The sequence below is a fragment of the Aegilops tauschii genome, chromosome 7 (assembly GCF_002575655.3).
Source record: "Aegilops tauschii subsp. strangulata cultivar AL8/78 chromosome 7, Aet v6.0, whole genome shotgun sequence".
NCBI lineage: Eukaryota > Viridiplantae > Streptophyta > Magnoliopsida > Poales > Poaceae > Aegilops > Aegilops tauschii.
This window is the reverse complement of record NC_053041.3, coordinates 620,636,827-620,707,887: the sequence shown is the minus strand read 5'-3', so window position 1 is coordinate 620,707,887 and position 71,061 is coordinate 620,636,827. Positions and strand designations below refer to the sequence as shown.

At 41.8% G+C, this 71,061-nt stretch overlaps 4 protein-coding genes across 8 annotated transcripts; 1 reads left to right on the top strand and 3 right to left on the bottom strand.

Moving 5' to 3' along the window:
- Positions 1–10,343: 10,343 nt before the first annotated feature.
- On the bottom strand, positions 10,344–13,451 carry LOC109736920 (uncharacterized). The gene is made up of 7 exons (XM_020296140.4): positions 13,151–13,451; positions 12,867–13,060; positions 12,485–12,763; positions 12,324–12,382; positions 11,996–12,032; positions 11,807–11,878; positions 10,344–11,511 (listed from the first exon to the last, which is right to left on the bottom strand). The coding sequence occupies exons 1-7, from the start codon at positions 13,325–13,327 to the stop codon at positions 10,713–10,715; spliced, it is 1,617 nt and encodes a 538-aa protein (XP_020151729.1). The 5' UTR covers positions 13,328–13,451; the 3' UTR covers positions 10,344–10,712.
- Positions 13,452–15,537: 2,086 nt separating this feature from the next.
- Positions 15,538–29,419, bottom strand: LOC109736905 (transcription initiation factor TFIID subunit 1). 2 transcript variants are annotated; one of them, XM_020296123.4, is made up of 20 exons: positions 29,259–29,419; positions 29,048–29,160; positions 28,114–28,176; positions 27,986–28,028; positions 27,565–27,804; positions 26,851–26,960; positions 25,864–26,035; positions 24,407–25,421; positions 23,468–23,670; positions 23,130–23,367; positions 22,532–22,868; positions 21,918–22,124; positions 21,713–21,805; positions 20,489–20,695; positions 18,796–18,990; positions 17,941–18,418; positions 17,715–17,860; positions 17,452–17,517; positions 16,434–17,375; positions 15,538–16,238 (listed from the first exon to the last, which is right to left on the bottom strand). In XM_020296123.4, exons 1-20 carry the CDS (start codon positions 29,308–29,310, stop codon positions 15,876–15,878), a joined length of 5,283 nt encoding a protein of 1,760 aa, XP_020151712.1. In that variant the 5' UTR covers positions 29,311–29,419; the 3' UTR covers positions 15,538–15,875. The 2 variants fall into 2 exon arrangements, with proteins under 2 accessions (XP_020151712.1, XP_020151711.1); XM_020296122.3 differs by having other exon boundaries at positions 25,864–26,032.
- Positions 29,420–44,074: 14,655 nt separating this feature from the next.
- On the top strand, positions 44,075–49,806 carry LOC109736906 (protein INVOLVED IN DE NOVO 2). 4 transcript variants are annotated; one of them, XM_073505435.1, is made up of 8 exons: positions 44,109–44,285; positions 44,363–44,472; positions 46,507–47,446; positions 47,573–47,754; positions 48,041–48,130; positions 48,224–48,511; positions 48,641–48,853; positions 49,250–49,806. In XM_073505435.1, exons 3-8 carry the CDS (start codon positions 46,531–46,533, stop codon positions 49,469–49,471), a joined length of 1,911 nt encoding a protein of 636 aa, XP_073361536.1. In that variant the 5' UTR covers positions 44,109–44,285; positions 44,363–44,472; positions 46,507–46,530; the 3' UTR covers positions 49,472–49,806. The 4 variants fall into 4 exon arrangements, with proteins under 4 accessions (XP_020151714.1, XP_073361536.1, XP_045088011.1 ...); XM_020296125.4 differs by lacking the exon at positions 44,363–44,472 and having other exon boundaries at positions 44,075–44,285; XM_045232076.2 differs by lacking the exon at positions 44,109–44,285 and having other exon boundaries at positions 44,363–45,825.
- Positions 49,807–49,982: 176 nt separating this feature from the next.
- LOC109736908 (transcription initiation factor TFIID subunit 1) lies at positions 49,983–64,079 on the bottom strand. The gene is made up of 21 exons (XM_020296128.4): positions 63,794–64,079; positions 63,570–63,682; positions 62,664–62,726; positions 62,534–62,576; positions 62,114–62,353; positions 61,581–61,702; positions 61,321–61,489; positions 59,952–60,975; positions 59,006–59,208; positions 58,668–58,905; positions 58,080–58,416; positions 57,614–57,820; positions 57,404–57,496; positions 56,186–56,392; positions 55,251–55,454; positions 54,372–54,855; positions 54,170–54,291; positions 53,940–54,059; positions 52,319–52,372; positions 51,298–52,239; positions 49,983–50,747 (listed from the first exon to the last, which is right to left on the bottom strand). Exons 1-21 carry the CDS (start codon positions 63,843–63,845, stop codon positions 50,394–50,396), a joined length of 5,391 nt encoding a protein of 1,796 aa, XP_020151717.1. The 5' UTR covers positions 63,846–64,079; the 3' UTR covers positions 49,983–50,393.
- Positions 64,080–71,061: the final 6,982 nt, after the last annotated feature.

The following is a 71,061-nucleotide window of genomic DNA, read 5'->3' as shown; positions in this document are numbered from 1 at the left end:
TTGTCACCGTGCTGAGTTAAGCATGCATATGCATGGAAGGATTGGATGGTAGAAGGCTGATGGAGCATCTGTCGGCAAAAGATGAAGTTTTAACCTTAGCTGGTGTATCGTCAGGATTTGGAGTATTACATCAAGAATTTGATGGACCTTCAGGAAGCCGTATTTGACAAAGAAGTGTTTCGTGAAGAACTCAGGACCTAGAAGCTGAAAGTAGCCAAGCTGGAGGAGCAAAACCTCGAGACATCGGAGAATTCGTCAGGAACTGAAGGACAGTAGGACCAGGGTTCATGCCAAGGATGTTGAAAACCAGAAGTTTGAATGCAACTCCAAAAATATTAAAGGACGTCACGAGAGACTTCACGTCAACAGAGATGATCTGGCAAAAGAACTTGAGAAGGACAAGTCTGATCGGAAGAAGCCATTGGAGGCATGAACAAGACTTGAAGAGTTTGGCGACGTTGAAGATTTATTGACCTCTAGAAGACCAAACCCCTGTTATATACCTACGTTAGATGCGACGTTTGTGAGCTGTCATTTGTTTGATGTCTTTCCGACAGCCACAAATAAAATCTTTCTTTTCAAAACTATTGTTTGCATTGTGTGTATCTCTCTCTATCTCTCTTATCCCACCCCAAACCCATGGACCCAATAGAGGACGAATAGAGATGATCTTATATTTTGTGGACCGATGAGTCAATTGGAGACGGACCAATGGATTCAGAACATGGAGGATCACATGAAGAATAACACTACAGCCGGAAAGGATATGACCCAGCATGCTCTTCAGTGCTTTGTAAGAATTGCTGCTACTTGGTGGAGGATGTACCAAACCATCAATGGATGGCAAAGAGTAACCACTTGGGAAGAATTTAAGCTGACTCTGCAAAGATCTCGTCTTGTGTCCCAGAAGCTGAGGCCTTATGGAAAGGATATGAAGAAACCTTGTGCATACAAGCTTTGTGGAGCAATAGGACACAACCATAAAGAAAACAAGGACGAATACCCTCATAAGCGGAGGATTACCAAAGGAGTTAGCCGAGGATCTCAGGGAACTTCGGTTGGAGATTGTTCCCAAAGGTTTTGTTGCAGCAATGGAAGTTCAGTCTACATTGTTGGGAAAGATCCGTGAAGCTCAGAAGGATGACAAAGAGATTGCTGAGGTAAAAGAGAGGATGAGCAAAGGAAAGGCCAAGGGTTTTCGTAAGGATGAGCATGACACCTTATGGTTCGAGGACCGTGTATATGTGCCCAATAATGCAAAGATCAGGAAGTAAATACCTCAGGAGGCTCATGACTCACCATACTCGATTCGCCCTCGAAACACCAAGATGTATTTGGATTTGAAGGAGCGTTTCTGGCGGACTGGTATGAAGAAGGATATTGCGGAGTATGTAGTCGTAGGTGATGTATGCCAAAGAGAGTAAAAGCAGAGCATCAGAAGCCAGCAGGATTACTACAGCCTATGCCGATACCCGAATGGAAGTGGAATAAGCTTGGCATGGATTTCATTACCGGATTTCTCAGAACCCGGTCGGGATATGATTCTATCTGGGTAGTAGTTGATTCGCTTGACCAAAGTGGCTCACTTTATCCCAGTGAAAACCACCTATACAAGTGCGAAGTTGGCCAAGATATATTTGACCAGGATCGTATGTCTGCATGGAGTTCCGAGGACCATCGTATCAGATAGAGGAACACAGTTTACCTCAAAGTTTTGGAATCAGCTGCACCAGACTTTGGGTACTAGGCTAGAGTTCAGTAGAACCTTTCATCCGCAGACAGATGGATAGACCGAGAGAGTCAATCAGATTCTGGAGGACATGTTGAGAGCGTGTGCGCTAGATTATGGATCTAGTAGGGATCATAATCTACCTTACGCGGAGTTCTCATACAACAACAGTTACCAAGCCAGTTTGAAGATGGCCCCTTTTGAAGCTTTGTATGGGAGAAGGAGCCAGACACCGTTGATGCGGGATGAAGTTGGAGACCGTCAGTTGTTTGGACCAAATGTGATCAAGGAGTCAGAAGAGAATGTTAAGTTGATTCAAGATAGACTGAAGGTAGCTCAGTCCAGGCAGAAGAGTTATGCAGACTCAAAAACGCAAGGAGGTAGTCTATGAAATTGGAGACAGAGCATGTCTTCGTGTGTCCCCTCTGCGAGGAATTAAACGATTTGGAGTTAAGGGAAATTTAGCCCCGAGATTTGTAGGACCATACCAAGTTTTGGAGCGTATGGGAGAAGTGGCCAACAAGTTGGAGTCACCCGAAGGACTGTCAGGAGTTCATGATGTGTTTCACGTTTCCCAGTTGAAGAAGTGCCATGCAGAGATGGCCAATATTCCCCTGTAAGGACGCTTGACCCTGGAAAGGATAATGATGTTCCACGAAGTGGAGTATGGACTTCATAAGTATAAGTTTTTATCTCGGTATGTGGGATATCCCCCGAGGATGAAGAGATGAATTACTATTGGATATAAAGGAGGTATGATGTTGGAAATATGGATCAATGGAAATTCCATAAAATCATGTCCTAGTTTGGTGCCAATAGAAGGAAGGAAGACAGTACAATTAGATGGATTTAAGAATACTAGGAAGTTGGATGTTGGATTAAGGATCAGTTTCCCCGATGATGAGTTCAAGGTTTACCAGTGATGAGATGGACCATAACCCACAGGCCCAGGACCTGCCAAGAAGCAAGCACATTCTTGCTGAAGGAAAAACCCTGGAAGAAGTTACGATTTTATCGACAGACAATCTTATAGGAGTTACGCAAAACCTGAGGGTTGGGAAGGAACGATAGATGTTTGTTTGGCTTGCAGAATCCATGGATTTATCTGAACCTGGTTCGTCGACAAGAGAAAATCTGCAATGCTTGTGAGGATGACCGAGTGTTAGAATGCGAGATTCACTAAACCATATACAGGGTAATGATTTGGGTGCGGGATGGATTGATCACCATACCGACTTACTCTTATTGTTCGCTTTGCTATATGGGATGGTAAATCTGAGTGACTTGCCTATAGTAGAGAGATAACGAGCAAAACCTTGTTTGAACCTTAGAATGGTGTAAGTATTTTTCCCCTTGTACAAGGCAGTTCTTTCCAATCGTAGGTTATACGGTGAGGATCAACCCAGACCCATTTCCTGCAGGAGAAACCATAATTGGAAGACCACCATGAGATATCGATAGTTGTTTAGTATTGGCGCCTGACCCGTCAGCTAAGAAGACCCAGTCTCGGAACAACCTTACCAAGAAAAAGTACAGAAGAATTGAGGTAAAAGGTTATGCCACTACCGGAAGAGCCCAGAGAAGGAATTTTCCCGAGAATTTGAGAAGACCGGCCCCGTCAAGAATAAGGATGGAGTATATGAGTATTGATGGGACCGTAACCATGCTTCTAAGGGTGGTAGCATCCCAGACCCCTGAGATGATCGATGGATTTTGAGGAGACCCCAAACCTAACCTATTTCTTGCTAGCCTCTCCGAATCTCGAGGACGAGATTCATTTTAAGGGTGGTAGGTTTGTAACATCCCAAAATTCTAAATTTTGGAATGTTATAATAAATAGATAGATTTGATTGATTGTTTGATTGATTGACTGAAAGTGAGTGAATTCGAAATCTTTTTGAAAGTTAAATGAGAGGGAATAAAAGGACTTTCCCAAACTTCCATTTTCCATTCGTGACCTCCGTGAATTCAAATTCTTTTCACCACAAAACCCTGGAGAGAAGATGACATGACTTCTTCCATTTATTTAAATGAAAAGGGGTGTTGAAAATATTTGAATATCATTTGAAAATATTTCCAATTCAGAAACTTCAAGCAACTCAATGATTTTCATGACAGAAGATAAAATGACTTCTTCAAAACATATGAAATATGAGTTGGAAGTTTAAAAGGATCTAATTTAAAGTCCTTTTGGAAATTATTTTCAATTTGGAGTATTTGTGTTTTATTTTTCTCCAAAATAAAAATATATGGAAAATAGGGTAACATGATTCCCTACAATAAAAAATTGGAGAAAAATTAATTTGAAATCATTTTGGGTATTTTTAAAATGATTTTTATGAGGTTTTATTGCAGCAGTAGCACTCTTTGCTTCATCTGAATTTTTGTATATTTTATTTGACGCTAGAAAAAATTTCATGTTGTATAAAAGCTTTTTCTGAAAATTTTGAGATATAATATGCCTATATAAATATTTTATTTTATTTTTTCTTTATTCGATTTTCCTTCTGTTTCTATTTAAAAACAAATAACAAAAACTGTACATGTGGCCCATCACTAACTGCCGCCCAGGTGCACATCATAGTACCAGCGGGCGTCCCATCTTTTTTTTCTTTTCCTATATGGGCCAGGCCCAGCCCGCGTTTTCATTTTTTTTCTTAGGCCGAATTTTGTTTAAAAAAAACTGCAGCTGCACGGCCGGCCGAACCGCCTAAGGCCTTTAGGCCCATGCGAGGCGCCTCCCTGTTTCTTTTCTTTTCATCTACGTTTAGTCCCACATTGCCTAGCCTTTGATCCCAAAACCTCTTTTCCACCTATAAATATAGACCCATAGAGCCTCCAAAACTCATCCGACTCGGGTTAAATCAATATTTTGGTTTGACTAGATTCCTTAAAGAAAAATATTTTTGTCCTCTCCGGCGCGACTTTTGAGAATTGTCTCCTCTCTCCGAAGTCATCTACTAATATGATAGAATAATTAGATTATCAATTAGTCTACGTATTTATACATTAGACCTTAGCTAAACAGCTTGGGCCTGATTTTTCAAATAGCCATAACTTTTCACTCGTTTATCCAAATTAGATGAAACCAGCGCCGTAACTTGAGTTTCGTAGGTCCGTTTGAGTTGATTCTTTTTGCGAATCGAAGCTCTTGACCTAAACTTTATGATAAGGCCAAATTCACATAATTTTGGTACTGTTAGAAATTGTTTTATGTTGCAAGAGTTATTTGCTTGGTTTTGATGTTTTCCGAACTGTCTTCTTCGTTCTTCCCGATCTTATTGCTTATGTGTGGTTACTATTGCTTGCTCACGATAGATTGAACGGAGTGTGACGAGTAGAACTATCAAGAGTTATGAGTGCGAATCATCTTCATCAATATTGCAGGCAAGTTCACACTTTGATCATATCCCTTCCATACCCAGTTTTTATGCATTAGTTTCACCCTCAAACATTGCATGAGTAGGATTGATAACATGTGGGTATTGGAAAGTAGTTGATGAGGTAGGAACCTATTGCCCTGCATTCAAACCTTGGGAGTTACTATTACGTTATGCTTATACTGCTATGCTATGCTCGTAGACGTGGATTGGGTTTGAGAGTATTCATGACAGATGTGAGATTGTTAATTAATGGTTCAACTTAAGGTGGCAACTTAAACACACATCTGGGTGGATTGAGGCACCTGGGTATTCCAGTGATTGCCTGTTTTCTTTTGGACCGCCACCCAGGCTCAAAGGGATCATGAGATTATTCATGCTAGAAACTTCCATGTGCAGCCGCAAGCTATTATGGGCTCTATCATAGTTGATTAAGTCGTGTGAACTCTTACAGTGGTAGACTAGCAGATGTAGGGGAAAGTAGGTGTAACTGTCTACCCGATCGTAAGGTGCAAACACTTCTGAAAGACTATGTCTCGGTCATCCATTTCTCAAACACCATGTAGTGCGAGAAATCCAACGTAGGAGATCGAGTCTTGTGGGAAAAGTGTGCAAACCTCTGCAGAGTGTATAAACTAATCATGATTAGCCGTGTCCCCGGTTATGGACATCTTGAGTATCTAGTACTTGGATTATCATGTAAATCTCATCATGTTACTCAAATTAATTTTGTTGGGTTAAGGATGATACTTAATTGGGTTTGAGATGCTGTCAACCATTCTCAATGTTTAACAACCACCATGATAGTTAAATAAAGTTTATTCCTTTGCAGTAGGGAAAAATTGGCTTTTCGCAAAAACCTTATAACCATAGAGCTTTTCCACCAGCCATATATGCATGTAGTGATAGCCTTTGTTCATCATTTCTCTATGGTGTGAATTTGCCGGTACATTCAATGTACTGACCCTATGTGGCTGCAACGTCTCATGTTGCAGGATTCTTACGACGAGTAAGTGATATGTTAGGGTTACGATTTCTACACTCAACTTTGCCGTTGGTGTTGATGGGAATCCACAACCTTGTTACTTCCGCTATTTGGATTGAGGTAATAGTATTTACGTTATTTTATACATGTGATTTACCTCTGTTATAAATCCTCGAGTAGTGTGTGTGTCAGCATACCGATTCAGGGATGACACTTAAGCACAGAGACTTGACCGTCTGAGGTCGGATCGCTACACCATGAAAATTTGTCTTGAAAAAATGTAATTTGTAAGCTGTATAAAAAAAATTCCGGCCCAAAAACAGACAAAAAGCGGCCCGTTTGAAAATACACATTTCTCTATTTTTTGTACGCATTGTGTGAAAGTAAAATGTTATGAAATTTTGCACATACCTAATATACATGTTTGTGTGTTTACAAAAAAAAATCAACTCTTTTTACGTTGTAGAAATTGTATTTTAAAAACGGACACCAAGGTGCCTGCTCACCGTTGGTAATATCCGGCTGCTTACTCTCCTAAAACAGCTTTGAAACGAGGAGGATGGACCCCTCCAACCAACAGATATGTTAAACTAAACTTTGATGCGCCATTTGATGAGGACATGTTAAGGAGCGAGTGCTAATTGTTCAGTTATTTGCTAATTTGCATGGAGGGTTTGTCATTTGCTATCGAGAGGAGTGTCCTACCTATTATGATCGAGATGGATTCCATTGTTGCAGTGAAGCTGATACAGGCTCAGGAGGTGGACAGGTCTGTTTACACGTCGCTCATTAAGGAGATCCGTTACCTTATGTCTCTTCATGATTCTTTGTGTTACTCATATCAATCGTAGTCAAAATAAGGTTAGTGATAGTCTAGCTAAATTTGCTCGTCTAGAAGGCAGAACCATGACTTGGATAGGTTCGGGGCCTTCAGAGGCATTGGAGTTTGCAGTGATTGATTGTATGGACCTTATGATTGAGTAATACATTATTTCACCCGCAAAAAAAGGAGCGAGTGCTAATTGTTCAGTTATTTGGGACTCGAACCCTCCCCCCCGTTCCCCCGTCCCCATCCCCACTCCCGTGTCACCGCCGCGTGGACGGCCCGAGAGAAACCCTAGCCGCCGACGACTACTCCACCGCTTATCCTCCTTCTCCTCCTGCCGCCGCATGAGGGCGTCGCTGGGAAAAGCCCGTGCAGCGCCGGCGGCGGCGGGGACGGCTTCTTCCTCCTCTCGTCTGGGTGTGGTGGCGCGGGCGCGACTTGGCGGCGTGGACTCGCGCGTGACCTACGGTGGCACAGTGCAGCGGCGCGGGTGGCTAGTCGTGCGTGGAATCCTCCGCTGCTGTCCATGGGAGCTCCTGTGCCAGATATGACTCCTTGGAGGCGGCGGCTACCTCGGCCGGCGGTCCCATGGCTGCGGCCGGGGGACGGCAGAGTGACGCGGAGGTGCTGGGCAGCGCGGTGGCCTGGGCGTGCTGCCTTGCTTGGTCTGGGCGGATCCTCTGCTCCAGATATGGCCACTGGGGCAACGGCTCGCACGACCGTTAGTCATCGGGGTTGCGGCTGGGGGTCGGTGGTGGTGTCGTCGAAGATGGACTGCTGTGGTGGTGGAGTGTAGTGGTTGGCGGAGAGAGATTGTGTGCGGGCGGCAGCAAGGTCCAACCTGACTCCGGTATGGGCCGGTGCTTGAGGTGAGCGATTGTGGCTTCGGACGCCTCCTTCTGGATCTAGCGGGGATTCTCGCTGTGGACTGGCAGTAGGGCAGGGAGCTTGCGTTGCCGGACTCGACGGCTGACTACGCGGAGAAGACCTGGATGAGATGCTTCAGGTGAAAGCCTATTGTCGACCTTGTCGGCAACAATGATGGCGGCGCCCAAAGAGGCGTCGCTTCCCTTCATGAAGACGTCATTGGGGAGCTTTTGTACTCATTCTTTCATGTGCTCCAGGCAAAAGCCTAATATTGTTCTGTGGATCAGACGACGATGGCAACTTCGATGGCGTTTTCCCCCTTGGGCGCTGTTTTCTAGTCATGGATCCGCAGTTGGTTGTCTGATGTCTGGGTTGAAACAGTTGTTGGGTGGTCAGGTTGTTCGGTGGTGGCAGTGGAAATGATCTGTGGTGCTGAACGACGCCTTGCTCATCCTGGCTCTAAGGGTTGACCTATCTCTTGGGGGCTCGTGGCGGCGGTGAGCTCTCGGGTTTTGGTGCCCTTTGACAGGGCTTGGGGTTTTATTGTCTTGCATAGTGCTTTGGATCCCTCTATTTGTGATGGTGGCCATGGTGCGGCCTAGAGGGGGTGCAGGGCTGTCTTGGCGGATCATTGCCCTTCGGCACGGTCTATGACTCTCTGTCATGACGTGCCTAGGCAGCGGGAAGCCCTTCGACGGTGGCTGTGATTCTCCTAGCTCTTCAAGGTGTAGAGTGGCCGCAAAGCAGATGGTGAATTTTTCTCTACGTCTTTTCAGCGGCGGATCTCCTTTCGACTGATCCAACAAAGCTAGCTCCAGCTCTTCTCGGTCTTCCTAGTGGTGTTGGGAGCTTTGCGGACGTAGCAGCAACAATTTTCGATAATTGCTAGCATATGAGCTGTGATTTTCCCCATGTAATATTTGAGTACTTCCCTAGAGAAGCTAACTCTTCTCTCACAAATTAGCTAAGTTTTCTCCTAGTGTGTGTTGTGGATGGATGATCCTCCTCTCCCCTGATTGTAAAGGATGTTACTCTGACCAGAAATGAATAAATGAGGGGAGTTTGATTGTAAAAAAAATTACATTTTCCTATGAACATATCAGTATTAAATTGTCAAAATTGAAAACTCTATCAACATCTACAACACCAAATAAATAAATAATAGGATGACATAAAAAATAAACTACCAAATATAAATTGATAGAAAACAAAAAATACATGGAAATGACACTCAAAATGCACATATGAATACCTTGTCAAATATCAAAGCGGCATTCAACGTGATACAGAGGGGGGGTGTATTTCAAGGCATACAAGAACTCTCTTGGTAGTACACACCTACCATCCAACATGCCCCGGTTGAAACACTTACTTGCAAAATCACTTAACTATATATACACAGATCCAAATGTATAAATCTACATTTATATTTATTTAATTCAATTTACATGAAAACGACTGTAAAAGTGTAGTGCTTATGAATCCCATGTCAGATTTCGAAACCACATTCGTGATACCGAGGGGGTTATTTAAAAAAACAAGTCATTTTGGTGGACGGGTGCATTGGAGCCCTATATTTTGAATAGTGTCAAAATGATACTTTGAAGTTTCAAAAAATTCAAAAAACAAATGAGTTACAAACAAATGACAAAATCGTGATTTTTGAAAGATGAGCAGTGCATGTATTAATCACTATTTTGATATAGTCATTTTGTCATTTTTGCATAGCTTACATGTTTACTTATTTCATCACTAAACTTTACACATGTGTGAATTAACACATAGATTGACTCACGCAGCCGCCGCCTCCTCCTTAAAAAAACTAGGGTTTGTGCCTCTCGTCGGCTCCGCCACAAGTCCACCTCATCTCCGATGGCCCTAGGGCCATGGGGGCGCGGTGGATCCTGGCAAGGTCCGGCATGAGGGCTTCATTGTTAGTCGTTCCTTTGAGATTTGTTAGGGTTTGTGTCCTACTCAGGAAGTCGAAACGGCGGCGGCTCCTTGAAGATGGAATAAAGGTCTCCCCGCCTAGCCCCCGCTCCAATAATGCGTCTAGAATCATTGGTGGGCGTGTGGAGGTGTGTCTCCCGTGAATCTACCATCGATGGATTTGCTCGGATCGGGTAGTTGTTCGTCTATATTCGTGTGTCTTCACGTTGGATTCTTTCAATCTACGTTATTCTTTATTGGCGCCGGTTGCTGTTCCGGTGCGCTAGTCCTATGGGCCTTAGCACGACGACTTTCCGACTGTCTACTACAACAAGTTGTGCCCAACTCCGGCGAGGGAGGGGTGATGACGGCGGCGCCTTCGTCTTGCATCAATGCCTGTAGTCGTCGCTAGGTGGTTTACGGATCTGGAGGGAGTATTTCTAGTGTTCGTTGTACTGCCATGATTGAAGATGAATACATTGAAAGTTTTCTCGCCAAACAAAAAAAAAACCTTTACACATGTGTAATATCCATCCATATGATCATGTAGAATTATTTTCAGGATTTTTTGAAATTTTAAATGTGATTCTTAAACTATTTAAAATAACGTCCTCCAATGCGCTCATGTTCCAAAAACCCACTCTCGTTATTTCAAGCCATACAAAGAGAACTCTCTTTTTATTTTGAGGGTAGAACTCGCTCGGTAGTACTAGTAACACCTAATTATATATACACAAATCCAAATGTATAAATCTACGCCCGGTTTGGTTCACATAATTTGTGTTTTTGCTCTCGATGCAGTCTGATTAGTCCTCGAAATTGTGGTTTCGCTGTCGCAGAGACCCGAGTTGTGTTGTGTCCGAACTGAACTGAAATTGGGCCGTTGTCTGCAGTGAAACTCCCGTACGTGTTCCAGAGCAGCCAGCGTCCAGCTCTACGCTTTGCTTTTAACTACGTGGCCGCCTATCTGTCGTCACGATGCACCGTCGGATCGGATCACCAGCCACCTTTGCCGATGAGCCCGCCGCTCTCGGCGCGCCGGTACGGCCGCCGGGGGCTCTTGAGCAGCGACTTGTCCTCGATGGGGAGCCGGTAGGGCGACACCCGGAACCGCACGGCCTCGCGCCGCCGCCGCCGCTCCCTGGTGTGCACCACCCACGCCGCCACGGCCGCCGCCACCGCCACCGCCACGGCCACCAGCGCCCGGTACACCCTGCCGCTGTGCCGCCGTAGGCCGGGGCAGCCGTCGGCGACCACCGCCTCGAACGTCCGCCGCACGAACGTGCAGTCCGCCAGCCCCGCGAGCACCGGCCCGTAGCCCACCAGCCCCGCGCTGGCGTTCGCCACGGCCAGCGCCTGGGCGTACATCGACGGCGTGAGCCGCCCGGGCGTCGCGCACACCTCCTGTGATTGTCCCGGCGCGCCGGACACCTGGCACACGTGGCCCCGCCACGCCTGCGGCGCGAAGGCGGCCGGCGCCTCGCCGGCGGCGCAGGGGCGGTCGGAGAGGTCGGCGCGGTAGGGGCTGCAGAGCAGCGGCACCGGCGGGCCCGACTGGTTGTAGTTGAGAGGCGGCCCGGCGCCCGGCGGGAAGGTGTTGGCGTTGGAGACGTTGGCGAGCACGTCGTTGAGGGTGGCCACCAGCTGGTGGTTCACCTCCTTGCTCCGGCGCAGCGCCTCCGTGGTCGCCGCCGCGTCGGCGCACGGGAGGATGTCGTCCAGGGCGGTGCTGTTGTTGCTGCCCGGCGGGCGGAACACCCATTCCTCCATGGCCACGCAGGTGTCGCCCACCGCGCTGAAAGATACACGAGCAGAGGCTCCTCTGTCAGTCACTCGGTTGAGCAGAGCAGAGCTCCGGGTTGCAGAATTCAGACACAAAAATGCATAGCACGTAATTGACACTTTTGACTTTTGACGTTCTGGATTTAATATAAAAATGTTAGTTAAAAAACAAGTTACTACATACAAATATTTAGTTCTCTGATCTAGCAAATCAGATGATAGTTGTTTAACCTGACCAACTCATGAAAAAATACAATAAAGCTTAGCTTTTTTTTTATTAGCTTACAATTCAATAAAGCTTAGCTTACTTGTGTAGGAGAAGGAAAACGCCACCCAATATAAACGTTGCGGTAACAAGGATCCATCCCAGAAACACTAGCCTGCAAATTCACAATAATTATATTTCATATATTAGCTTACGAATATATATGTATTGTAAAGGTTATAGGAATGCACATGTAATTAATCTGGAGTGAAGAGGATGTTGTGGAACTTACAAGCGAACAACTGAGTTGAGCCCAGCCAACGAGAACACTGCAACAAGTTGACGACGAGAAAAAAATGTTATAGTAATTATCCGTACTTTTTTATTACAGAACAAAGTTGGTTCTCTTTTTTGTTCTTATGGGAATTGCTAATTTTTAGTTGACTGGGTCACCTAGAATTGCAAAGTCAAGAAATGTAGTAGTAGTTATTTTCTATATTCACCAGAAAGTTAAGCATGCATGATTAATTTAACCAAAATCTCAAGCAACTTTTAGAAAAGTATACAATTTCTGACATCATAAGCCATATGTCTTTATCCTAACAAAAAACAAATCTCACCGAGGCCGAGGAACGCCAGCACCAGCATCACGGCCGCGACGCCGATCAGGATCTTCCTTCTGCAATCACGCACCAAGATCATCATCATCATCATCATCAGCTAATCGGTCCATGGCTTGATCGATCGATCGATCGACCGATGCATATACAATTATACATACGTGGTGTCCAGCACGGTCCGGATCTTGCGCGCGTTGCTGGCGGTGCGCGCGGCGAGCTCGTCGGCCGCGGCGCCCACCCTGTTGGCGACCTGGTCGACCTTGGCCCCGAGGTCGCGCGGCATGGCGGCGCCGCCGGACGCCTTGGCCGTCTCGATGAACCCGGCGAACCCCCGGAGGCTGGCCGCCGCGCCGTCCGACTGGCGCACCACGTAGCGCAGCGTCGCCGACGTGCTGCCGTCCAGCTTGGCCTGCCCGTCGTACAGCACCGCGCACCCGACGCTGCGTTTACAGTTTACACACACACAAGCTCTGGTCAGCTTGGTTCATACATGGACTCGGTCTCCACATATGGTGAAGGAATGGAGATCTTGAGGTTGCTTACATGGCGGTGGCGGTGAAGGCGAGGAGGAGGAGGAGGGAGGCGGCGAAGGTCCTGCGCGAGTAGGAGTAGTCGTCGTCCCTGGTGGGGCTGCCGCGGCAGCACCGGCAGCAGCAGGCCACGAGCGCCGCCAGGGCGAAGCCGACGAGCCAGACGGCCCCGGCGGCGAACACCGGCGCCGCGCTGAAGGCCACCGACTGCAAGCAGCATGCATCGACGGCGGCATACGTGAGCACAACAACACAGGTAAAAGTGCAAGAAAGTAGGTGGAGCTAGCTAGCGCTTACGGCGATGTAGTGCCTGTCGCTGATGTTCCAGCCGCCGGCGTAGGGCCGGAGCCCGTCGAGGGGGTCCTTCCGGCGCGTCCGCTGGGCCGCCAGCGGCGCCGCCGAGCCGGCGCACAAGGAGGACGCGAGGAGGACGGCGAGGAGCAGGAGGAGCGCGCGCCGGCGAGACGACCCCATGGCTGGCTGACCGGACGATGGTCAAGACAAGAGCACGGTTTCTTTCACTGGCTTGGCACCGAGATCAATTATCTGTATATCTACTGCATACATAAACGGCAGTGAGAAAGATAAGGGTAGCTGTCTGAAGACGGAGCAAGTGATCGATCGGAGCTTGGAAGTGGTCGTGGTGGTTCAATTAGCTTGTAGCCTTGTACTAATCCCAGAGCATAACACTGGTGATTTGGACGCATGCATGCATGGCAGCCCGAGCCGGGTCGGTACGTCATGTAGACCGTTTCGCTTGTTCGTCACTGCCAAACGCAACACGTTTTCGGCTCGTTTGTGTGCTTCCTCCGGTCTAAAGTAGGCTACAATAGACGACGACTAAGCTGTTTTATTACTCGTACTAAGAAACACTGGGAGGTTTTATTATATACGTATTGATAAAAAAAACATTGGTGATGTTTCAGACATGACATAACAAAAAATAAACAGTTTTGCTAGAACTCATCTAGATGAGATATAATTTGGTCTCATTCATATTTTATAGCCATTGAATGTGATGCTATAAGATGCGTGTGTGCTGACGTGGGTTATATCTGTTCTTGTTTTCTAGGTGAATGAGACCAAATTATGTCTCATCTAGATGAGTTCTAGGTACTCCCAAAAATAAATCTCACCGAGGTCTGAAAAAGACCTGAAAGTGTGTATATACAACATATGTTTAGTTTCCAGGTTTTCAATCTCGTTATTAAGACGATGTTAGGGATCAAAATTCTAAAACAAATCACACGAGAGAGTTTCAAAAGGTTGACTGAAAAGACGTCGCGCATTTGTAAACCAGAGGAGTAGTTAGTTAATAAAGATATGTTTACCAGCTGGTTAATAATAATGCACCCATGTGTTGGTGAATAGACGATGTTTTAGACATTGACATGGTCTCAACATGTATCTTTGTTTCTCCTTTCATATCTATATTATAGTGAATTTTAAAAGTACTTTTATTATTGATAAATTTCATTATACCATTTTCAGTTTACAAATATATCTATTTCCATGCATATTATTAGTCGGAATTTTAGAAGTATTTTATGAATTTTTGAGTAAGTCATGTAATTACGAATGGGGGTAGTCATAAACAATAGGATAATCTCCTACGTATGTGTAGTAACCGTTTTTTTTTTTAAGAACAACAGCGGGGGTAATATATATCTCATGTATATGCATGCATCATAGTAAGATACGTAGTTTCCGCCAAAAGAAAATAGTAAGATACGTGGCTTTGTTTCTATGAAAAATTACATGATCCGAAAGATTGGTGGCATCTAGGGATGACACACAAGATCAAGTACAATTTGGCCACAACAGCCGGACAAGGTGTGAAAGAGTCCCGGTACTTGTCCGAGCCATTCCATGTCCACATGGGGCGATCCAAACACCATTCACTCGTTCCAAGGCTGCATTTTCCTTAGGTTTGCTTCCAACATCCAAGTTATTACTCCCTCCTTCCTGTAATATAAGATGCTTTTACAAGCTATAAAATGGCTTGCAAAAACTTCTTATATTATGGGACGGGGGAAGTACAATCAAACCAGCCACTACTTCTCAAGAAGCGACCAAGGGATGTGCACATTTGTTGTATATAGTTCACGGAATATCACTCCTTTATTTACTCTCCATATTACCATTATTTTATTATTATAAAAATAATATAAACATTTACAATAACAAATGTATATAATGTAAACATATACTAAATGATGAATCTAATGTTATCGGGTTGGTATTGTAGATGTTAAAAAAAGCAATAAAGTTTACAAAGTGTGACTTCAAATAAAACTAATATGCAGAGTAAATAAGGAAGGGGGGAGTAGGCCAACATCATGGGCATAATCACATTTTATGCCATCAAGTGAGAGAAAAGGTACTAGGTAGTAAACCATTTTAGAAAAGATGGTTACTTCTCCGTTACATCACCAGGCCTGGTCACAAGTCTCCATTCAAAGCATACACATCTCATTCAGCAACTCAAGCAATGTTAAAAGTATACAGAGGCAGGTAAGCAACTTGTACTACCTGATATAACCCAATCCACACGCTTTGACTTTGGACATTCTGCACAGTATAACCTGTCATCACGCAATAACCTTCACCAACCAACCATTGCTGATTCAAACGTCTCAAACATCAGTGATTAGACCAGACCAGGTGCAAACCCAGGCACGTGCTTTGCTTGACCATTTCTGCATCTATATCCATATATATGACTCGTACAAAATCATTCACATACGATGTACAGTTACAACATCTGAATATTGACAAGGTTATACCGCTACATTTTTACAGCAAGAGGCCGAACGGCTACAGCAGGGCCTCGACGGCTAACCTAGAGCTTGTCTACACTCTCCCCAAAAGGATCTACCTCCTTTCTTTTTCATGTATTTTTCGGACTCTCGACGCCTAATAGCATGAAACGGGCAGAATAACTGGGATGAAGCTAAAAGGAATGTACAAGTGCGCTAACCCTTCCCTCGCTACGGGTCAGCGGTCTACGTTAGGTATTTTGTTACTGCGCTAGCCCCTCGATCGCACTTTCGGCGTCGTCGAGCGCATCCGCGCTTTCCTCAAGAAGGCAATCGCACGACTTCAGGAGCTGGTCGGCCAGCGGAGGGATGTGAGGATTGCGCGTGTCATTGTAAATGTGCGCGTTCGTTGCTATCTGTGCAACGTCACGCCTGAGTTCCTCCCTGTTTCTGTACTCCATCTTCCTCGCCTTGTCCCGGATGGTACCCAGATCCATTGGGCGCTGGATTATGTCATGGTAATCGGGAGCGACTTTCTTCGTCACTGGTTTAAGGAACAGCAATGATATCGAAGTTTGGTTCCGCAAGTGGTCAACTATCTTCTCCAATATGTTGGAGAGCTCAACCTGCATCAGATGTAAAACAAGAAAAGAAAAAAAGTTCAGTTCGAACGTGGTTGTAGACAAACATTATTAATTCCTGCATCAGGATGCATCATGTAACCCCTTGAGAAGACGGAATCAGCAAAAGCGCTTCTAGACAAACATTATTAAACAATGTACAATTCCACCAAACATGGGTGAAAACATCAGAACAAGTACCTCTCCTCCTCTGCGCCGCTTGGCCGATGGAGCATATTCTGTCATATCAGCTGGGGTACGTCTCTTTGTTGCTCGATCTCTTTCAGGTACCCTTCTGTCATTTCTGTACGGCCTGTGATCAAGAACGTCATCATCTCGAAATTCGTGTCTTTTCTTTTTCTTGCTTTTCCTCTTTGACTTCTGGAGCTCTTCCTCCCTGCTTACTTCTTGCATCCTAGCTTGAATTAGCCTCTGTTCCTGTCTCACTCGCTGCTCTTTAAAAGCACTCCAGGATTCATCACTTCCTACTACTTTGCTTTTCCTGATACCATCCAGACCCAACCTATCCTGTGAGGAATTCATTTGGCTAGGCTCTCCAGCATACCAACCATCATTCTCTCTCTCTTTAAAACTTGGCAATTCGGCGATTTTCCTTAGCTTTCTGGGTTCCTGACCACTCCTATTTTCAATAGCTGTTAGCTGGCCTACATGCCCTTCAGGCTGCTTGAAAATGACCTTCTTACGAGGTACATCCTTCTCTGCCTTAGCACGAAGCCGTATCACGATAGATGGCTTAGGAGTGTCAGGAGGATAGTCTTCAGACTTGGTCTTACTGCATATTTTAATTTTGCTCACATTTCCAGTAGATCTCAAATCATTAGCATCCATTGTGAGTTTATCAGAAACCAAAGAACCTGCCACTGACATATTCCTCTCCAAGGACTTCTCAGGTGCACCACATCTGAATTTTACTGGTTTGATCTTTTCGATGCAATCGGGCCCTTCAGTTTCAGGAACTTCAGAAGAAACCTTGGCTACCAACCTCCTGCCCGGTGGCTTCGTTGTTTGAACATGACTTGCTTCATCAAGAGGATTAGATCTGTAGGAAATCACATCCAATCCTGAGGTTTCTGGATCCTGCCCATACTTGGGGCAAAGTTTGTTGGTCCGCATGTGCCCAAGCTATGCAATAACAACGTGACACAAAGTCAGGGGGGAAATTCAGAACATGCGAGTAATTCAATGTACCATGCCTTACCTTTCCACAAGCTCCACAGACAAGACACAAAGTTTGTTGGTCCCCCTTTGCTCCCTGCCTCTTTTCCTATAAAGAAAGGCAAGCCACATAAGAATAAAGAAAGGAAGATATGATCACCGCTATATTAAATGATACTGCTATTAAAACAAGTCTGGAAGTTCAAAACATGAACCATAGATTCTTGATACAAATTCAGTATGGCGACAAAAATGAATCGGAAACAACCAAGACTAGGTTTAGAACTTCAGATGAACTTCTGATACCTCTTTCACTCCTCTTGGCGTGCTCTCCTCTAGGGTCAATGCACTTTGCCTGGGCTTCGTTTTATTGGCACCCTGGTTATACATAGAGGTGCCATAATTTGTCATTTCCACAGGTTGTTTCTTCCCCTTTATGTCATTACCACTCTCTGCAACATGATAGTCCATCAATAACAATTACTAAACTTGGTATTTGGAAAGCAAAACTATGAAAGTAGCAATCAACGACCTTCGAGCAATTTTTTTATTAGAGCAGCTTCTGCCTGATCATCTTCCTCGTTAAATTGGACTCGAGTAGAGAATTTTCTCATTTTAAGCCCTTCCATATCGTTTCCTTTATCACTACTCAGATCTGCATTACCAACATCTTCATTGTCAAATTCTTCAGCATCCAGTAAGTTTTCAAGATCCCCAGCAAACGAGTCAAAATCGCTGTTGGCTTCTGTATCACTGCCATTGTCATCACCGTCTATGGCAGAAAGTGACTGAAATTGTCTGTCCCAAATTTCCTGACATTTCTCTTTAGCTTGGTGTTGAAGCTGCAGAAAAGACATCCTTTGTCCACGTGCAAACTTGCTAACTGGAATTTCATCAATCATAATTCCTGACGCTGCTTGCTCACTTGAAAGCTTCCTCACCATAGCAATTCGATGCCACCTTGTTAATTTATCAATTTGTTCTTCTGGAACGCCGAATTTGAGAAGCAACTATTTGCAATGTTATCAATGGAAAGCATTAGTGAACAAACTGTAAAAAGACAGAAAAATAAGGTGTGCCATATATGTAGATACTTCAGATTATCTACCATGGTCAATCACATGTGAGAGTGGATCCCACTTCTCGTTGTCATAGCCAATGGAATTTTGGCCACTATACTTCTTCTTTTACTGTATGGAGGTAATTATTCCGTTTTTTGCAGGGATCGACATGTAACTTTCCTCACAAACCAGTCAATAAAATAATCATGTGAAAGACTACCAATAGACATCTATGTTTTTACTGATTCATGTTCCATGATCTTAAGTCATGCCAACGCCTGGAACCCCCTGGCAATGTCAATGTGTATAGTGCTGATAGATGGTACCTCTCGGGCGGCATCCATGCTCAACCTGCGAAGATCAGCATCCGTCCCAGTAACAGTGGTGCCTTTGGCTGCAGCCGGCTTTTTCTTATGAGGTAAATTGGAGACAGGATTTACTCGCACATAGCTAAATCCTAGCCCACGGCCAGATGGATCACCAATACCAGAGATTTCTAGCCTTTCTATATTTTCTCTGTCCTGCATACATGCAAAAAAAACTATATTAGAACAGTTGAGCCGAATCACACACCGATAGACAAGGAACACTAATAATGTACTACATTTTTATTTATTTTAAAGAAGGCACATACAAACGTGCATTTAAGACATATATACATGCACCATCCAGCAAGATCTGCCACTGATCTGGGCAAGAAATATAATACTGGTCAGTATCACGGAGATCATACAAAAAAGTATCTCTCTGAACACCCCATTCTGCCAGGATAGAGTTTGTTATGGTGTTGCTGTAGTGGATACTGTTCGAGCTCACAGGGGAGAAGGCTGATCCCTCCATGTGTCTCTCCACCATATCTCTAATTTCTTTGTCCTCAAGATTCTCTCTCCCCTACCCGCTTCATTGGTCTCTCCTCACCATTATGTATGTGCCCCCTCCACTAATCTCTGCCCTCTCATTTGATTCATCTCCCATCTCCTTATTTGCCTTTCTATGCCCTCTCCATCTCTCTTCCCCTCTACCCTGTACCCACTAGGTATGACCGTACCCGCTCAGCATAACCGCTTCAGTAGGTACAACTGAATAACCTACCAGTGGCAGACTACACCCTTGCACCCGAAAGAACTTAAGACTGGTAGAATCAAAATCAAGCAATGTGAAAGGGCTAGCTCGGCACATACACAAATTTAGTGCATATTTACACACACCGAATACATTGCACAGTGTTTGGCTTTGATCAATGATCATCAGTACTACACTACGTTGTTTCACCTATCTGCAAGATTGTAATTTTGTTCCTTCTTCCTCTTTTCTCTTAATCCCACTGTATTAAATGTACTTTGTATGGTTCTCAGTTTTATGAAGTGGTTCAGGCTGGCGTAAACCCGCGAAAGTCCCCATCATCAAAATAAAAAAATCACTACTGCATCAGTCCAAACAGGACTGGAATATCCCAATGTACCATTGTGAAATTAGGAGAACATATGGTGCACCGAGGCTTGTGGTGCACCTGATGAACCCATTCTCAGTAACCCTATGCAGAAGTTTTAAAAAAAACTGAAAAACAAATCATGGATGTAGACAGACCACATATCTACCATGTTACAAGATTTCAAATCCAACTGGAGAAACAAAAACTGGGCTGCGCCCAGCCCACTTTCACTGTAAGCACTGGATTTGTCATTTTTGTATCTGTGACCCCCTTTTTTCCCAGAAAATTTTAACACTTTCAGATAGGGCAACCGAGGCCGGGTGCACCACAACTGCGGGTGTACTGGATACACTCTCATGTAACATGTAACTAGTGACTTACTCGCGTGTCATTTCCATCTTAAACTGAGTATTTTTCCTGTAGTTGCATGGTAGACTTGTTCATACTCTCTCAATATATATTCAGCAAACCATAACAGATGAAGGTTATCCATGGTATCTCTAGAACACATCAAAGATATTCTTTGCGCCAAAAGTGGTTTACTGGTTTTAGTTCCACAAACTATCATTAAATGGGCAAATAGGTACCTGGTTCATACAAGCAACAAAATTACTGGTAAGGTTCCAGCTAGTGATTTGCAATTCCCTCTCAATATGTGCTGCAGCAGCAAGCTCAATTGCCTTATCGGGAAGCTGATCCATTGCGGAAGCCAGTCCCACAGGCTGAGTAAGCTTGTGGATTCCTAAATGCTTGAGACGATGCTGAGCAGCTTGCGTACTCTCATGACAGCAGACCTGAAGAAGTGGAAGTTTTAAACTTTCAATTACCATATACTCAATAGCAAGATAAGACACTACTTCCAAAGCAAAATTAAACTATAGAACAAGGTTGGATACACTACTTCAAAGCTCGTTTTCTTCTCACGTTGCACGTTATTAGAGAGATAATACTTCCAAGCTTTTGCCGCAGACGCTCGGTTAATCGCTGATTGTTCCATGGGTTATCAGTTTGTATTGGAATGCTCGATGCTTAAATAGTTAAATGGATGTTCAGTGATATGCTTCTAAACACCTTTATAAGAACCAACCGTTGCAACTGAGATGCTCTAAGAGTAAAATGCATGACCTTGCTTGTCAATCACACCACTACACATATATATATTCAGCCCATGGATATGATGAAACAACTCGTGGGTATCTTTATTTACTTAAGAGAAGTACGAACAAATGGTTGTCAACCTAGCCGCTAATCTTGAGCAAGTCATGGCCATCATTTCCATCTGAAGCACTCCCTAGAAAGATATGTTTTCCGCTTTATCTAACAGTCTGTATACAAGTGCCTGGAATCTCCACAGCACACAACCTCAGCTTACTAATTTTCTCGAAAATGCAATTCACTAAACACCACTTATTAATATTACCCTGAAGTTAATAAGAATGCTGAAATTGACAGTTATCTCTTATATTAGAATTAAATATAAGGTCTAATTTCCATTTGGTCTTCTTTCAAAATAAAGAGTTCACTTCAAACCCCTGTATTGTGTCAAGAGGGGGAAGTTTAAGCAATTGATCATCCCTATAACAAGGAATACTTGGTACAAGTTTTCTATGTCCTCGATCTTGCAATTCATGCACGAGGGTATGGGGCTTTGGAATTGCGGAACTGAGTAGCTGATCAAGCTGGTGATCCTTGTATAGCACGCGTTATGACCGACCAGCACAAACATTTCGAGATGACACTGTCAATTGTCATCAAGAGACAAGAAGTAGTTGTTTGTCACAAGTGACAAAAAGAAAAGTTGAGAAACTCACACTTTCTGGTGACAACAATCTTCTAAGTTCATCCTCTGACGGAATTCGAAAGTCAGCTCTCTGTGTCCAGAAAAGATGTCCATTGGGTCCTTTCTGTTAAAATGAATGCAGGTGAGCATTAACTAAAACAAAAGTCCATAGCTGGAAAACAAAAGGATATTACAGATACAACTGCTGAAGTAATAAACATGGGTGATAGATCTACCTCCAGGTCTGCACAATGCTTCAATCCTTTTCTCACAATAACTTCTGTCAGAGGATGTTCAATAGGTATTTCATCAGCTCGAATCTGAGAAAGAACACCAGGCCTCTCCCTAGCACGGAATTCACGATATACATATACGAGTATTCGATTCAAAAGATAATTCTGCAGATTTTTCGGTCGTGGTGAAAATACTTCCATATGTGGTTCCTGCCAGGAGAGAACAAATCTATCATTTGATGGATGAAACTGTTCCCTGGTTTTTCTCGGAAAACCCTATGGTTCTTTATGCATCCTCTTATGCATTATGTTCGATATCAAGGAAAGGCAATTCTTGCATCAAAAAGCACTTCAGATTTATTGCAAGTATATCCTATCCCGGAATGATGAGATGCAAGAAATAGCAAAAAAAACTTATTTATGGATATTGTAGCAACGCTTAGTTGAAGATTTTCCAGCATTACAAACTTGCAGCACAATAAATAAACAAAATAACTAAAGCAACCAATCCAAAATTAGTTGCCTTCAAGTAAAAACTCCAAAAGTCAAAAGAGAAAGAGCGACAAAAATGAACATCCAATAGATATAGATAAGAATATTTCAGCAGAAGAGTTTACTTGTTGGCCAACAGCATATAGCTTGTCAATGCGGCGAAGAGAAAGCATCCCTTTTGGTGAACGAACCAAAAGATAATCAGTCGATGCCACCTTATGAGGAAATGCAGGTGCTCTGTACATGTTTGTCTCAAGACATGATTGATGGGACCCAGAGCGTACATCTCCCAGAAAAGGAGATTTATCAGCAGGCTCAATAGCTAGCACTGTGCCAAGTCCATCATTGTTGCTTCGCAGGGATGTAGCTGTCTGATCATCAGGTGAAGTTTTCTGGTAGTACGTACAGAGTCGAGCACCCATTCCTGCATTTGCGAGTAGTAAAGGTCTCTCCTCACAGTATCTGCATTGAAACCGAAAGATAACACATGACACATTAATAAACAAAAATATACACAATCAAAACAACAAAAGTACAGCATATGGCCATTTAAATGATCAATACAAGATTCTGCGTGCAGTAAAGTAATGTTCACCACTTGGCCAAAGTAGCAGTAAAAGTACCAATGTGACTTTCACATAGGAGTACAAGAATTTGCATATGTACACGTTTATGTAAATTACTATATGTGTGTATGAAAGGAAATATTAAGATTGGACTTACTCCATCAAAAATACATGTCCATCCTTAACGGACAAGTCAGATCTTTTCCTGAATGCCCCTGGAGGACGTAGAGCCTTGTCCTTGCCAGGTAACCTCTGTGCTTTCGGCCATAGATGTACTTCAGTGCGAACAACATGCAGAATAGAGTTTGGCCGCACGTTTTGCATGGCCAAGGAAATGCCATCCTGAAGTTCTTTTCCAGAACCAAACAATTTGATCTTTTCAGATGGTCGGAATTCTGCATGTAGTAAAGTTAAGGCACCATAAAGTAACCATTGATGCCCTTCTAAACAAAAGAAAATAAACAAAACAGAACAGGATAATGAATGAGTACTAGCCTAATTTCTTGGAAGCTTTTGATTTTACTGATAGTGGAGTTTCCTCTGCATTGACGAGAAGTTTCACTGCTTTTCCTCCCAAAGTCATTACTATAACAGTCATTGACCCATGACTACAAGCAGCTCCTTGCAACTCAACAGCAAGTTTATTTTCATGGGGGTACCACTTAGCTTTTGGTCTATGGAAATTTGCAATTTCATTACTGCATGGAAGTTCAGAAAAAAACTTGTTAGGAATGAAGTCAGCAAAGAACAGACAAGAATAGTCAGTAGGTTAGCTACACATGATAAATAAATCCCCAGAAGTATACCTGCTAAATATAGCTAAGAACAAGAGTGTACGGAGCCAAGCCACACAAATAGATCTGATGTTTTTCACTGGAAAACCCAGTGGAAAGGCATTTTACAAGAATTACAATCTGATAATTTAGAGTTCCAACTAGTGTTGTCTTTATAGTATACGAGCAGCTGTCACAAGTTCAAACTATATATCCAACTATGGATCTCCAAAATAAGCAGGAAGTTCATATTATTTTATTATAAAAATTGTCATGGAACAGTAGAATAAGAAGCCCAGTCGCAGAAACCAGAAGACCAGTGAGGCGGTGCTAAAATATATACACATATACACATGCAAAAGGTACCCAAATCTATTGTTACAGAAATATTTCCCCAAGGTAACAGAGCAGCCGGTCGTTCACTGGACCATACATTATTGATGAACAACTGATATGTCACACTATTTCTGTTGAACTGTTTTAAAATGATCTGTCACCTGATTATTTTTTTTAAATCATGCCACCCCATGACCAATAATTATCCCCATGATGAAATAAGTGTACAAATATTGCAAGATTCATCAAATACAAGTTTGTCAATCCAAAATGAGGCGAGAATCATAGATGTGGAATTATATGGAAAGGGGGGAGAGACTCATACATGCTCAGGTTTAGCTTCATGGTCTGCAGCTTCTGAGCAGGAACAGAGTGTACCACCTTTACGCCCATTGAAGAACGCTTTTTAGTATGAGATTTAGCTTGCTGTGAAATCTCCTTGTTGGAATAAAATTCGTCATTGGAGATGTTGAATTGGCCATCGACTGTAACTATTTGGTTGTTATGGCCAAAATTTTCCACTGTTGAAGTCCTCACTGACCCACTAACAATCATTGCAAAAGCATGAGAGCGGAGGTGATCCCCATTCTCTTCATCCAAAATCTCAAAAAGCATCTGGTCATCTTTCAGGTCCATGATTAGCTTAGGCTTAGGAGCATCCTCACTGTGATCCCAAATTATGTTGTCCAACCAAGATCCTTCCAACAGTTCCTTGTTCAGTAGAGAGAGGTTGCTTAAACACTTCATTGTAACGATTTTAACTGTTCCATTTATGTTATTTGGTTCTGCATGGTCTAGGTCATTCTTCTCCGGACTTGTCTCCTTTGTCAATGGAGGGTAACTATTCTCAGGGGAATGATAACTAGCTGAAGCAGGCATTTCTGTATATCCAAAAGGCTCTGGAGAATCATTATTTCTACTCTGTACATCACAATACCTGGACACATAACCATAATCGTTAGCCTCGTCTTCGCTGTGAGTATCAGAGCTCTCTTCAGATATTACACAGCTTTTTAAACAAGACCGACTTTCACTTGCTGGTGAATTGCCCCAAATGATACCATTTTCCCAGTCTTCGTGCTCAAGTGGATAAACATCAGGACAAACTGGAGCTTGTTGAGCAGTAGGGAAATCTTTGTGTGCTTCCTTCATTGGCTGTTCAGAAAGGCACGAACCTTTGAACCCAAAAGTATCACTAGAAATTAACTCATCACTGTCACTCTCAACAAAATCTTCATTCATCTTGATATGCTTCAAAGATGAGACATCTTGAATAGCACACCTTAGAAATACTTCCTCGTCATCTTCAACAATGTCAGAGATGTTTGTGATCCGGACATCTGGAAACGAGTAATACCAGAGAGAGGTCTATGGCCAGTCAGAAGTGATAAAAAAAACTAGTCTTCTATTAAATTGGTCGCACATATATGATTTTTTGGGGAACTTTTAAAATGCACAAATGTGACTTTCCAAAATCACATACACCGACCCATACAACCACATATATTCTCCCTATTATGTTAGGACTGGGCCTCAGGTAAAATGATCTAAGATCGGAAATCAAACAAGCAGTAATAAGCATAAACTCTCAACATGGTTTGTGCTAATTAAATTTATTTATATTCAGATTTAACAACCTAAGCAGAAACAGTAAGTAATTCTATCTAACCATTACTTTCAGATTAATGTGCCTCCAATCACACACCAGCTATGTATACAATACTGTCAAGAGGTCATGACGATCTTCTTAGATTAGTTTCTTATAGTGAACCTGTTGAATACCTTTACTCACTGGCCGCTTATGGTGATCTGTTTTGGCTTTTCTTACAGGCTCCTGTACGCCAAAAACTTCAGAGAACTTCAAGATCGCACTCCCATGCTCCATGCATAAAACAGGGAGGGAAGTTGCACATTTAGACTCCAGTTGATCTTCTTCAATGTCAATTTCTTCCTGCTTTATTAGAGACGAGCAGTCCAGTAAGACAGGTAGATATATCATTACAAAGCAACTGCAGATTTGTGAGTAGAAATATGTTGAGGCAATTAACTACAGCATGAGCAGTCCAGTAAGACAGGTAGACATATTTTTCTACTGGAGTCCGTAAAGGTGATGACTGGGAGAAGAGGTCACCGGTGGTGGATCTGGGAAGGAGCTCGCCGTGCTGGATCTGTAAAAGGAGGTCACCTGAGGACGAGGGTGCCATTTGGAGGATGAGAAGGCGGTCTGAGGAGTCGGGGGGGGGGCAGGTAGGGAGAGAGGGGGTGGCGAAAATCTAGGGTAGAGACAGCCATGGGCGAGAGGAGGAAACGAGTTGCCCACGGGGGAGAGGAAGGGGCTGGCTGTTCAGGTTGGGGTATACCAGCAGCATTTGCAGGTAGTAACAACCCAACTCTAGGGGCTTTTAGGCATTAGGTGGGCACGGGTCTGAGGTGAAGCTGGTGGAGCAGCCATTTTCGAACTCCACCAAAATGAGCTAGGAGTTTAGGTGTTTGGGACAGCTTCACCAGATTCATCTGTGGATCAATGGAGTGAAGCTCTCACAAACAGTGTCCCCTAGCCAGTTTCCCCAAAATAAGCATAATCCAACCTATAAAGTAAATTTGACTTTGTCCAAAAATATTCAATCCTAACCCAAACATGTTATTGTGTGACGAGCAGAAATAGTTAATTAAAAATGTACCAAATTCTGAATGAACAACAAGTGTAACTGAATATGCCAAGTAATTCAGAATTCATGGGGGAAACAGTTCAATTTAAATACTGTGTACCTGACAAACTTCATATTCAACATCCATACTTTCCCCTAGTTGTGTTAACGAGCTAGATACCGTTTCGATGGCAGGATTGTCGTTAGAGGGTGATATACCCAGCTGCTCAGCTGAAATGGCATCCAAAGATAAAGGGAAAGGAGACTTACGTCAACTAAGCAAGATGAAATCCATATAAATAAAATTCGAATATAAACTATATACATACATATAAATAATATTCAAACATACTCCTCCTGTTCCTTTTTGTCCGCGTTTTAGAATTGTCTCAAGTCAAACTTTGTAAAGTTTGACCAGCTAAATGCCAAATAAATATAATATGAAAATAATATTCTACAATGCATGTAATGATACTGACTTGGTATTAGAAACGTTGATATTTTTCTGTACAAACTTGATCAAACTTTACAAAGTTTGACTTCAGTCAAAGCTAATATGCAGAGTCAAAAGGACCGGAGGGAGTACTATATAAGGTGTTGACTTCAAAAAATGAGATTGTATTGTTTTGCTTGCAAACCTATTCTTCGCAAAATAATCATGGAGAGCGAAATGCATAAATAGAAGTTGCATGATGTTTTCAGATGTTCAAAATGGACACTGTTCGTGAAAACAATGGACGTTACCACTATGAACAGCACTCACACAGGCCAAACCAAAATAGTAATAAATTAATAATAAGCACAAGCACATTCATAAGTACAGATATTGCCAAACCTTGTATAAAATAATCACCAGGTAACTCGATATCATTGGGTGGTTCTTCATCCTCATCATAGTTCTCCTCATCAAACACTGAAACTTTACTGCAGACCAAAGCAAACATTGTGTTTGAGGATAAGTAATCTTTCTTCGATAGCAAATGGTCTTCCTCCGTAGCTGCTTCAACTTCAGGTCCATCATATTGTTCATCCATATCTTCATAGTCAATAGCATCTTCCGCTTTCTCATCATAGTCTACGGTACAGAAAAAAGATCAGGCATCAACTATTTCGTACAAATATATAATTCAAATGGGAAACATTGAATATCAAAGCTGTCAGAAACAGCAGAATAATGAATAGTTCACAAATTAGACTCGACAAAGACCCATTAGAACTTGCTCATGCTTATACAGAATTACAGATGTGCCACTTACCTTGCTCAGAAGGATCATCTGGAACTGAGGAAGACTTAGTTAGCTATAAGCAAACAACACAGTATTAATGCATTTGGAAAAGAAAAGATTAATCCCATTAACATTGTGATTATCATTGGATAACATACATCCATGTCTTTCAGTGATGGACCAAGCTTGTCTGCCAGCGCAAAAAGATGGTCCTTCGCATCCTGATAATTCAAGAAAAAGTAAGTCATAAGAAATGAAGCACAAGCATCATTACATTACAAAGACAACTAAATAAACTCTTGTTGTCAAAAGTTCAAGCAAAAAATCAAACAATGCAATGGAGGTAAGTCTATGCTGCAGAACTGACTGCTTTGGGTTAAAGAAGACCTACTGAGGAAAAGCCAAAAATGCTTGGATGGTTTTCCAATTACAAGAAAACAGTAGTATGGACAGCGGAACCATCAGTGGATTCTTTTAACTTTAATCGTCATTTTAATGGCAATCCTCCTATCCAGGTCCAAGCCACTTGTGTTATTTTTGAAATTTTCTGAACTTGACTCAATATTGAAAGTGTACCCAGTTATGTAGTGGCTGACTCCAAACAAGACGGAACTACTATTCCTACTTGTATTTCGCATTACCAATAATAGATACTGTATTTCAATTCACCAGGATAAAACAAGATTCTTGGACGTTGTAAAGTTAACCTTTCTAAACTGCTAATGTTAGCTGCTATCAGGTTATACATCCCTCTAAACTGCAAAATCATACAGGTAGCAGGCAAAATGATAATAAAGCACTTCTGTCAAATAAAGTTAAGGTGTACTGAATTATCGGGTATGAATCGGCACCACTAAGGAGAGATGACGATTCACAGAACCAGGGTGTTTGAAAAAATAACCCATATCACACTGGGTAAAAGCTTCCAATCAGTCTATTCACATCATTCAGGAGACATATGACAGTATTGCACAACTGAAAAAAAATGTCTACATGTGTATCATCTGCTAGAGGCAGCCAGTTGAAACCGTAGAAGCACAAAAACATGAGATTCCACAGGAGAACATAGATTCGCCCTAACACGGTATTCACCTCGTCGAGGTAGTCAGCGTCCAGGCCACCCGCATCGTCGACGTTGCCGAACATAAACCCCAGGAGGCGATTCCCTTCACCAGGCTCCTCGTAAACGTCTTCGTCGTCGTCATCTGGGAGGACGCCAGAGGTAAGCGAGATGGGGCGAATAAAAACCGGCTCGATGACCCATCGATCGCTCGGCCCTAGGGCGGGTGCGCGGCGGGCTCACCTGCGGCGCTTGTGGTCGCAACGTCGTCCTCGTCGCGCTCGCCGTCGCTCATGGCTTCCGCCTCGGATGCGCCGGCCACGGAGGCAGACGGGATCCGGGGAGGGGCGCCGCGGCGAGGAGGGGAGGCGAGGAGCGGCGGCGCGCAGAGAGGGAAGGTGGTGGGGACAAGTGAGGGCTGCGGTGCGGAGGCGGTGCGCGACGGGGTGCGGGAGCAACCGGGCCGGGCTGACACGAGCCTTGGCCCGTTACAATAGACATGGCTGCGCCGCCTGAAGCCAGCGCCAGACTGGGCCGGCCCAGTGCCACAGGCCTCAAAGCGCTCGCTTTTTTCACTGGTTCTCTTTTCGCATTTCTAGTTTCGTTCTTGAATTCGATCAGTACTATATATATAACCTAAGTTTTTTTTTTGAGAACTAGAGTAGGATCTACTCTACATGAGGTACATATTCAGACACCATCAATGGTCCGAGTCCTTCCGGTACGTTGGCAAAGATCTTCTGATCGCCTGCAGTTCTTGTGGCCGCAGCAAGCCCGTGGGCTAGCTCATTGCAAGATCTTCCCACATGGTTAAAACTGTAGCTCGCAAACACGGATAGAGCTTGTTTAATATCCTTGATCAAAGCATAGCATTGGGATCGAGGCTGTCCCCGTACTGCTAGTTCTTTTATGATTGCATGGCAGTCCATCTCCAGTATTTTATTGATCAGGTTGAACTGGGGATAAAGGATTCGCAGTCCCCTACCTTACCATGCCGCCAAAAAATCTGATCGAAAATCTAGAAAACAGCAAGTATTCATCCACGTTTTCTTATGAAATGCCCCTTTCTTTTATTTTGAATATAATTCTACTTATATTTTTTCAACTTTTTTCAAAAAAACTACTCCTGCTTTATTTGACCCAGTTTCGATGATCATAAAAAAATAAAAAAATCTAGAAAAAGAAAATATATTCCTACTTACTGAAAAATCTAATCCTACTTACTGAAAAAATATTCCTACTTACCAAAAAACAAATAAATCCAAAAAAAAGGAAGAAAACCATCCAAAAATAATGAAACAATGAAAACTAAGAAAGGCACAAAGAAAAATATAGAAACTCAAAAAAAGAAATAAAAGTAGAAGATAACGCAGAAAAGAAATGATAGCAAAAAAAGAAACAAAGAAACCGAAAATAAATTGTAGACAAAAAGAAAGGAAAAACCAATGAAAATGGAGAGAAGAAACGAATAAAACCAATGAAAAGGTATAGAAAGGCAGAAAAACCAAAAATAACTGTGAAGAAACGAAAGAAAAAGAAAAGGAAAAGAAAAGAGGACCCAAAATCAGTACAATCCACAAAACAGATAGGTTCACTAAAAAAATGCAAGCGAGCGATCCCTCTTATCCTGAGGAGAATAAATGGCTCGGATCCTTCAAATATTCATAAACCACCTAGCGACGACTACATGCACTGAAGCAAGCCGAAGGCGCGCCGCCGTCATCGCCCCTCTCTCGCCGGAGCCAGGCACAACTTGTTGTAGTAGACAGTCGGGAAGTCGTCGTGCTAAGGTCCCATAGGACCAACGCCCCAGAACAACAACCGCCACCGATGAAGAGAATTTTAGATCGGAAGGATCCAACCTAAAGACACATGAACAAAGACAAACAAAGACTAGATCCGAGTGGATCCACCAAAGACAACCACCGACCAGATCTCGCGAGATCCGTCGGAGACACACCTCCACACGCCCTCCGACGATGCTAGACACACCATTGGGACGGGGGCCAGGCGGAGAGAACCTTATTCCATCTTCAAGAAGCCGTCGCCGTCTCGTCTTCTTGAGCAGGACACAAACCCTAAAAAATTTTGAAGAAGCACCTGAAAACGGAGCCCTCCTGCCGGCAAAGGCTGGGATCCACCGCACACCCATGGCCCTAAGGCCACAGGAGACGTGGGAGATCGCCAGCGTCGCCGATGGGAGGCAGAAACCCTAGCCTCCTTTTCTTGGAGGAGGGACAAAGGGAGGAGCACCGTGCGTGACCGAGCTATTTAGCCACCATGTATCCTTTTTCAATCTCGTCCAATTCATGTTCAACTATTTCTTGTACTAAACCGCTTGTTGGTACTTTTATAGTGCCCGGTTTGTCATGAACACGTAGACTTGTGTGACGAGAAGAACGTTCTGAAGAACAATTCCGTCTCTCTCTTCACTCGACGTGACTGTACAGAAATAACGTCAAGTTTAGTTTACATACTCATTCGAATCCTTGTTTATCAGATGTCTGATTTGATGACAGTTCAGTATATATTTTGGCTATGTGTTCTTTTATTGACTGAACAAGATTTAAATCCAACATTCTTTCAACCGCCTCTGTTTATTTTATCATGTTTCCAAAATGTTGCCTTATTTCAATTATCTGACATGTTCCCTTTTAATATACGCGATTTGATGCATTTTACGTACTGTTGGACCACTACCTAACCATACATAATTTCTGTTTGGATACCTGATTTTGGGCCAAATCCATAACCCTAAAGTTCTCTTTGAGAGGGTAACTAAGAGCTTTTGGATCGCATCATGCATGCATTATATTTTTGCCTCTATATCTATATCTTTGTATGTCTATGCTTACTAATATGAAAGAGCGAGTTGCGGAGATCCAGTTAATCACGCTTGTTCGACCGTATCTATCCAACGGTCTATCCCGCTTAGGTGTTTAGCAGTAAACATGTTTAGCACCCTCTACTAATTAATATCATGTCTAATACCAGCATCAACTTAATCAAGTAATACGAAAACAAGTGATTGGTTTGTTAGGAGGACAATGGTATCTTCAGCCCATCAGAGTTCAAGGTGTAGCCACTTCGTCAATCTAAGATGATGTGCCGGCTCAGTCTCAAAGTCATATGGTAGGGTATGCATACGTGCGTACATTCATAGAGGTAAGTGCATGTGTGTATGTATGATCGTCTAAGGATGCATCCGAGACTTCTTCTCATTTTTCTTCCCTAACCCTAGACGGTTAGGGCAAACTCTCCCCTCCAAACTTCGTCGGCGAGCCCGTGGATTCTCCTCGTCTCTGCCTGCGGTCGGTGGCGGGAGGGAAATCCCGGTGCCTCTGCTCCGGTTAGTAGTTTACTTTTTTTAGTCCTTGCAGGTGCGGTGCTCGGGCGGATGTCTGTGCTACTTTTTGAGTTTGTCTTCCGGGCTTTGATCCTCCTCGTGTTTGTCCATCGGGACGTAATCCACGGATCTCCGACGTAGATTCCTGCCATCTCTTTGGGGCTGTAGGTTATGGTTTCTCGTCTTGGGGCTAGATTTAGTGTCAGGTGCTTCAGATCTAGGCAACGGTTCAACGGCGACGGCTGTGACTCCAGGGCGTCGGTCCTTAGGGGCACGTAGACGAAGACTTCTCGTCTGTCATCGACAAGGTCAAACCGGCTCCGATACGGGAGCGGCAACAGCGGCGCATCGGCGGCTCGTTCTTGAGGTTGTTTGGGGTCTTGAAATCTCAATGTAATTTTCATTATGTTCGAGATGCTTTGTACTTTCGATGAAATTTGATAATAGATCTAGATAATTTTCACAAAACAAATAAATATGTATGATCGTCTATGTCTGTACTGTACTCCCTCTATTTTTAGATAGTCCGCGTATTTGCTTTGGTCAAAATCAAGCTTTGCAAACTTTGACAAAATTTGTAAAAAAATATTAACATATACAATAACAAATCAATACTAATAGATTCATTATTGAATGTAGTTTCACATCATATAGATTTGTTATGATAAATATTTATATCATTTTTTGTAAACTTGGTCAAACTTTATGAAGTTTGACTTTAGTCAAACCTAATATGTAGAGCAAATAAAAACGGAGTGAGTATTTAAAAACATTAGTCAAGCAATTATATCCTACCTAATATTAGTGCGTAATTTACTTACGTTTGCCCGATATTAATGTGCAATGGTGTGACGGAAAAGGAAAGGGACGATGAGTTTGCGAGGCCTATGCAAAATGTATTTTAAAATGTATGATTGTCTACGTCTTACTCTATTTAAAAGCATTAATTAAGCAATTATATCCTATCAATATTAATGCGTAATTTAGTTTTGTCCGTTATAAATGTGCAATCGTGTAACGGAAAAGGAGAGGGATGATGGGTTTGCGAGGCCTATGCAAAATGTACCCGCAGCCCATCTCCTGGGAGCATCGTCGACGTTGCCGAACATAAACCCCAGGAGGCGATTCCCTCCACCAGGCTCCTCATAATCGTCTTCGTCGTCGTCATCTGGAAGGACGCCAGAGATAAGCGAGATAGGGCGAATACAAAACCGGCTCGATGACCCTTCGATCGATCAGCCCTAGGGCGGGTGCGCGGCGGGCTCACCTGCGGCGCTTGTGGTCGCAATGTCGTCGTCGTCGCGCTCGCCGTCGCTCATGGCTTCCGCCTCCGATGCGCCGTCCGCGGAGGCAGACGGGATTCGGGGAGGGAAGCGGCGGCGAGGAGGGGAGACGAGGAGGGGCGGCGCGGAGAGAGGGAAGGGGATGGGGATAAGTGAGGGCTGCGGTGCGGAGGCGGTGCGCGTCGGGTGCGGGAGCAACCGGGCCGGGCTCATGATAATCCCCAAGTGCAGGGAATCATCGTAGCAATTTTCAAAGATGGAAGTGATAAGTATGGAGTGTCGAACCCACAAGGAGCTAAAGGTAAGATCAATATTCTCTCAAGTCCTATCTGCCACTGATACGACTCTACATGCACCGAACGTTTGCTTCCAACTAGAAACGAGAAATAAAACTATGTTGTGGGTATGAAGAGGATAACTTTGCATGGTATCGGAGAGCTAAAATATAAAAGTAGGTGTTGTTATCATAAAGTTATAATATATTACTAAATATTATAAATAGCGAGTGTGGAATAATGGTGGATCGATGTGCGGAATTGTCCTAGGCAATTATTAACAAGACCGGTAGTCGTCATTGCAATTTCATATGAGGGAGAGGCATAAACTAACATACTTTCTCTACTTGGATCATATGCACTTATGATTGGAACTCTAGCAAGCATCCGCAACTACTAAAGATCATTAAGGTAAAACCCAACCATAGCATTAAAGCATCAAGTCCTCTTTATTCCCATACGCAACAACCCCCTTACTCGGGTTTGTGTTTCAGTCACTCACCAACCCACTATAAGTGAATCATGAACGTATTGCAACACCCTACAGCGGGAATCCCTCATGCTTGCGCGACACGGAGGGCACCATAGGACAGCACCAAAATAAAACATACAACTCGTACCAATCTAGATCATGAATCAACCCAAAGACAAAGGATATCTACTCAAAACATCATAGGATGGCAACACATCATTGGATCATAATATGTGACATAAAGCACCATGTTCAAGTAGGGATTACAGCAGGGTGCGGGAGAATGGACCGCGTAAAAAAGATGAGGATGGTGATGATGACGGTGATGTTGATGAAGACGATCACCGCGGCGATGATACCCCTCCCGATGGCACTCCAGCACCATCGAGAGAGAGGAGGAGAGGTTCTCCCCCTTGTGCTTCCTCCTCCATGGCCTGCCCCCTAGATGGGGAGAGGTTCTCCCTCTGGTCCTTGGCTTCATGGCGATGATGGCCCCTCCGGGATCCTCCTCCATGGCCTCCGGTGATGATGGCCCCCTCCGGCAGGGTGCCAGAGAGGGCCTAGATTGATTTCTCGTGGCTACAGAGGCTTGCGGCGGCGGAACTTCCGATCTAGGTTAATTTCTAGAGGTTTCTGTATATATAAGAGGTTTTGCCGTCGAGAACAAGTCAGGGGGGTCTCCGGGCTGTCCACTAGGTAGGGAGCACGCCCAGGGGGTGGGCATGCCTCCCACCCTCGTGGGCAGCCCGGGACTCTTTTGGCCCAACTCTTTTACTCCATGGCCTTCTTCTGGTCCAAAAACAAGCTCCGTCAAGTTTTAGGTCAATTGGACTCCGTTTGGTTTTCATTTTTTGCGATATTCTAAAACAAGGAGAAAACAGAAACTGGCACTGGGCTCTAGGTTAATAGGTTAGTCCCAAAAACCATATAAAATAGCATATAAATGCATATAAAACATCCAAGGTTGATAATATAATAGCATGAATACTTCATACATTATAGATACGTTGGAGACGTATCAGCATCCCCAATCTTAATTCCTGCTCGTCCTCGAGTAGGTAAATGATAAAAGAAATAATTTATGAAGTGTGAATGCTAGCAAGTGCACAAGTTTGATCAATGATAGTTCCAATCACTTTTTCTAGCATCATTATATGTCATATCAGTAGCTCATCTTCATGAAACTTTTCATGATCAAGTAACAAGCTATTCACGTGTTAAAGTATAGATCATAAACTTTCTTGAAACTAACAAACTATATTCTCAGTCATCAAACAATTGCAATTCATCTTATTTTCAGGAAGGGTCTATGTCAGAGCTTTGATTTAGCAAACTCCACATACTCAACTATCATTTAATCTTTCACAATTGCTAACACTCACGTGATATTTATGGGTTCAAAGTTTTAATCGGACAGAGAGAAAGATAGGGGCTCATAGATTCGCCTCCCAACATTTTACCTCAAGAGTAATGTCAACAATAATAGTTCATGATAACTTACATCCAATTGGATATATTATCGGGATCTTTCCAACACAATGTGCTTGCCAAAGGATAAAATGTAAAAAGGAAAGGTGAAGATCACCATAACTCTTGCATAAGGTAGAAGATAAAAGTAAAAGATAGGCCCTTCGCAGAGGGAAGCAGAGGTTGTCATGCGCTTTTATGGTTGGATGCACAAAATCTTAATGCAAAAGAACGTCACTTTATATTGCCACTTGTGATATGGACCTTTATTATGCAGTCCGTCGCTTTTATTTCTTCCACATCACAAGATCGTATAAAGCTTATTTTCTCCACATTAATAGATCATACATATTTAGAGGGCAATTTTTATTTCATGCACCGGTGACAACTTACTTGAAGGATCTTACTCAATCCATAGGTAGGTATGGTGGACTCTCATGGCAAAACTCGTTTTAAGGGATGTTTGGAAGCACAAGTAGTATTTCTACTTGGTGCAAATAATTTGACTAGCATGAGAGGGAAAAGCAAGCTCAACATGTTGGATGATCCAAGACAATATACTTTATTTCGGATATAAGAAAATATAACCCATTACGTTGTCTTCCTTGTCCGACATCAACCTTTTAGCATGTCATATTTTAATGAGTGCTCACAATTACAAAAGATGTCCAAGATAGTATATTTATATGTGAAATCTCTCTTCCTTCAATATTCTTTCATGAATTGTTCAAGTGACCAATTCTACGTTTGCTAACTTTCAATGAGTTTACTACCTATACTTATTATGTGTGAAGTCATTACTCCCCATGTTATAAGCAATATGAAACGTATATAAATTCAGATTTATGACATTCAATTCATTCAACCATTTACTCATAGGATATACGTGAAGCACATGAGTAAATGACAAACTACTCCAAAAGATATAGGTGAAGAACACTGAGTAGTCAAATAATTAACTAGCCATGGGAGGATTCTTTTTCATTCAATAATTCAGATCCAATGATTTTATTCAAACAACAAGTAAAATTGAAAATACGCTCCAAGCAAAATACATATCCTATGACGAATAAAAATACAGCTCCGAGTAAGGTATACCGATAGTTTTGAAGACGAAAGAGGGGATGCCTTCCGGGGCATCCCCAAGCTTAGGTGCTTGAGTCTTCCTTGAATATTACCTTGGGGTGCCTTGGGCATCCCCAAGCTTAGGGTCTTTCCACTCCTTATTCTCCTCATATCGATATCTCACCCAAAGCTTGAAAACTTCAATCACACAAAACTTAACGAAACTTCGTGAGATAGCTTAGTATGATAAAGAGTAAACCATTCACTTTGCTAATGTCAAAGACAAGGTTCATAATTGTTCCTACACAATGTCTACTATACCATATAATTTCTACAATTTATATAGAGAAATATAAGCCATAGAAACTAGAAAACAAGCAAACTATGCAATGGAAACAGAATCTGTCAGAAACATAACAGTCTGTAATGATCTTAACAAAAACCATACTTCTGCTACTCCCAAAATTATGAAATAAATTGGTGGACGTGAGGAATTTGTCTATTAATCTTCTGCAAAAAGAATCAACTCAAAATCACTCTTCTGTAAAAAATGGTAGCTAATCTCGTGAGCGCAAAGTTTCTGTTTTTTACAGCAAGATCACATTAACTTTCACCCAAGTCTTCCCAAAGGTCTTACTTGGCACTTCATTGAAACAAAAGCTATAAAACATGATTAATACAGTAGCTTAATCATGTAAACACACAAAAACAGTAAGGGTAAATATTGGGTTGTCTCCCAACAAGCGCTTTTCTTTAATGCCTTTTAGCTAGGCATGATAATTTCAATGATGATCACATAAAAGATAAGAATTGAAACATAAAGAGAGCATCATGAAGAATATGACTAGCACATTTGAATCTAACCAACTTCCTATGCCTAGGAATTTTGTGAACACATAATTTATAGGAACAAGAATCAACTAGCATAGGAAGGCAAAACAAGTATAACTTCAAAACTTTAAGCACATAGAGAGGAAACTTGATATTATTGCAACTCCTACAAGCATATATTCCTCCATCATAATAATTTTCAGTAGCATCATGAATGAATTCAACAATATAACCATCACATAAAGCATTCTTTTCATGATCTACAAGCATAGAAATTTTTCTACTCTCCACATAAGCAAAATTCTTCTTACTATTTCCTAAAGTTGACACTCTTTCAAACCCGCTTTAGATGATAGTATTATTCATACTCCAAAAGATATAAGTGAAGTTCATGGAGAATTCTCTAAATCGATGAAGAGATATCTCATACTAGCATGGTTCTTAAAGGAAAAACAAAAACACAAAGGACACAAATCATGTGAACAAAAACAAAAACCGAGGTATACCGATATTTGTTGAAGAAGAAAGATGGGATGCCAACCGGGGCATCCCCAAACTTAGATGCTTGAGTATCCTTTGAAATATTTACTTGGGGTGCCTTGGGCATCCCCAAGCTTGAACTCTTGCCTCTCTTTATTCTTCTCATATTGATAGCTCCTCGATCTTTGAACACTTCATCCACACAGAACTTTAACAAAAACTTTGTGAGATCCGTTAGTATAACAAAGCAAATCACTACTATAAGTACTGTTGCAAACCAATTCATATTTTGTTTTTGCATTATAGCTACTGTAATATAACTTTTCCATGGCTTAATCCACTGATAGAAATCGATAGTTTCATCAAAACAAGCAAGCAATGCATCAAAAACATAATCTGTCTTAAACAGGACAGTCTGTAGTAATCTGGAAGTTTAGCAAACTTCTATAACTCCAAAAATTATAAAATAAATTTGAAAATTTGAACAATTTTTACAGAAGTAATGTGCAAAAAGTTTCAGACCAATTTGACCTTCCAGTAAAAAATGTAAATTCATGCACTACAGCCAAAGTTTCTGTTTTTGTACTGCAGATAGTAAACAAGTTATAATACAATGGATATACACAAGGGGGATAATTATTTACAGAGAAACTTCCATGAAAAATTCTACATTATTTCCGTGAGCATGAACACAAGTGCTCAAGGTCGACCCTCACTTCTTCAATGTATAACTTTCCAATCACTTCTCTTTTTGAAAAAAAAATTAGGCATGAGAGGCAAGTATTTTTTTTGTATTTTCATTCTTAATTTTTTTGTATGTTTCATCCACAACTAAACAAAAACAAAAAGGAAAAACAAAATCTACTTAGTGAAGAAAGCAAACAAGCACACACACGAGAATATCAACCCCACGCTATTGCTCCCCGACAACTGCGCCAGAAAAGAGCTTGATAATCCCCAAGTGCAGGGAATCATCGTAGCAATTTCCAAAGGTGGAAGTGATAAGTATGGAGTGTCAAACCCACAAGGAGCTAAAGGTAAGATCAATATTCTCTCAAGCCCTATCTGCCACTGATACGACTCTACGTGCACCAAACATTTGCTTCCAATTAGAAACGAGAAATAAAACTATGTTGTGGGTATGAAGAGGATAACTTTGCATGGTATCGGAGAGCTAAAATATAAAAGTAGGTGTTGTCATCATAAAGTTAGAATATATTACTAAATATTATAAATAGCGAGTGTGGAATAATGGTGGATTGGTGTGCGGAATTGTCCTAGGCAATTATTAACAAGACCGGTAGTCGTCATTGCAATTTCATATGAGGGAGAGGCATAAGCTAACATACTTTCTCTACTTGGATCATATGCTCTCATGATTGGAACTCTAGCAAGCATCCGCAACTACTAAAGATCATTAAGGTAAAACCCAACCATAGCATTAAAGCATCAAGTCCTCTCTATTCCCATACGCAACAACCCCCTTACTCGGGTTTGTGTTTCAGTCACTCACCAACCCACTATAAGCGAATCATGAACGTATTGCAACACCCTACAACGGGAATCCCTCACGCTTGCGCGACACGGAGGGCACCATAGGACAGCACCAAAATAAAACATACAACTCGTACCAATCTAGATCATGAATCAACCCAAAGACAAAGGATATCTACTCAAAACATCATAGGATGGCAACACATCATTGGATCATAATATGTGACATAAAGCACCATGTTCAAGTAGGGATTACAGCGGGGTGCTGGAGAGTGGACCGCGTAAAAGAGATGAGGATGATGATGATGATGGTGATGTTGATGAAGACGATCACAGCGGTGATGATTCCCCTCCCGATGGCACTTCGGCACGACCGAGAAAGAGGAGGAGAGGTTCTCCCGCCCTTGTGCTTCCTGCTCCATAACCTCCCCCCTAGATGGGGAGAGGTTCTCCCTCTGGTCCTTGGCCTTCATGGCGATGATGGCCCCTCCGGGATCCTCCTCCATGGCCTCCGGTGATGATGGCCCCCTCCGGCAGGGTGCCAAAGAGGGCCTAGATTGATTTCTCGTGGCTACAGAGGCTTGCGGTGGCGGAACTTCCGATCTAGGTTAATTTCTGGAGGTTTCTGTATATATAAGAGGTTTTGGCATCGAGAACAAGTCAGGGGGGTCTCCGGGCTGTCCACGAGGTAGGGGGGCGCGCCCAGGGGGGTGGGCATGCCTCCCACCCTCGTGGGCAGCCCGGGACTCTTCTGGCCCAACTCTTTTACTCCATGGCCTTCTTCTGGTCCAAAAATAAGCTCCGTCAAGTTTCAGGTCAATTGGACTCCGTTTGGTTTTCATTTTCTACGATATTCTAAAACAAGGAAAAAACAGAAACTGGCACTGGGCTCTAGGTTAATAGGTTAGTCCCAAAAACCATATAAAATAGCATATAAATGCATATAAAACATCCAAGGTTGATAATATAATAGCATGAATACTTCATAAATTATAGATACGTTGGAGATGTATCAGCTGACACAAGCCTTGGCCCGTTATAATAGACATGGTTGCGCCGCCTGAAGCTAGCGCCAGACTGGGCCGGCCCGGTGCCACAGGCCTCAAAGCGCTCGTTTTTTTAACTGGTTTCTTTTCGCATTTCTAGTTTCGTTCTTGAATTCGATCGGTACTACTCCTGCTTGATGAGGTTGAACCGGGGATAAAGGATTTGCAGTCCCCTATCTTACCATGCCGCCAAAAAATCTGATCGAAAATCCAGAAAACAGCAAGTATTCATCCACGTTTTCTTATGAAAAGCCCCTTTCTTTTATTTTGAATATAATTCTACTTATATTTTTTCAATCTTTTTCAAAAAACCTATTCCTGCTTTATTTAACCCGGTTTCGATGATCATAAGAAACAAATAAATCCAAAAAAAAGAAAATATATTCCTACTTACTGAAAAATCTAATCCTACTTACTGAAAAAATTATTCCTACTTACCAAAAAACAAATAAATCCAAAAAAGTAAGAAAACCATCCAAAAATAATGAAACAATGAAAACTAAGAAGGGCACAAAGAAAAATATAGAAACTCAAAACAAGAAATAAAAGTAGAAGATAACGGAGAAAAGAAATGATAGCAAAAAAAGAAACAAAGAAACCAAAAATAAACTGTAGAGAAAAAGAAAAAAACCAATAAAAATAAAGAGAAGAAACGAATAAAAACCAATGAAAAGGTATAGAAAGGCGGAAAAGCCAAAAAACTGTGAAGAAATGAAGAAAATCGAAAGAAAAAGAAAAAGAAAAGAAAAGAGGACCCAAAATCAGTACAATCCACAAAACAGATAGGTTTACTAAAAAAATGCGAGCGAGCGATTCTTCTAGGTTTTCTCTTCCCTCAAATATGCATCCTTCTAGATTTTTTCGTGTCCTACCCCTGAGAGTATCCATGCATCCTTCTACTATCAATATTCATTTCTTCAAATACTTCAATGTTTTCCTTATGAATTTAGCCCTACCAAATAGTATCTGCAGTTCGTTCTTCGAAAGTGCACTGCGATTTGTATGCTTTCATTTCATTTTCAGTTTTAACATGTGTTTTTCTTATTCTACCAAGTTACAATCTATGAAACGGACCCGTTTTGTCACGAAACTTAGTCCGCTTATTCAGTTTTGTCATTGGAACTTGTGTTGCCTCTGCTGCCTGGTTTCCTAATTATTTATCATTGCGCACAGTGAACAAGTCGTGTCGCCAACTTAGCTAACATTAATATTCTCGGCGTGCAGACCGCAGACACCTCATATTCTTTCTCGCTCCTGTTTCCCCATCATCTTCCACCTCTCTACTCACATCCTCTAGATTTCTCTCTTCAGAATCATACCGGACATTGTTATCGCCGCCTGTCGGGTGTCGACGGTCACAATGGCGAACGAGGAGGACATTGTGTACTTTTGGTTGTTTAGGTTACCCTACGAAAAAGAGGCACATAAAAAACAGTCAACCTCAGCGCAGTTCATGTGGAGGTAAATCACCATGTATCCTTTTTTAATCTCGTCCAAATCAGGTTCAACTACTTTCTTGTACTAAACCGCTTGTTGGTACTTTTATAGTGCCCGGTTTGTCATGACCACATAGACTTGTGTGACGAGAAGAACGTTCTAAAGAACAATTCCTTCTCTCTCTTCACTCGACATGACTGTACAGAAATAACGTTAAGTTTACATACTCATTCGAATCTTATTCATCAGATGTCTGATTTGATGACAGTTCAGTATATGTTTTGGCTATGTGTTCTTTTATTGACTGAACAAGATTTAAATCCAACATTCTTTCAATCGCCTCTGTTTATTTTATCATGTTTCCAAAATGTTGCCTTATTTCGCCTTATTTCAATTATCTAACATGTTCCCTTTTAATATACGCAATTTGATGCATTTTACGTACCGTTGGACCACTACCTAACCATACATAATTTCTGTTTGGATACCTGATTTGGGCCAAATCCATAACCCTGAAGTTCTCTTTGAGAGGGTAACTAAGAGTTTTTGGATCGTACCATGCATGCATTATATTTATGCCTCTATATCTATATCTTTGTATATTTATGCTTACTAATATGAAAGAGCGAGTTGCAGAGATCCAGTTAATCACGCTTGTTCAACCGTATCTATCCAACGGTCTACCCCGCTTAGGTGTTTACCAGTAAACATGTTTAGCACCCTCTACTAATTAATATCATGTCTAATACCAACGTCAACTTAATCAAGTAATACGAAAACAACGTGTGATTGGTTGGTTAGGAGGATAGTGGTATATTCAGCCCATCAGAGTTCAAGGTGTGGCCACTTCGTCAATCTAAGATGATGTGCCGGCTCAGTCTCTCGAAGATGCTCATATGGTAGGGTATGCATACGTGTGTACATTCATAGAGGTAAGTGCATGTGTGTATGTATGATCGTCTAAGGACGCATCCGAGACTTCTTCTCATTTCTCTTCCCTAACCCTAGACGGTTAGGGCAAACTCTCCCCTCCAAACTTCGCCGGCGAGCCCGTGGATTCTCCTCGTCTCTGGCTGCGGCCGGTGGCGGGAGGGAAATCCCGGTGCCTCTGCTCCGGTTAGAAGTTTACGTTAGGGTTTTTTAGTCCTCGCAGGTGCGGTGCTCGGGCGGATGGTTGTGCTACTTTTTGAGTTTGTCTTCCGGGCTTTGATCCTCCGACGTAGATTCCTGCCGTCTCTTTGGGGCTGTAGGTTATGGTTTCTCGTCCTGTGGCGAGATTTAGTGTCAGGTGCTTCAGATCTAGGCAAGGGTTCAACAACGACGACCGTGGCTCCAGGGCGTTGGTCCTTAGGGGCACGTGCACGAAGACATTTCAGTTGTCATCGACAAGGTCAAACCGGCTCCGATACGGGGCTCGTTCTGGCGGTTGTTCGGGGTCTTGGAATCTCAATGTAATTTTTATTATGTTCGAGATGCTTTGTACTTCCGATGAAATTTGATAATAGATCTGGATCATTTTTGCAAAACAAATAAATATGCATGATTGTCTATGTCTGTATTGTACCCCATCTATTTTTATTTAGTCCGCGTATTAGCTTTGGTCAAAATCAAGCTATACAAACTTTGACAAAATTTGTAGAAAAATATATTAACATATACAGTAACAAATCAATACCAATAGATTCATTATTGAATGTACTCCCACTTCATATATATTTGTTATGATAAATATTTATATTATTTTCTACTAACTTGGTCAAATCCCATCTCCTGGTAGCATCTGACCCCTCTGTTCTCCATCCGACGGCTCAGATCCCACGGGTGCATTCGGTCCATCAGCTTTCCGGTTGTTCGAGCAGTAGCAGCTAAAATCCCAGTCTAGTCCCCTCCGAGCGACACATCCAGCTCCAGCACCACTCCCCTCCCCTCCCTCCCGGCAGGGCCCTAGCCGCCGCCGCCACGCCGGCGACCCGCCCTCGCCCTCCGCCGCCCCCCACCAGCCGAGCCGGGCTTCTCCCCAACCCCGAGTTGCCTCCCAGACCCCGAGTTCCTCCTCCGGCCCGGCGGCCTAAAGGTGAGCATGCATGCGCTGGTGGATGTGGTGGTTAGGCAGATCTTCGGATTACTGACTGATGTCACTCGGCTGCACAGGCCTCTAACCCACATTTTAGAGACGTGGATTTCTTGGTGTGTTGAACACTTGGTGTTGCTTCCTGTCGTAATGGTCTCAGCATGTGATGCCTAAGATCTAGAAGTTCGCGGTGTGGTTGCCCCCTCCAGATTCCCTTTACGCTTCTTGTAGTTGTGAAATATGACTCCAGCTCTTGGTGTTCAGCTATTTTCCGTAGTATTCGTTCAGATTTGAAATGATTTTGTTGTTAGGATTGATCTGACTGTCCTGGAAGTTCGGTTAGTTTTTATGGCATACAGGGGACGTAATTTGTATTAAGAATTGTTTTGTTTTTCAGGATGACTTTAGTGGTGGCTTATATTGTTTGTTGTTTGCTAGTAGACAGTAGTACTTACTACCTTTAAATTTCTAATTATAAGATGTTTTGGATATTGAAATATGGACTACATGCGGATTAAAATGAGTGAATATACACACTAAAGCACGTCTAGATGCATACAAATCTGAGAAAATAGAGAAAAACTAAAACATCTTATATTTAGGAACGGAGAAAGTATTTTTTTTCTTCAGTTTTCTATGCTAATCGAATAAAACGCTATATAGTATATACAATATATTAAAATCTTATTTTCAGAGTTGTGTCGACACGTCTAAGTTCATGTTTTGTTGTTTGATTGGTACGATAATTGCACTCCATTGTTACTTAGGCAAGGGTATTATTCTTCTCTACTAGGAGTACTACAGATCCTGATATCATTACCTATAACCCTAACTCAAAGAGTTTATTTTTGAGAGGATAACTAAGAGCTTTTGGATCGCCTCGTGCATACATCTATATATACACGTCTATATTTATATCTATGCTTGCTAGTATAAAAAGAGTGAGTTGCGGAGATCCGATAAATCTCACTCATTCAACCACATCTATCCAACGGTCTACGCCGCTCAGGTGTTTAACATGTTTAGCACCCTCTACTAATTGATATCATGTCTAATATCAACGCCAACATTAATCAAGTAATTATATCCTACCTACTATTAATGTATAGTTTAATTCTTGCACAATATTAATGTGCAATACAATTAATATCTTACCTAATATTAATGTGCATTGCACACACACAATTACTGGTGTAACGGAAAAGGAAAGGGATGATGGGTTTGCGAGGCCTATGCAAAATGTACCCGCAGCCCATCTCCTGGTAGCATCTGATCCCTCTATTCTCTATCCGGTGGCTCAGATCCCATGGGTGCATTCGGTGCATTAGTTCTCCGCTTTGAGTAGCTAACCCTAGTCCCTTCCCGGGCAACAACAACACATCCAGATCCACCACCATTCCCCTCCCTCCCACAGGACCCTAGCCGCCGCCACGCCTGCGACGCCCTCCGCCGCCCCCACCAGCCAGGCTTCTTCTCTTCCTCCCCGACCCCGAGTTCCTTCTCTGCCTCCCCGAACACGAGGTCGTCCTTCGGCGACCCAAAGGTGAGCATGCGCTGGTGGATGTGGTTGTTAGGCAGATCTTTCGAGTATTGAATGATGTGTCTCAGCTGCATAGGCCTCTAACCCGCATTTTAGAGACGGGGATTTCTTGGTGAATTGAACACCTGGTGTTGCTTCTTGTCTTAATGGTCTAAGCATGTGATGATGCCTAAGATCTAGAAGTTCGTGATCTGGTTTCCCCCTCCAAATTCCTTATATGCTTCTTGTAGTTGTAAATTAGGATTATCAGCTCTTGGTGTTCTGCTATTTCCGTAGTACTGGTTCAAATTTGAAATGATGATTTTGACATTTATTTATTGTAAAGATTTATCTGATTGTATTGGAAGTTTGATTAGGGACGTCATTTTGTATTAAGAACTGTTTTATTTTTAGAATAACTGAGTAGTGGCTGACATTGCTTGCAAGCTTGTTTGCTACTTACTTTTTTAGTTTTCTATGCTAATCAACTAAATCGCTATATACAATATATTAAAATCTTATTTTCAGAGTTGTGTCGACACGTCCAAGTTCATGTTTTGTTGTTTGATTGGTACTATAACTGCACTCCATTGTTACTTAGGCAAGGGTATTATTCTTCTCTACTACTACAAGTCCTGATATCCTTATTAGTGTTCCATGATGTTGACTGAAGTAAAAATACATTCATGATTCTGTTTCCTGTAGGTTATCAAAAGATCCTTCTCGGAAATGGAATATAGTTCAGACGATGATTCGGATATTAGCGATTCTGAGATTGATGAGTATGAAGGCAAGATTCATGCCCGCCTGGTTTCTGGAGATTTAAAGTTCAGGAATGGTGATAGTTACAGCTGCCCATTCTGTACTGGCAGGAAGAATAAAGATTACAACATGCAAAGCCTTCTTCAGCATTCCTCAGGAGTAGGTGCAGCACCTAATCGACCGGCAAAAGATAAAGCATCGCACCGCGCCCTTGCCAAGCATTTGAAGAATGGTGTTGCTAAGCCTTCTGAGCCGCAGCAAATTGCTATAGAGCCGCAGCAGCCGCAGCAAATTGCTGTAGAGCCGCAGCCTCTTCCAAACAGACATGAGAAGTTTGTGTGGCCCTGGATGGGAGTTTTAGTTAATGTACCTACTGAATGGAAGGACGGGCGTCAAGTTGGAGAAAGTGGAAATCGTTTGAAGGGGGAATTATCGCAATTTTGCCCACTGAAGGTTATACCTTTATGGAATTTTCGAGGTCATACAGGGAATGCTATTGTTGAGTTTGCAAAAAACTGGAATGGTTTCAGAAATGCACTTGCGTTTGAAAAGTACTTTGAGGCAGGAGGTTGTGGCAGAAGGGACTGGAAGCAAAACCAGAATCAAGGGTCAAAGCTTTGTGGATGGGTCGCAAGGGCTGAAGATTACAATTTTCCGGGGCTAATTGGGGACCACTTAAGGAAAAATGCTGACTTGAAAACTATCGATGATCTTGAGAATGAAGGAACACGTAAAAATAATAAACTTGTAGCTAATTTAGCTAACCAAATTGAGGTCAAGAATAAGTATTTACAGGAGCTTGAACTTAGATACAATGAGACAACTCTGTCACTTGAGAAGATGATGGGGCAAAGGGAACAACGTCTCCAGGCGTATAATGAAGGTTTGTGTTAATTTTGGATAGTTATCTGTTTTATATTGTACATGTGTCAAGATGCATGTTCTTCTGTCATCAGCATCTTCGTGTTTTCAGTTATTATAAATATTCACCAAAACTTGTTACTACTAGAAATTCGGAAGATGCAGCAGCTAGCTCGCAGACATTCTGAAAAGATCATTGATGAGAACCAAAATCTGCGTTCGGAACTGGAGTCCAAGATGAGTGAACTTAATGCAAGATCCAAAGAGCTTGATGACCTTGCTGCAAAAAGTTCTCATGACAAAAGTAATCTTGAGCAGGAGAAGCAGAAGGTCTGTGATTTTCTTGGCTCTGCATCTCATCTATTTTGCACCATCTTTAAATCTTTTGAAGTACACTCAAGTGGCCCCAGTAACCCCGATATGCAGTGTTGAGCGTTTAGTGGGTGCATCAGACCAACAAATATGAATTCATGATGATCACTCATAATACTAGTTCACAAGATTATCGGTCTGACATCATTTTACATACTATACTAAGGCATGAAAGTGTACAAGATTAGGCCCTGTTGCTTAGAAATATGCGTGCAACTTATGTAATTTTTTTGCTTGAATTCAGAATGCTATTAAATCAAACCATCTTAAGTTGGCAACAGCGGAACAACAGAGAGCTGATGAGGATGTGGTGAAGCTTGTGAGAGATCAGAAGGTATACGTGTCCTTGTTCTTTTTGTGTGCTGTGATGGTTTGGTTTTTTGAACAACATGTCTTGTATGTTAGTCTTACTCTATGGAAACTGCAGAGAGAGAAAGTTGCTGCTTTAAACAAGATCCTGGAGTTAGAACAGCAGTTGGAAGCAAAACAGACGCTTGAATTGGAAATACAGCAGCTGAAGGGCAAATTGGAAGTGATGAAGCATATGCCAGGTCATGAAGATTCAGTCTCGAAGGATAAAATCAATGAACTTAGTGAGGAGCTGCAAGATAAGATGGATGAACTGGATGCTATGGAGTCACTTAACCAAACTCTGGTTATTAAAGAAAGCAAAAGCAATACTGAGATGCAAGAAGCTCGGAAGGAGCTGGAAAATGTATGTTTATTTTAAGAAGTCATCAAACTGCGATGCGTACAGTGTTATGTTGCTTCAGCGATGTGATTTACGTATTTAATTCTCGAGATCTTATGGATATTCATCTTTCATCTACTGCTTGTTCCACAGGGCTTGCTTAATCTTTCAGGTGGCCGAGCACATATAGGGATCAAGAGAATGGGCGAGCTTGATCTGAAAGCAGTTTCAAATGCTCTCGGACAGAAGTTGTCGAAAGAGGATGCAGAAGTTACTGCTGCCATTCTTTGTTCAAAATGGGAAGCTGAAATTAGGAATCCAGAATGGCACCCTTTTAGGGCTGTCATGGTTGATGGAAAGGAAATGGTATGGATCTTCATTTGTAAAAAGCCATTGCTTGTACTTACTTGGGTAGCTTACTATATATACTGTTTCATATAGCAGCCATTTGATTATACATGTTTAGACTTCTTGTCTTGCATATATAAATCTTTTGTTATTTTGGAGTGGCATTTTGATGGCTGTGTTTTAGTTGTGTTATTGCTTCTTTTTCGTTAGTGCAGTATGATCGTGTTGCATATCGTTAAATTCTTGTTCCACTATACTGTGCTAGTTTATGGTAATTTCCTAAATGTTGGCTATCATAATGTGTTGTATTTACTATGATTGTCCTGGGAGGGAATAGTTTTCCTGCGAGTCTCATTAACTGGGTTATCTTGTTTTACTTGTAACAATTAATGGTGCATGCTTGCTGCGTTTTAGGAAAGAATCAATGCTGATGACGCAAAGCTTCGAGAATTAAAAGACGAGCATGGCGAAGAAATATATTCGTTGGTGACCAAGGCGCTGCGTGAGTACAATGCTAACAGCACCAGGTATCCCGTAGGAGAGCTGTGGAACTTCAGAGAAGAACGGAAGGCGTCTCTCAAGGAAGCTGTCCAGGTGGTGCTGAGGCAGTGGCGAGCCAACAGGAGGAAGCGTTGATTGAGCCCAAACAATCAATGTTGCTTCTTCCCTCCTGGTCTGGACAGACAGCAGCATTTGGTGTGGTTTGATTGATGATTCTCTAGTGACCATCTACCCCATGTTGGACACAAGTTGAATAATGAATAATCCTGTTGTTGCAGTAGTAGTAGCAGTAGTGAAGTCTCTGTCGATCTGTGTAAACAAGCTTGAATAAAGACTTGCAGTAGTACCAGCACCTGCAAGCACGCCATCGACCCGATCATCGGCGTCTGTTGGTAAGCGCCGCTGTATGCTTTCTTGTCTTAAGTTGCTGATAGTAATTCAGAGGAGTGTTTGTTTGTTGTCTGAATTAATGATGATGGCATCCCATACTTTTGAGCAAAGGGCACATTTTATGCATGACGAGTAAGCTTGCTTGTGAGCAAACTTGTCTGAACTGGGCCTATATGCATTGATGCAGGAACCTTCATCAACAGCTACTGATTCAAACCTCAGCTAACACATGTATTTTGGAGTTGGATCAAGTTAATACTAGTTCACCAACCTTTATACCAATAAAATTAGCAACAGAGGACCCCCAAAGAATAGTTGCTTTGTTGCATCTATACCCATATGGACCAATATCATTCGCACAGGATGCACGACTACAACAGCTGAATATTGACAAAGTTACACAGCTACATTTTTACAACAGGAGGCCGAATAGTTACAGCGGGCCCTCGATGACTACCCTAGAGCTTGTGTACACTCCGACTCCCGGCGCCTGGTAGCAACAGCCAGGCAAAACAGCTGGGACTGGGACCGCACGTGCCTCGATGCGATCGCCGGAACCTAAACCACATGTACAGGTGCGCTTTCCTCCCCGACCTCGCTACCGATCAGCAGGTGCAGCAATCTATGTTAGGACACGGCCACCGCCGTATCTTTGTTATTGTGCTAGCTAGCTCTCCATTGCGCTCTCGGCGTCGTCGAGCACGTCCGCGCTTTCATCAAGAAGGTTGTCACACAACTCCAGGAGCTCGTCGGCCAGCGGAGGGATGTGAGGATGCCGCGTCTCGTTGTATATGTGCGCGTTGTCTGCTATCTGTGCCACGTCATTCCTGAATTCATACCTGTTTTTGTACTCCATCTTCCTCGCCTTGTCCCTGATGGTACCCAGATCCATTGGGCGCTGGATTACGTCGTAGTAATCGGGAGCGACTTTCTTTGTCACTGGTTTAAGAAACAGCAATGATATAGCAGTTTGGTTCCGCAAGTGGTCAACTATCTTTTCCAATATGTTGGAGAGCTCAACCTGCATCAGATGTTAAAAAAAAAGTTCAGTTCACCTTTCAAAAAAATAAAACAAGTTCAGTTCAAATTTCAAATTCCTGGTCTAGCAAAGAAACAAACATCAATTGGCTCTGTTTGGTCTTTCAAACAAGCTGTGGCATCCCTACCTTGTGTGTGTAGAGAATGCTACTAGGAACTGGTTGAAAAACTAAATGATGTACGATGTTGAAGGCAATGATTAAAATGAGAAATTTGAGAATATAAAATAAAATAGACGACGTATGATGATCCAAGTGATTTTTTATACTATTGTGGTTTCATCTCTTCACAGATAAACAAGTTAATGAGTTGAGGTCATACATTTGAGTGAGACTGTTTTGATGAGAAAGATATGAATAAATTGCCAGAAGAAGAAAACAAAATGACTTTCATACAATTATTGGTAAGCCCTTATATTTCTGTAATTAGTTGAAGTGTGGCTACAAGTAACTCATAAAGCGGAATCGGTAAAATGGTCGTAGACAAACATTAAAACAATGAACATTCCACCAAACATGAGCGAAAACAAGTACCTCTCCTCCTCTGCGTCGCTTCGCTGATGGAGCATAATCCGTCATATCAGCTGGAGTACGTCTCTTTGATGCTCGATCTCTTTCAGGTACCTTCCTGTCATTTCTGTATGGCCTGTGATCAAGAATGTCAGCATCTCGAAATTCATGTTTTTTCTTTTTCTTGCTTTTCTTCTTTGCCTTCTGGAGCTCTTCCTCCCGGCTATAAATCCTAGCTTCAATTAGCCTCTGTTCCTGTCTCTCTCGCTGCTCTTTAAAAGCTCTCCAGGATTCATCAGCTCCCATTACTTCTTTGCTTTTCCTGTTACCATCCCGACCCAACCTATCATGCGAGGAGTTCATCTGGCTGGGCTCTCCAGCATACCAACCATCATCATCTCTGCTGTTCTTCTCAAAACTTGATAATTCAGCAATTTTCCTTATCTTCCTAGGCTCCTGACCACTCCTAACTTCAATAGCTCTTAGCTGGTCTACATGTCCTTTAGGCTGCTTGATAATGACCTTCTTACGAGGTACATCCTTCTCTACTTCAGCAGGAGGCCGTATCACAACTGATGGCTTAGGAGTATCAGGAGGATAATCTTCAGTCTTAGGCTTACTGTATATTTTAATCTTGCTAACCTTTCCAGTAGATCTCAAATCTGTAGCATCCGTTGTAAGTTTATCAGAAACCAAAGAACCTGCCACTGACCTATTCCGATCCAAGGACTTCTCAGGTGCCCCACATCTGAATTTTACTGGTTTGATCTTTTCAATGCTTTCTTGCCCTTCAGTTTCAGGAACATCAGAAGAAACCTTGGCTACCAACCTCCTGCCCAGTGTCTTCGTTTGACCATGACTTGCTACATCAAGAGGATTAGGTCTGTAGGAAACCGCATCCATTTCCGAGGTTTCTGGATCCTCCCCATACTTGGGGCACAGTTTGTTGGTCCGCATATGTCCAAGCTATAATAGCAATTTGACACACAAAGTCAGGAGGGAAATTCAGAACATGCGAGTAACTGAATGTACTATGATGCCTTACCTGACCACAAGCTCCACATACAAGACTGTCCCCCCTTGCTCCCTGCCTCTTCTCCTTAAAATAAGAAAAGACAAGCCACATAAGAATAACGAAGAGGAGATATGATCATTGGTATAAATGCTACTCTTATTTCAAGTCAATAAGTTGGAAACATGAACCATAGGTTCCTCGACACAAGAATTCAATTTGGTTAGTCTAAGTAGCTATCTGGAAGCCAAAAAAATACCCTACAACAGTATTACCGTCACTAAATAGTCACAAGAATACAAACATGGCACTGCACTAACTCATCAGCTAGTCATTGTGCAGTCTAGTAAATAGAACATCATCAGTATAAACTTACTGCACTTTTAGATGTCACTGCCTAGCAAAATGAACTGATCCAGACCCATTAATATTTAGTTATTTACTTAGTGTGTGGATGAATTTACAGTACTAAATAGGATAGCTCTGAAAAATTGACCAGATTAATAAAGGCAAGCCAGATTTCAAACATGGGTTGGTATCCCTTGTGAAGTTTGCTTATGATGTAAAGGCCTCAAAAGTACCTCGAGTCTTAAACATTTGGAAAAAGAAGCAAATTTGTAATCGACTAAAATAAGAAGACAAGCTTCCCAAAATATCTATCTTTTCAATAATTTACCATATTTCTTTCCAAATTTTATTATATATTTTGTGAGAAAATTGCAGAAACCACCAACTATTTGGGGTCGGTTTTGCACAGAAGACCTACTCTACAGGTTTGTTGCACAAGACACCACCTATCAGTGTAGTATGTTGCAGCTAGTTCTAATCCATCGTTTGGCTTGGGTAACAAGATTCCTGGTCGGTCGGTCCCTCTTCTAAGTGTGCATGTGGCAAGGAAAAGGCCACATCAGCCGGTCAATTTTTTTTAATGGGCCAACTAAATCTGCCAATATCCCGCAAACCTGTGGTCCAAATGAGCTAAAAAAGTTCCAGGTCAGTACTGAGTACATGTATTACTAACTGGATTTTTTTGTATCTTATTTAAATTTGAATTTTAAGCCAAAAACTTGAATGAGCCAACAAATACTAACAATTTCAACCAAACCGGTGTGCACTTACAAGCGGTACCCACCCGTCAGGAATCATGTCAACTAAGCCAAACGATGGATTAGAGCTAGCTGCAATAGATTACACAAATAGGTGGTGTTTTATGCAACAAACCAGTAGAGTAGGTGCTCTGTGCAAAATCGACCCCAATAGTTGTAATATGCTCTATATTTTGTTTAGGAACAAGCCCAATTTATAAACCAACAAACTCTGGCAAAGAGAATCATGCTGCCGTTTTCACAGTATACTTGGCAGTCTGGATTGTCGATTGTTATGCTAGAGTGACAATATCGACCATATTAGAGCCACTACAACAACATATGGTGTCGGTGCAAGTTCTTTGGTGTGCCAGATCATGCACAGTATCAATAATCAAATATGAAAAGAGGCAAAAAAAAAGGAAAACTAATTCCAGAAGACACAAAAGAATGTACATTTAAATACAACTTGCCACAAAATCTCAGTAGGAACTACACATGTGAAAGTCAATGCTCTCCAGCTGGGATATAATACTAGTTCATAAATAACAATCATGCTCTAAACTTACCTTTAAACCATCCTTTCCTTGAACATTTTTCTTTTTAACCAGAATGATATCATTTGCATCAACCGTCAGCTTGGTTTTCAGTTTGGAGGATAAGCCACCTTCAGTAAAAGAACTGTCAACCTGCACGCAGTCATATGAGTCTATTAGAGCTCGTTTCTGCTAGTATGGCAACAAAAATGAATCAGCAACAACCAAGACTAGATTTTGAACTTCAGATGAGCTTCTGATACCTCTTTCGCTCCTCTTGGTGTGCTCTCCTTTGGCGTCAATGCCTTAAACTGCTTCGTTTTATTGGCACCCTGATTCGTCGTATCCACAGGTTGTTTCTTCCTCTTCGTGTCATTGCCACTCTCTGCAACATAATAGTCCGTTAATCAAAATTACTAAACTTGGTATGTGGAAAGCAAAGTTATGGAAGTAGCAATCAACAACCTTCGAGCAATTTTTTTACTAGAGCAGCTTCTGCTTGATCATCTTGAATTTCCTCGTTAAACTGAGCTTGGGTAGGGCACCTTCTCATTTTGAGCCCTCTCATTCCGTCTGCTTTATCGCTTCTCAGGTCTGCAGTACCAACATCTTCATCGTCAAATTCTTCAGCATCCAGCAAGTTTTCAAGATCCCCGGCAAACGAGTCCAAATCACTATGGGCTTCTGTATCACTGCCATTGTCATCACCGTCTATAGCAGAAAGCGACTGAATTTGTCTGTCCCAAATTTCCTGACATTTCTCTTTAGTTTGCTGTTGAAGCTGCATGAAAGACATCCTTTGTCCACGTGCAAACTTGCTAACTGGAATTTCATCAATCGTAATTCCTGACGCTGCTTGCTCACTTGAAAGCTTCCTCACCATAGCAATACGATGCCACCTTGTTAATTTATCAATTTGCTCATCTGGAACTCCGAATTTGAGAAGCAACTATTTACAACAATATCAATGGCAAGCATTAGTGATCAGTGTATAAAAGACAGAAAAAAAAAGGCATGGCACATATATAAAAATAGGTCAGATTTTCATCTATGTTCAATCACATGAGAGAGGTACGTCTCACTTCTTGTCTGTCATAGCCAATGGCATTTTGGGCCAACTATATTTCTTATGTTAATGTATGGAGGTAATTATTCCTTTTTCTGCAGGGATCGACATGTAACTTTCTTCATAAACCAGTCAATAAAATAACCCTTTGAAAGGCTACCAATGCACATTTATGTTCTCACTGATTCATGTTCCATGATCCTAAGTCATGTCAACGTCTGGACGCCCTGGCAATGTTAATGTGTATAGTGCTGCTAAATCATTGGGTTTGATGGTACCTCTCGGGCAGCATCCATGCTTAACCTGCGGAGATCAGCATCTGTTCCAGTAACAGTGGTACCTTTGGCTGCAGCTGACTTCTTCTTATGAGATGAATTGGAGACAGGTGCTTTTGGAGTTACCCGCACATAGCTAAATCCTAGTCCACGGCCAGATGGATCACCAACACCAGTAATTTCTAGTCTTTCGATATTCTCTCTGTCCTGCGTACACCCATGAAAATTAGATTAGAACAATTGAGCCGAATTCACACAACAATAGACAAGGAACACTAATAATGTACTATACTTTCATTTATTAAAAGGAGCATACAAACTTGCACTTAAAACATGCATACATGAACCATCTAACTAGATCTGCCACTGATACAGGCAAGAAATATACTCCCTCCGTCCGGAAATACTTGTCGGGGAAATGGATGTATGCGACAAGTATTTCCGGACGGAGGGAGTAATACTCATCTGTAGTACCCAGATCATAAAAAAACCCTCTCTGAACACCTGTCTCTCAGGATAGAGTTTGTCATAGTGTTGCTGTGTGGTGTATACCACTCAAACTCACAGGGGAGAAGTCTGATCCCTCCATCCCACTCTCCCATCTCCTTATTTCCCTTTCTATGCCCTCACCATCTCTTTTCACCTCTACCCTGTATCCACTAGGTATGACTTACTTGGTCACTTACTAGCCTGTCATTTCAACGTTAGAATAGTATTTCATGTTGCTACATGGTAAAGCAGTGTCCATATTCTCTCAATATATATTCGGCAACAAATGATAGATGAAGGTTATATCCATGGTCTCTCTAGAATACATCAAAGATTAACATGTCCTTTGCACCAACTGTGGTTTTAGTTCCACAAGCTATCATTTAATAGGCAAATAAGTTGGTCTGGCTAACTGAGTGCATCAATTGAAAATATATATAGTGAAGTACCTGGTTGGTACAAGCAACAAAATTGCTGGTAAGGTTCCAGCTAGTGATTTGCAACTCCCTCTCAATATGTGCTGCAGCAGCGAGCTCAATTGCTTCATCGGGAAGCTGATTCATTGCAGAAGCAAGTCCCACAGGCTGAGTAAGCTTCTCGATTCCTAAGCGATTGAGACGATGCAGACCAGCTTGCATACTCTCATGACAGCAGACCTGGAGAATTGGAAGTTTCAGACTTTCAGTTACCATAAACTCAATAGCAAGACAAGACCCCCTTTCAAAGCGAAAATTAAACTACAAAAGAACAAGGGTGGTTACACTACCACAAACAAATCATGGCCAGTTTCGTGAGGATCTTTATTTACTTGAGATGTGCGAAGAATTAATTATCAACCTAGCTGCTAATCTTGAGCAAGTCATGGCCATCCATTCCTTCTTAAGCATTCCCTAGAAGGAAGTGTCTTCTGCTTTATCTACTAGTCTCTCTACGAAACCTATATATAATACAGCTTACTAGTTTCCTCGAAATATTGCAATTTACTACATACTCCCTCCATTCCATAATGTAGTGCCTATAGATTTTTGTGAAAGTCAAACTTTGCTAACTTTGACCAAGTGTATAGAGAAAACTGTCTATCTACAATACTAAATATGTACATTCTGAAAATATAACTCATGATGTATCCAATGATGTCTATTTGGTATTCTAAATGTAACTACTTTTCTCTATAAATATGGTCAAAGTTTGTAATGTTTGACTTCTGCAAAAATCTATAGGCACTACATTATGGAACAGAGGGAGTAGCATTTATTGATAGTACTCTAAAATTAGTAAGAGTGCTTAAACTGACAGTCATCTCTTATACTAGAATTAAAAACATAAGGCCTGCTTTTCAGTTGGTCTTGTTTCGAAACCAAGAATTGTACTTTTCCACTTCAACCACTTGTATTGATGTCAAGCGGGAGAGATTTAAGCAATTGATTATTCCTATAAACAGAACTAATCAGTACTATTTTTCCTTGATTTTATACTTTAATTCATGCACGAGGGTTTGGGGCTTTGGAATGGAGGAACTGAGTGACCGATCAACCTGGTTATCCTCATATATCATGTGTGTTATGACTGACCAGCATACACAATTCTTTAAGAGAGGAGTATTTGAAAATTGTCATCAACAAGTAGTTGTTTGTCCCAAGTGACCAAGGTAATTTTGACAAACTCACACTTTCTGGTGACACCAATCTTCTAAGTTCCTCCTCTGACGGAATCCGAAAGTCAGGTCTCTGTGTCCAGTAATAATGTCCGTTGGGTCCTTTCTGTTTAAATGAATGCATGAGAGCGTTAATTATGGTAAACAGAAGTCCATGGCTGGAAAACCAAATGAGATTTCAGTACAATTATAGAAGTAATAATAACATGGGTGATATATCTACCTTCAGGTCCGCACAATGCTTCAATCGTTTTCTCACAATAGCTTCTGTCAGAGGATGCTGAATAGGTACTTCATCAGCTCGAATCTGAGATAGAACACCAGGCCTCTCCCTAAGACGGAATTCACGATATACGTATACGAGCATTCGATTCAAAAGATGATTCTGCAGATTTTTCGTTCCTGGTGAAAATACTTCCATGTGTGGTTCCTGCCAGGAGAGCACAAATCTATCATTTATTGATGATCACAGCGTGTATTTTTGATGCAGTATAAAATATAGCAACGCTTAGTTGTAGATTTTCCAGCATTACAAACTTGCAGCACAACAAATAAATAAATAACCCCAGCAAACTAATCCAACAATAGTTCCCTTCCAAGTGAAAATTTCAAAAAGAAAAAGAAAAAGAGTGACAATATTATGAACATCCTGCAGATATAGAATAGAGTATTTCAGTACAAGAGCTTACTTGTTGGCCAACAGCATATAGCTTGTCAATGCGGCGTAGAGAAAGCATCCCTTTCGGCGAACGAACTAAAAGATAATCAGTCGATGCCAACTTATGAGGAAATGCAGGTGCTCTGTACATGTTTGTCTCAAGACATGATTGCTGGGACCCAGAACGTACATCTCCTAGGAAAGGAGATTTATCAGCAGGCTCAATAGCAAGCACTGTACCCAGTCCATCATTGTTGCTTCGCAGGGATATAGCTGTCTGATCAGTGGGTGAAGTTTTCTGGTAGTATGTACAGAGTCGAGCACCCATTCCTGCATTTGCAAGCAGTAAAGGTCTCTCCTCGCAATATCTGCATTAAAAGCAATAAATAACACATGGCAGCACATTAATTAATGAACAAAAACATACATGATCAAAACAACAAGTACAGCATATGGCCATTTAGATGATCAATACCATTTTTTGTACATAGTACCATCATGTTCACCACTTGGCCAAAGTAGCAGTAAAAGTTTCAATATGACTTTCACATAAAATAATTTGCATATGTGAAAATTACAACACCTGTGGTATGAAGAGAAATATTATGATTGGACTTACTCCATCAAAAATACATGTCCATCTTTAACAGACAAGTCAGCTTTTTTCCTGAATGCCCCAGGAGGACGGAGAGCCTTGTCCTCTCCAGGCAACTTCTGTGCTTTTGGCCATAGATGTACTTCAGTGCGAACAACATGCAGAATAGAGTTTGGTCGCACATTTTGCATGGCCAAGGAGATGTCATCCTGGAGTTCTTTTCCATAACCAAACAATTTTATCTTTTCAGATGGTCTAAATTCTGCATGGAGTAAAGTTAAGGCATCATAAAATAACTGTTGATGGCTTTCTAAACTAAGAAAAAAAACAGAACAGAGCAGGACAATGATTTGAGTACTAGCCTAATTTCTTGGAAGCTTTTGATTTTACTGATAGTGGAGTTTCCTCTGCATTGACGAGAAGTTTCACTCCTTTTCCTGCTAACGTCATTACTATAACAGTCATTGACCCATGACTGCAAGCAGCTCCTTGCAACTCAGCAGCAAGTTTATTTTCATGGGGGTACCACTTAGCTTTTGGTCTATGGAAATTTGCAATTTCGTTACTGCATGAAAGTTGATAAAACTTATTAGAGATGAAGTCAGCAAAGAACAGGCAAGAATAGAGTTCAGTACATGAGCTACACATGATAAGTTGACAACTAAAGCCCCAGAAGTACACTTGCTAAATATAGCTAAGAACAATAATGTAAACATGTGAATCATAAGGAGCCAAGCCTCACAAATAGAATCCTTTGTTACAGAAATATTTCCCCAAGACAGTGGTAAGATATACTCCCTCCGTCCCAAAATTCTTGTCACTTGATACATCCGTATTTAGACAAATCTAAGACAAGAATTTTGGGACGGAGGGAGTATATGCTATACAAATACAGACAAGAATAGAGTTCAGTAGAATAAGCCCAGTTACAGAAACCAGAAATCCAGTGAAACAGTGGTAAAATATATAATTATATATGCATACAGATACATATGGTGCCCAAATCCATTGTTACAGAAATATTTTCCCAAGACAACAAAACTGCTGGTTGCTACTTGACTATACATTATCGATGAAGAATTGGAAACAAACAGATATGTCACACATTTCAGTTGAATTATTTGAAATGATCTGACACCCTTTTTATTAAAAAAAAATGTCACCCCATGTGCAATAATTATCACAGTGATGAAATAAGCATATAAAGATTGCAAGATTCATCAGATACAAGTTCATTAATCCAAACAAGACAACTAATCAACTAATAATAGATGTGGAATTTTATGGCAAGGGATGAGAGACTCATACGTGCTCAGCTTTGGCTTCATGGTCTGCAACTTCTGACCAGGAACAGAATGTACCACCTTTATGCCCATTGAAGAACGCTTTTTAGTATGAGATTTAGCTTGTTGGGACATCTTCCTGTTGGAATAAAATTTGTCATTGGAAATGTTGAATTGGGCATCCAATGTAATTGCTTGGTTGTTATGGCCAAAATTTTCCACTGTTGCAGTCTTAATTGGCCGACTAACAATCATCGCACGAGCATGTGAGCGGAGGTGATCCCCATTCTTCTCATCTAAAATCTCGAAAAGCATCTGGTCATCTTTCAGGTCCAAGATTAACTTAGGCTTAGGAGTATCCTCACTGGGATCCCAAATTACATTGTCCAACCAAGATCCTTCCAACAGTTCCTTGTTCAGAAGAGAGAGGTTGCTTAAACACTTCATCGTATTGATTTTAACTGTTCCATTTATGTTATTTGGTTCCGCGTGGTCTAAGTCATTCTTCTCCTGAGGAGTCTCCTTTATCAATGGAGGATAACTATTCTCAGGGGAATGATAACTAGCTGAAGCAGGCATTTCTGTACAGCCAAAAGGCTCTGTTATTACTGGAGAACCATTATTTTTATCCTGTACATCACAACGCCTGGATACATAACCATAATCCTTAGCCTCATCTTCACTGTGAGCATCAGAGCTCTCTTCAGATATCAGACAGCTTTTTAAACAAGACTGACTTTCACTTGCTGGTGAATTGCCCCAAATGATACCATTTTCCCAGTCTTCGTGCTCAAGTGGATAAACATCAGGACAAACTAGAGCTTGTTTAGCAGTAGGGAACTCTTTGTGTACATCCTTCATTGGTTGTTCAGAAAGACATAAATCTTTAAACCCAAAAGTATCACTAGAAATTAACTCATCACTGTCACTCTCGATAAACTCTTCATTCATCTTGATATGCTTCAAAGATGAGACATCTTGAATAGTACTCCTTAGAAATACTTCCTCGTCATCCTCAACAATGCCACTGATGTTTGTGATACAGAGCTCTGGAAGCAATTAATACCAGAGAAAGGCCTTTAAAACTAATTTCTATTAAATTGGTCATATTTTGCACACATATGATTTGGGGGGGAGTGGTGGTGGACAGATTAAATGATCTAAGATTGGAAACCATACAAGCAGTAGTGGGCATATACCCTCCGCATGGTTTCTGCTAACTAAATTTGTTTATATTCAGAATAAAGAACCTAAGCAGAAACAGTAAATAATTATGTGTTACCATTACTTTCAAGTTAATATGCCTCAAATCACAACCCAGCTATATATGCCACACTGTCAAGGGGTTCATGACGATCTTCTTAGATTTGTCTTATAGTAAGCCTGTTGAATACCTTTATTCACTGGCCGCTTATGCTGATCTGTCTTGACCTTTCTTACAGGCTCCTGTGCACCAAAAATTTCAGAGAACTTCAAGATCACACTCCCATCCTCTATGCATAAAACAGGGAGGGTAGACGCAGATTTAGACTCGAGTTGATCTTCCTCAGTGTCAATTTCTTCCTGACAATTGTTAGAAACGAGCAGTCCAGTGAGACAGGTACATACATCATCACAAAGGAAATGCAGATTTATGAGTAGAAATAATGTGTACCTGACAAACTTCATATTCAACATCCATAGTTTCCCCAGATTGTGGCAACGGGCTAGATACCTTTCCAATGGCCGGATTATCATTAGAGGGTGATATTTCCGGCTGCTCGGCTGAAATGACATCTAAATTGATAAAAGCAAAGGAGACTTACGTCAACTAAGCAAGATGATATCCATATATAGAATTCAAATACGAACTATATAAAGCTGAAATACATAGACGTAAATATTCAAACATAAATTACAAGGGGTGTTGACTTCAACAGATGAAATTGGCTTGTTTTGCTTCCAAACCTATTCTCCGTAAACTAATCATGGAGTAATAAGAAATGCATAAAAACAAGTTGTACGGTGTTTTCAGAAGTTCAAAATGAACACCATTCATGAAAACAATAATGTTGGTGCCTAACGTAAATAAAAATACTGCTGATTTTCTCAGATAGTCAGATGAACCACTATGAGCAACACTCGCCAGACCAAACAAAAAAACTTAACAATAAGCACAAGCACATTATGCGTACAGATATGCCAAACCTTGTATAACATTATCACCAGGTAACTCGATATCATTGGGTGGTTCTTCATCCTCATCATAGTTCTCCTCATCAAACACTGAAACTTTACTACTGACCGAAGCAAACATTGTGTTTGAGGAGAAGTAATCTTTCTTGGATAGCAAATGGTCTTCCTCTGTAGCTGCTTCAACTTCAGGTCCATCATATTGTTCATCAATATCTTCATAGTCAACAGCATCCTCTGCTTTCTCATCATAATCTACAGAACAGAAAAAAGATCATACATCAACTATTTCATACAAATATATGATCAGATGGAAAACAGGATACCAAAGCTGTCAGAAAAGGGCAGAATAATGAATAGTTCACAAATTGGAACTCGATGAAGAACCATTAAAACGGGTTCATGCTTATACGGAATTATAGAGATGGCACTTACCTTGCTCAGAAGGATCGGCTGTTGCTGGAGAAGACTTAGTCAGCTATAAGCAAACAACACAGCATTAATGTGTTTGAAAACAAGAAAGGTTTCATCAAATTAATATTGTAATTATCATTGAATACCATACATCAATGTCTTTCAGAGATGCACCAAGCTTGTCTGCCAGCGCAAAAAGATGTTCCTTCGCATCCTGGTAATTCAAAAAAATAGATGTAGTAAGAAATGAAGCACAAGCAGTGTGGCGCCAGACCCCAGGCATACCGGGCCGCTGCCTGGGGCGTGCGGCCATTTCCTTTGTAGACTATAGCAAAGCACTGTAGCTACAGCTACAGTGCTTATAGGCTGCCTGGGTCATGGCTGAGTCCTGCCACCGCTACTGAGCACAAGCATCATTACAAATTTACAATACAAAGAAACTAAATAAATTCCTGTTGTCAAAAGTTCCAGCGAAAAGCAAAGAACGGAGGTAAGTCTATGTTACAAAATTGGACTTCTTCTGGTCAAATCGTGAAGACCTACTAGGGAAAAGCCGAAAATGGAGATGGAGAGAGGAACCATCAGTGGATTCATCGGGTTTTAACCGTCATTTTGATGGCAATCCTCCTATCCACGTCCAAGCCGACTTGTGCTATTTTTGAAATCTCTGAACTTCAATTCGAAACTCTACACAGTTGTCTAGTGGCTGTCTGCAGAAAGAGGGAACTACTATTCCTGCTCATATTAGACATCATCAATAAAAGATACAGTATTTCCATTCACCCAACAGAACAAGGTAAAACAAGAGTCTTTGACCTCGTAAAGTCTATCCACTCCTTCAGTGATACTAAAGCATTTCTATTCTACCCAACATAAAGTTAAGGCGTATCGAATTATCGGGAATGGATCGGCACCATTGGGTAGAGATATAAAAGACAGAACTTGCATAGGTGTGTCCTCTGCTGGATGCAGCCAGATGGAAACAGAAAAACACAAAGAACAAAAACAGGGGATTCCCCAGGCCTGGGAGAACATAGACAGCGAGCACTGCATTCACCTCGTCGAGATAGTCGGCGTCGAGGTCGCCGGCATCGTCGACGTTGCCAAACATGAACCCCAGGAAATGGTTCTCTCCGCCAGGCTCCTCGTAGTCCTCATCGTCGTCGTCATCTGGAAAGATGGCAGGTGAGCGAGATATAATAAGGCGAGTAAAACCAGCTCGATACCTACCACCCGGTCAATCGATCGATCAGCCCTGGGATGGGAGGGCGACGGGCTCACCTGCGGCGCTGGTGGTCGCCACGTCCTCGTCGCGGCGCTCGCCGTCGCTCATGGCCGCCTTCGCCCCGCGACGGCACCAGCCGCGTGCGTGCGTGCGGGCGCTAACCCTAGGCGCGCACCGCCAGCAGCGCCTGCGCCGCGGATCTGGGGTCCCGGGGGCAGCGACGTGGGGAGGGGATACCGACGCTCTGTGCTCGGCGGCGGATGGATCTGGGAGGGGCCGCGGCGGCGAGGAGGGGCGGCGGCGAGGTGGGGCGGGGCAGGAGGGGTCGGGGGAGAGGGAGAAGGGGACGGGGGCAAGTGAGGGCCGCAGTGCGGAGGCGGCGCGGGTGGGGGGTGCGGGAGCGAGCGGGCCGGGCTGGCGCGAGGCTCGGCCCGTAACGGTGGCCACCGCCGATTAACTGAGCCCATTAAGCTGGCCTCTGTTATATGAGAAAAAAACTGTACTAGTCTCTGCTTCTCCGAAAATGCGCGTAGGACCACCTGCAGCCTACCTTGTGATATATCATCATTAAACTAGAAGGATTGGACGCGCTTTCCTGCGTCGTTACTGTTGTTGAGTTTCTTAAAAAAATCACTCTGTTCCAAAATATAAGGTGTATTATTTTTTTGAAAAGGCAAACTCTTTAAATCTGATCAAATTTGTAGAGAAATATATCAAATCCATCATATCATATCGGTATTTTTAGATTCATTATGAAATGAATTTCCATATTTTTTTGTTTAGTATTGTCGATGACGATATTTTTGCTCTGAACTTGGTCAAAGTTAAAGAAATTTGACTTTCTAAAAAGTAATACCCCTTATATTTGAAATTGATGAAATATATAATTTGCGGGTGGGGGATATGATGGAGTGTGTTTTCTTTATTATAATGCGTTAATTTGGGGGGCCTTTTGTGGTGTGATTCTGTGTTATCCGCCAATCAATCTATATTTATGTGGAGAAATTTTCGTGTCGGTGGTTGCATATACTCCCTCCTATCAAAATATAAGGCGTCGTTTGACTTTTCTGGTCTTCTTCTCAACTTTGACTACGATTTTCATGTATTGTATGTCCATGAAATCAGTATACAGACATATGAAATAAAATTGTTTTGCAAGACAATTACGACAATGACATTTATACATGTTCAATCCATGTATTTTGATATATATATTATATTAGTGTTCAAATTCGTGCATCAAAGACTGTGCAAAGTCAACCGCGTCTTATATTTTGGGAAGGAGGGAGTACTATATTGATGCTACAATATCACATGGTAGCGCTTCTTTTTTTCTAGATGGTAGGAGGGTGCGTGGGATTGCTATGTTTTTATAGGTCGGTTGTTGCTGAGATTTGAAAAATTGTTGACTGGGTCAAAATCGTAAACCAAATCCAAAATTGAATCCCTTGATTGCATGAAAGAGTTCCAAAATCAAGGAACATAGCAAATTAAAAAAAAATTGAATGGGAGAGGATACCGACGCTCTGTACTCGGCGGTGGCTGGATCTAGGACGGGTGGCGGCGGCGACGACGGCGAGGCGGGGCCGGAGGGATCGAGAGAGAGAGGGAGAAGGGGATGGGAGCAAGTGAGAGCCGCAGTGTAGAGGTGGCGCGGGTGGGAGGTGCGGGAGGGAGCGGGCCGAGCTGGCGCGAGGCTAGGTCCATAACGGTGGCCACCGCCGATTAAGTGAGCCCATTAAGCTGGTATGTGTTTAAAAAAATTGTACTAGTCTCTACTTCTCCGAAAATGCGCGTAGGATCACCTGCGAGCTAGCTCCTGTGATATGTCATCGTTCAATATGTATAGAAATTTGCACTGCTTTTACTAAAAAAGGAATTTTCACCACTATATTAGCATGTTTGTACTCTTTATTATACTTTGTTTTATGTTCTCTTGTATAAGCAGTATTGGGAGGTATTCTTTGCACTGAATATCCCCCACTAGGCCCATTCATCCTAATGCTCATGTGCCACCTACCAACAACCAACCATGGAGCGAACCAACATGTAGTGGGATGATTAGGAGGACAGTGGTATCCTTAGCCTACCAGGGTTCAAATTCTATTGCTCGCATTTATCTTGAATTTATTTTAGGATATTCGGCGATACACTTTCAGTGGGAGTATACATTCTCGTCGACTACGAGGCGTCTATGGTGACTTCGTAAATTCTTGAGATGACATGCTGACTCAGTCTCTCGGAGGTACTCATAGAGGTATGGTGTGCGTTCATGGGGTAGTGTATGCACGTATATATGAGCGATTGCGTCTGTACTGTGTCAAAAAAAAACCAGCGATGGCAACATCATTAAGCCGAATCACACACATGCGGATTTTGTTGTGCCCTGCGTTTTAAATAACGCGACACGTCTAATATTCAGTTTGTACCAAGTTTCTAAACTGCAACACTATTTCCACTTTCTTTCGCAAGTTTATGTTTATGTATCAATTTAAAAACTGTAAATCATTTCAACTTTAAAAGTAATTCCAAGATTTAGTAAATGTGAAATTAAATATATTTTCACGAAGTTATGTGTCTTCTATAAAAACTGGGAATCTCATCCTAGGATAATTGAAATAAATAGTGGATTTCATGATTGTTAAAATTTCAACTAGAAAAATTAATGAAAATCCCAATGATCTAATTATTGGAAAATTCATGGTACAATTCCACGAAATTATGTCTTTCTATTTCTTATTTTCTGTAAAAACTGAGAACTTCGTGATAATAATTCTAGAAATTTTAGTTATAGTAATCGCAAGACCTTTTCTCTTTTGAAGATATTACTCACATTTTCCTGGTGATTTATCAGTGCAACCACATCTAACTGTTTATCTTCATGGTCTAGCAAGGATGAATTAACACCAATTTACATTGCATGAAGACATTTGTTTTCATTTATTGAACCGCGGCATACCTGTGAGCTCCAACACATTTATTACGGTAGTAACTGTCTGACGTTCTTCCTTTACCAATATGCATAAATTAACCATGTACTCCCTCTGTTTATATTTACTTTGCGTATTAGCTTTGGTCAAAGTCAACCTTTGTAAACTTTGACAAAGTTTATAGATAAAAATATTACGAGAAAGCTATTCTCCTGCCGACTGGCAGTTAGCAACATATACGTACGATCGCTCCCGCCAGTTTTTTTCCTTCGATCTTTCTTTACGATCGCTCCCGCGCCCACTCGCTTTTTTCCCTTCGATCTTTCTTTCTGATCCTGTCGCTCCTGCCCGCCTTTTTTTTCCTTCAGCGCTAAAAAAATATAAGTGCTACATAGGATTCGAACCTAGCACCTGTTGTGTTTATACACATCATCCTTACCATTACAACAACTAGTACTGGTTGTTCTCTATCAAAAGATAACGAGGTATTTGTACCTTTTTACTACTATATGAGAAAATATATGAAAAAATTCCTTGTTCTTTTTCTTTGGATTTCTCCAATAACTCACGTACAATCATCATGATATCTAGTTTCATGAGTCTTAAGTTGATAACACCCTATTAATTTTCGTGCGGGGGTGGGGGTGAGGGGGGAGTTGATGAAACATCCACTCGGTAACTTTTTGTGTGAATAGCATGGTAACTCACACATCATAAACCTGATAACTCACATATCACAGATCTGATAACTTATATAACTTAGTCCTGCGTAGGGGTGGGTGTTGATGAAACATCCCCCGGTAACTTTTGGTGTGAATAGCATGATAACTCATACATCGGAGACCTGATAACTTATGCAACCCGGTCTTGATAACTTTTGGCCAATAGAGGTGATGAAATATACTCTGATAACTTTTATGTGAATATATGTATGTCATTTACAACCCCGGCGTATTGAGGCCGCTTGAAGGCCCCGCTCACCCGAAGTGATTTATAAAAATTCTTCTTTCTATCACGGTAACTCACACATCGCTGACCTGATAACTTATGTGCATAGGCCTTGGTAAATTTGGCGACCGGGTGGAGGGAGGCACGTTGATGAAATACCCCTTGGTTATTTTTTTGTGCGAATAGCTTGATAACTCACACATCGAAGGCCTGATAATTTTGGGAGAAAAAGATGTTGGAAAAAAATCTTGATGCTAGTAGTTTCCATATTGTAGTTTTATAGCCTAAAAAATCATGATAAAGCTGATGATTGAACTCAAGACTTCAATATTGAGATCTTAACACACTAGCCAACTCACCCACTACTTGGCTTCTGACAAGTTCAAATAAAATACCACTTTTTTACCATCTGAGGTGAACAAATTGTTAAAATATACCCCTGGTAGCTTTCTGTGTAAATAAGATGGTAACTTATGTACAATTAACCTGATAACTTACATATAAGCGCATTGATAACTTTTCACCTTGGGCGAGAAGTTCTAGAAATATGCCCTGATAACCTAGTGCAAATAGCATGGTAATTTACGCACCAGACAACCGGTAACTTACATACAACACATTTGATAACTCTTTAACCATGTGAAAAACGTTACTGAAACATGTCCCGGTAACTTTTTGTTGTCGAAACATACCCCAATGTGAAGTTACCACTACCCCATGCTAAAGTTATCGTGCTTCTCATCGTATAGTCATTAACCTTCTCATATTATAGTTATCAGGCTTATCATAGTATAGTTATCATGTTGCTCAAGTCATAGTTATCACGCTGGTCATGCCAAAGTTACCAAGCAAAAACAATTATTATCGCTGATATGACAGAGAAAAGAAAGGTTAAAATAACCTTGTTTATATTCGATAGACAACAACTAAGGGTGGCTTAGTTGGTTATTGGGGGACACGGCTAATCTGCACCCGAGCTCAAATGAGCTCGGGTGAACAGTAAAATTGAAAAAAATCGAAAAAATTCAAAAAATTCCAATTTTTTTTAGAGAAACATTGACAAAAGTTCTAAGTGCCTGCAAAAATTCGTCATGAAATCACATTCCTAGAAGGCATGGCCAAAAAAACAAAAACAGTACTCTGAAAAAGCTACTTTCAAACGCATTTTGAAGCACTGAATTTGTTTTTTTGCCACGCCTTACAGGAATGTGATTTCATGATGAATTTTTGCAGGCACTTAGAACTTTTGTCAATGTTTCTCTCAAAAAAATTTGGAATTTTTTGATTTTTTTTCGATTTTACTGTTCATGCGGGAGCATATGAGCTCGGGTGCAGAATGGACTTTTCGGTTATTGGGCTCAAACTCTAATGAATAGACCTGGGTTCAAGTCCCCTTTCCAGCACTTTTATTTTCTTTTCATATTGTGTAGCCAAAAGACCAGAAAAACCACTAGCGATTTACTATTGGCGTATACGGTTTTCGAGAGAAGAAGAAAAATCGGTGGAATCTGGTCGTTAGCATAGTCCAAAATATTAACATATACAATAACAAATTAATACCATTATATTCATTATTGAATGTACTTTCACATCATCTAGATTTATTATGGTAAATGTTTGTATTGTTCTACAAACTTGGTCAATCTCTAGAAAGTTTGACTTCAGTCAAATCTAATATGCAGAGTAAATAAAAACGGAGGGAATATGTACACAAGGTCAATGCATATTAACATTTGGCATTTTATTAACAATCCAAAAAAATTGTCTCGCACCTTATACCGATTAACTCGTCATTACCTCTCTACAATGCCATGTGAGTCGTACCATTTCGTATTAAAACTGTATTGACTCAATAGAAAACTAAAAATGATTCCAGTCCGCATCTCGATGGACATCCATTGTGGTTCAGATTACAAGGAGGTGCACCTTGATGTGCTCCTCGTTTGTGTCCCTAGCTACTTCTCAACCTATATACTTTCTCTCAAGAAAAACTTACTTATATAGTACATATAAAAGAGAAAACTAAAATATATACGTATAAAAGGGCAAACTTAAATTCCTCTAAAGCCACACCACGAAGTGTCCATCTAACGAAATCTAAGAGTCAATATTATTTTAGTGGTCTACCCCCCGATCAAATAGCTCACGATCAATGTTATGTCATCGCCTGCCTGGAAACGTCACCCACATCTCCCCCCCTCTCTCTCTCTGTCTCTGTGTGTGTGTCCCCCCTATGTATTCTCTTCCCCCGAATGCACAACAATGCTAGGGGTTCACTGCCACCACCCCAAATATTCTATTCCCCGCCGATCCAGCTTAGACATGTGGAATCAGAGGTGCAGTTCCAACGCAGAAGGCCTAGAACACAAGATGGTGGGGTGGCATATGAATTTCTGCCATGGGAGGTGCACGAGGTGATAAGGTGTCGACGGGCGACTAGGAGGAGGGAGGAAAAGGGATGGTAGGGAGAGGGACTATAGCAACAATCTTACCATCTCCCCGCCCTATTTGCATGTAGCTAAGATATGGTGGTATGCCTCCGTCGATGTGACCGCTTCTGGATCCAAGTTTGCACTCCTTCCCGGTGTTCTATTTTACGAGCAGGCGACGTGACGACGAAGGTGACAACAACGACATCGCAGGTGAGTCACACCACCCTCTGAATCCTTCTTCCTTTCCTCCCCCTTCTCCATGTCCAATACATTTGCACCCATATGCAACAACTCCTCTCCCCTCCCTCCCTCCCCCCCTCTCTCTCTCTCTCTCTCTCTCTCTCTCTGATTTTCTTTGTGTGGGTACCAAGTACAATTTTTGTACTGTTTTAGCACACACATGAAAAAGTTTTTATGGTACACGTTGGACATTTTTAAAAAATAAATGTTTTCAACACTTCTCCTATAATGGTAGCTCTTTTCAAATAAAATTTGTACATTTTTTAAATGAAATAAATATTTTTTAGAACTATGCCTTTTTAACATTCTACGAATATTTTTTACAAATTTCACATACATTTTTTTAGAAATACATGAATATTTCATTAAAAAAAATGTCCCATACATTTTTTAACCTACAAGATTTTTTTTTGCATTCTCTTAACATTTTTTCAAATGTCATGAACATTTTATCGAAATGCAGGAATATTTCTTTAAAATGTCACTTGCATTTTTTTAAGGCCGGTACTGGGCGCCAGCGTTCGATTTGGCATCTCTCGGCCATCAGATTTGGTCAACGCCAGCGTTCCCGTCCTCTCTTCGTCCCTAACCTCTCGCATCCCCATTATTTTTCCTCAAATCATACCAACGAGCGGGGGAGAGAAAAAGGAGTGGGGTCACTAGACCCAGCACGCCTCCATCGGGTGTTCCCTCGCAAGGCGCGGCGGCCACGTTCGTCGCCGGCGGCGGCCACGGCAGCACCAGCTTGTAGTGCCCTCTCTCGTTTGCCATCGT

What these genes read in the sequence shown, in the direction of transcription:
- LOC109736905 (XM_020296123.4), bottom strand. Translation starts at nt 29,310, where the DNA reads ATGAGCGACGGCGAGCGCGACGAGGACGACGTTGCGACCACAAGCGCC. An exon ending in ACGCTGACTACCTCGACGAG is followed by an intron (nt 28,177 to 29,047) that starts GTGAATACCGTG and finishes TTGAATTATCAG; the next exon opens with GATGCGAAGGACCATCTTTT. An exon ending in TATATGCTGTTGGCCAACAA is followed by an intron (nt 22,125 to 22,531) that starts GTAAACTCTTCT and finishes CTCTCCTGGCAG; the next exon opens with GAACCACATATGGAAGTATT.
- LOC109736906 (XM_020296125.4), top strand. Translation starts at nt 46,531, where the DNA reads ATGGAATATAGTTCAGACGATGATTCGGATATTAGCGATTCTGAGATT. An exon ending in CTCGGAAGGAGCTGGAAAAT is followed by an intron (nt 48,512 to 48,640) that starts GTATGTTTATTT and finishes CTTGTTCCACAG; the next exon opens with GGCTTGCTTAATCTTTCAGG. An exon ending in TGGTTGATGGAAAGGAAATG is followed by an intron (nt 48,854 to 49,249) that starts GTATGGATCTTC and finishes GCTGCGTTTTAG; the next exon opens with GAAAGAATCAATGCTGATGA.
- LOC109736908 (XM_020296128.4), bottom strand. Translation starts at nt 63,845, where the DNA reads ATGAGCGACGGCGAGCGCCGCGACGAGGACGTGGCGACCACCAGCGCC. An exon ending in AAAAGCTTCCAAGAAATTAG is followed by an intron (nt 58,906 to 59,005) that starts GCTAGTACTCAA and finishes TACTCCATGCAG; the next exon opens with AATTTAGACCATCTGAAAAG. An exon ending in TATATGCTGTTGGCCAACAA is followed by an intron (nt 57,821 to 58,079) that starts GTAAGCTCTTGT and finishes CTCTCCTGGCAG; the next exon opens with GAACCACACATGGAAGTATT.
- LOC109736920 (XM_020296140.4), bottom strand. Translation starts at nt 13,327, where the DNA reads ATGGGGTCGTCTCGCCGGCGCGCGCTCCTCCTGCTCCTCGCCGTCCTC. An exon ending in CGGACCGTGCTGGACACCAC is followed by an intron (nt 12,383 to 12,484) that starts GTATGTATAATT and finishes GCGTGATTGCAG; the next exon opens with AAGGAAGATCCTGATCGGCG. An exon ending in GTTTTCCTTCTCCTACACAA is followed by an intron (nt 11,512 to 11,806) that starts GTAAGCTAAGCT and finishes TGTATCTTTCAG; the next exon opens with CGCGGTGGGCGACACCTGCG.